The sequence below is a fragment of the Onychostruthus taczanowskii genome, unplaced genomic scaffold (assembly GCF_017590055.1).
Source record: "Onychostruthus taczanowskii isolate IOZ18803 unplaced genomic scaffold, ASM1759005v1 scaffold90, whole genome shotgun sequence".
Classification (NCBI taxonomy): Eukaryota; Metazoa; Chordata; class Aves; order Passeriformes; family Passeridae; genus Onychostruthus; species Onychostruthus taczanowskii.
The window spans coordinates 2,273,242-2,343,230 of NW_024506994.1; the positions used below are offsets into that span (position 1 = coordinate 2,273,242).

Below are 69,989 nucleotides of genomic sequence, written 5' to 3' on the forward strand. Positions count from 1 at the left end.
GGAATATAATATTCCAGGGTAGGCAAAAAGAGAGATGCTGGCTCTAAATGGATGCTTTTATTCCTGGCTTTTGTGGCTATTCCTGCCAATCTTTTGTACTCAAGTATCCTATTGACTTCTTTATTTTCTTCCTGACTTTTGTGGCTATTCCTGCCAATCTTTTGTACTCAAGTATCTGTCCCAGTCAATTATTTAATTTCCAACTATTTAGCTATAATTTCCTAATCCACATTTCATCATTCTGCCTGGTTTGGAACAGTGGGGTCTGGAAATTCAACTTAGTGAGTCTTTACTGCAACAGTCCCAGCTGATCCCAGTCAATGCATTTCATACAAATCTTGCTCCAATTAGGTTTTAACGTCATCAATAAATTCCCATTTATACCAACATAAGATTTTAAAATCCCAGTCTACAAGTTGGATCAGAATAGCGTGCATAAATGAGGAATATTTACCTACCTACATGGTTGGGATCAAGGATCTTCCCACTAACTAAGGCTGTTTCCTCATTAGTCACTCTGAATCCATTATTTGATCCCAGAATTTCCACAGTACTTTCATACAGTCCCATGAGAAATTTACAAAAATGGCTATCAGTAGGCACCAGTAATGGTTTTAAACTGAGGGCTAATAAGGCTAAGAAGAACTATCTCTTACTTCTTTTTTGTTGATGGCTCATGTAAACAGATTCATGCACTCAAAAGTCTGGGAAGCCACAGCCTGTGCCATGGCTCTGCTGAAATCTCTTGAATTTTTACCCTGATGTCAGCAGGACTCATCTTCCTCTCCTCCTCTGAGTCAAAGGCCTTCATCTAACTGGGATATAAATATTACACTGAGTTCTTAATCTCAAAATGTAGTTAATGTAGTTGAATGCTCCTAGAACATTGATCTGATATTTAGGGGAAAAAAAAGGGGGGGGGGGGAATATTTTTAATACCTCTGTTGTGCTTGGTGTACAAATCTCTAAATAATGGAAATTCAAGTGCCACTCCTGGATCTAGGAACTTTTAAACAATATAATTCCCTGTGTCACTGACTGACTCATCTCTTTCTGTAGAATTTGCATTCATTTGTTTGATCAGGTACTGAGGTTCTTGAAATAATGACTACATGAAATTCCCTGCCATTAATTTCTCTAGAAATCACAAAGAAAAGTCTGGCTTTAAGACAAACAAACAGTTTCCCCCAAAAGCCATTCATCCCTTCACTGCAGTCAATAGGGATTTTTGTACAAGCAAAATTACTTGGAGCAGCGTGTATGATATGAAAATCATGAAGTTTTTAAGTGGAAATAAATTTGAGCCATTTTTACACTCTTCACTCTGTGAATCCATTGCCCCAGCTGAGTATTAACACGAGCAATGCCACGGGATGGATTTCCACCCTAAAACCTTCTGCAGACATCATTACATCAGGTACTGACACAGGTTTGAACAGGTGACAGGAGAAATTATAGGGGCAGGGAAACCCCAGTGGTTGTGTGTGAGAGGTGAAAAATCAGCAATGTCAGACACTGGGGGACACTGCAAAATTGATATTTCCTGAAGTAGCAACATTCAAGGGAACACCTCGGCCACAGGGGAGGATGCAGAGCCCTGCAGGCATGGAAAGAGCTCTGACCCAACTTCTCCACCACCACAATAAAATGCCTGGGGAGTGACAGCAAAGCTGGGCAGGGGGAGCCATGCCCCAGGGAGAACTGTGGAGCCTCTGAGGAGTGTGTGCAGTGCTGCTCTGTGCTCTGCAGTGTGTGCTGGGCCTGCCTTCAAAGAGGATTTGTTTCCTTCAAAGCTTGGGGTTATTCCCGTGCTGATTTTAGTGCTTCTCATCACTTGAGATAATTCCTTGGTCTTTTGGCTCTTTAGGAAGAGAAAGCATGAGAGAAAGGCTTATTTTCCTGTCCTATATACTTGTGTAGAATGGTTGTGTAGTAGAAACTTGGGTATTCCCTCCCCTTTTCCATCCTCAGAGGAGTTTCCACTTAGAAATAAATCATCTTTGTGAATCTGCTCCATGAACAAATTGATTCCAAAGTTGTTTCCCAAACGTGGCCAAAACTCCCTTTGAGCATCCCTGAGGATGAGAGTGTACAACAACCCCAAATCAAGGATTAGCATAGGAGGGGACACCAGGATAGTTTGCTTTTCACTTCTGAAGATCATTTCTCTCATTAAATGCAGAAATCTATCCCTATGTCCTGCCCTCCATGCCATGACAGGCTCCTCTCAAAGGAGCACCAGGGCACTGCACAAGCTGGAACATGGGAAATTCAAACTGGATATCTCTAAACAGGTTTTTCACCATCAGCTTGGTCAAACTCCAGGAAACACACCCCAAAAAACTGAGAGAACTCCATCCTTGGGGAGATTCAAGCTCTACTAGACATGGTGCTGAGCAACCTGATCTAAGCTGCTCCTGCTTGGAGCCCTCCAGATCCTTCTGACCCAAACCACTCTGTGTGTGACCCTTGGACTAAAACTTGTTTCTGATCAGCCAGGGCAGGTTCTGGTGAGTTGCTGTCTGGCTCTGAAGGCACTGCCTGCTTGGCCAGGTAGCTCTCCAGGGCAGGGACACATCCCTGTGTGTGTATCAGCAACTCCTCTGCTCAGTCCTCCAGGTCCTCAGTACAAATAATAATGATAAAGTGAAAGGAAAGAACATAGTCTATCACTTCTCACTCATGTAACTTTTTTTTTTTTACAGCACACTTTAGTTTTTGAGGATTTCAGGGCTGACAAAAAAAGTCCAGGAGATTCTCCAACATGCACTTCCATGAGATTCCAGCCTTCAGCACTGTGCAGAGGCACACACAGGAATGTTTGCTGACCCTGAAAAAAATCAGAACCACCTGAAAACATCCCTCCAAAACATCCCAGAGTGCTGCAGGGCACCAGGGAAGTTACCAAGGTTGTGCTGTCACTGCTTTTCCAAGGAGGAAGCAGACTGTTGCCTCTGAAACACGTCTGAGGAGCAGCATTACCCCTTCAGGAGTGGAGGATGGAGAGCTCTCCTGCTGGCCAGAAGGCACAAGGCAGGCTTCTCTTATGAGATGACATGCTTCTTTATATCCCCATATGGATTAGGCTGCTATGGAATGTAAGGAAGTGTGTGGTTTCAGGGAGACATCGCCCGTGTCCTCTGCTCCCAGCGGCTGCAAGGAGTCCAAAGATTTCCTGGAACTGCGTTTCATTTGAATTTGACTTTGTCAAACAGAGCCAGGCAGTTTATGTTCACTCTACAGTGCTCTCAGCAGCCACAGAGGGCACAGAGGGATCTGAACATCTAAAAAGGTTGCAAATTCCTGAATCCATGCAGGTTTGATAAGTAGGATATATTCTGTACATCTTTCACTGGAAAAAAGCATGGAGTAAGCAGACTGTGGGTTTCACCTAATCCATGTAATATTCACATGGTACTGAAAGTGCTTTTCAAGGGCTTTCTGAGAACCACTACCTCCCAGAGAGCATCAATAATTTATAGACTCATAGAATGGTTTGGGGACCTTGAAGCTCATCTGTTTCCAACCCTTCCTCTATTCCAGTTTGCTCCAAGCCCCATTCAGCCTGGCCTGGGACACTTCCAGGGATCCAGGGGCAGCCACAGCTTCTCTGGGCAGTCTGTTCCAGGGCCTCACCACACTCACAGCCAAGAATTTCTTCCCAATATCTAATCTAGATCTACCCTATTTCATGTTGCCATCCATTCTCAGATGGTGGGAAATGCTTTGGATTAAGTGACACAGAGGAAGAATTAAAAAGCACTGGGTAGGACTGACTGGTGAGGAGCAGAACTGAGTATGATCCAGACGTCACAAAATTCTCCTCTGTACTCCCAGGCATTCATAACAAGATCTTCTTTAACGGGATTAAAATGAATGCTACAGGACAGGAATTAGTAGTGGACTGTTGAAGATGAATTCATTGCACTGCCTCAGTACAGTAACAGAACAGGCTGCAGGAGGTCTCATCCTAATTAATACGACACCATGGAGCTAAGCAGGTACACAGACTTCTCAAAACCAGTGGGATTTTTTCCCCAAATCTGTATTGTCATGACTCAGGACAGTCCTGCCATGTCACAAATGTCCCTTCCTCCTCTGAGCACTGTTTGATATTTTATTCTAATAACATTGTCTAGCAATGAGCTCAGTGTATTTTTTTTTTCTTTTTTGCAAACAGTGGACCAGTTGCCTTTGAGCCCTCTAGGACAGCCTGGAGATATCCTGGATGTCCCCAGGATATCCTGTTACATGGAGCTGAAGAGTTCAAACCATTTCTCATATATTACTTTCTTCCACTATAGGCCAAATATTCAAAACTCAAGGCAGTTTTCATTCAGTCTTAATTTATTTTAAGAAAGAATTTAGAAGAATTTTTGAAACAACTGTTCTTATCATTAAGGCCTAGGACTGAAAGGTTTTCAGACCTCCACTTCCCCTGGGAAATTTTAGGAATTCCACCCCATAGTACACCTTAACAAAACCAATCTAGTTAGAAGCTTAAAAACGATATGCATGTTTCAGTGATTAATGTTCACAACTTAATCACCTTCAAACTCCTGACTGGCCAAGGAATGGCCCTTGCCCAGTTCTAACAGCAAAGCTGAGCTCAGGAGCTGCTAGGGTCAGTCCCAGTTGACACAGGTCAAAACTGTGCCAGCAACTGTGCAAAACACAGCAGAAACCACTGAGTTCCTGTGCCTGCACCTCAGCCCTATAAAATGTACCAATATAGACCCTGAAACCAATGACATTTATGTTCCTCAGCCACCAGGATGCTTTGCAAAATTTCAGTCTGAATCAAAGCCAGGCTGCTGCATCTGACCCAGGCCCTGTGGTCTCCTAGATGTAATTCAGGAAAGCACTTGTCAAACCATTATTTCATCCTGTCCTTCTTGTACAGAACCAACTCCTAGGTTGTGATAATTTAGAAGAGTAATTTAGCAGAGAAAAATTATCCTTTTTTTTCCTTCTGAGCTGCACATAAGGCAGAATGGCAGCAGGCCAAGGGAGGGGATTCTCTCCCTCTGCCTTTCTCAGGTGAGACCCCACCTGCAGAGCTGCCTCCAGTCCAGCATCAGAAGGACATGGAGCTGCTGGAGAGAGTCCAGAGGCCACAGAGATGCTCCAAGGGCTGGAGCCCCTCTGCTCTGGGGCCAGGCTGGGAGAGCTGGGGGTGCTCACCTGGAGAAAAGAAGGATCCAGGGAGAGCTCAGAGCCCCTTCCAGGGCCTAAAGGGGCTCCAGGAGAGCTGGAGAGGGACTTGGGACAAGGCATGGAGGGACAGGACACAGGGAATGTCTTCCCATTGCCAGGGAAGGGCAGGGATAGATGGGATATTGGGAAGGAATTCTTGGCTGTGAGGGTGGTGAGGCCCTGGCACAGGGTGCCCAGAGAAGCTGTGGCTGCCCCTGGATCCCTGGAAGTGTCCAAGGCCAGGCTGGACAGGGCTTGGAGCAACCTGGGATAGTGGAAGGCATCCCTACCCATGGCAGGGTGTTGGAATTGAATGGTCCTTAATGTCCCTTCTAAGCCAAATCATTCCATGGCTCTAAATCATAAAAACTAGGCAAGACAGAAAGGCACCCAATGGAGTGAGCAGTCAGGGTGTGAACCCTGACCCATGTTCCCTCCCTGGCTTTGCTGATCAACCCATTGTCCACGTCTCAATCCCACCTCTTCCTTTCTGCACCTGGTGGTCTCTTCACCTTTATGGTGATGAAAACCTGCTGCAGTCTGTGGCACTGTGGACTTAGTTGCCAAAAAGCTGCCAGAAAGTTGTCCCCCAGTGCCCTTGGAGACAGCTTAAGAATGGCTTCCAGTGGCTTTCTTCAGCTCTGTGCTGTGCCACACCTGCACATCACACGTGGCTGTCCCAGACCACCTGTGGCTCCTTGGATGGTGCCAGGTGCTCACGTGTTGGCAAACGAAGCCAAACTTCTGGCTGGCCAGCTGAGCCTGTCCCCAGCCTTGGCTGACGGCATAAATGTGGGGTTTAACCCTGGGGTGGAATCCCATCCCTTATTGACTTTCTGCAGCTGTTCCCAGCCTGTTCTGCCAGAGCCTGGGATCAGCAGTGACTCTTCCTGCACAGCACGGGCCAGGATTGAGTTACAGGCACACACACACTGGCAGGGACACGGGAGAAGAAATAACCTAGACACGGGGCTAAGGTTTGGGAAAACTTACAGCCTGTCTGGGCGGTCAAGGCCACTGGTTTAACTCTGTTATTTCCTCTCTCCTCTACTTGTGTAACCACACCCAGAGCATGACAGAAGGTAAAAAACTCCAATTATTCCCAAATTTTGTCAAGTTTGCAACATTCTAGTGCTGATGGGGCAGAGTATGAAGTGCTTTTTGTAACTGGAATCCTGCAGGAGGTGTTTCTTTGGCAGCAAGATAGATGTTTCCATAGGGAATATTGAATTTAATTTGCTGATGCTACCTTTGCAAATGAATACCTCAATGAACAAAGAGAAAGTATGAAGCAAGCACAGGAGTCCAGAGGTTACTCAAATTAACTTTCCTCCCAACACTGAGCAGTGAGCAGACAAAAGGGAAAAGAAAAAAGAAAAGAAAGAAAAGAAAAGAAAAGAAAAGAAGAGAAAAGAAAAGAAAGAAGGAAAAACCTCCTCCTAATAAAAATGTTTTTCAGAGAAAAATGTATCAAGTCACTTGGACTTGATGATCTTAGAGGCCTTTTCCGATCTTAACGATCCAATGACTCTAAGTCCCGGAAAACCACATGCACATGGAAAGGGGCCTATGCACAGGGCAGGAAAAATGTTGCTTTTGTCCTGTTTGGAAGCTGCCCCATGCCCTGCTGCTTGAGGTCTCTGGCAGCTGTCTCCTTGCTGAGGCTCCAGGTACAGCTGGAGGGCTCAGGGTGGCTCTGAAAAGTGATGCCTGACTGACAACTGGCAGGTGACTTCCCTTAAATGGACAAAGGAGGGGTCTTTCCTCCCTCCCACTTTCCCTTTTTTTATTATTTAAATAAATAATATTTTAAAAAGTACAAAGAAGAAAATGAAACGGAGGGAGAATAGGGAAAGAGAAAGAAGCAGGAAGGAAAGCACCGTATGAAGGTGTCCCCATGCAGGGGAGCTGGAACAAGACAATCTTTAAGGTCCCTCCCAACAGAAACCATTCCATGGTTCTGTGGAGAGTGGTGAGGTCTCCTCAGGTGGTGTCACAAGTGCTGCACCACCCTCCTGTCCCTGTGAGCAGAGGCCATCCCTGTGTCCCCGGTCTCACGTGTCCCGTTCCCGTTGCAGGTGGGGAGCGGCAGAGCCGAGCGCGCGCTGCAGTCTGGAGCTATGCTCTGCTCTGGCTGGTCAAACGGAACCAAGCCCGTCTTCCTCGGAGGTTTGGTCCCCTTCAACCAGCTATAGCAGTGTGGAAAACACCAAGCCAGGAAGGTTTGCCTGCCTCTGCCTCAGCTCAGCCCCACCAGCCCTTCCTGCCGGACGGATCTGCTGCTGCTGCTCCGAACATCTCCAGAGGTGCGCCTGGGGATGGGGCACCTGGAAAGGTTTGGGATAGGTTTTTGGTTTTCATAAGCATCACTGCAAGCAGGGCTACTCCACCATTTCCTTCATCCCTGGAAGTGTTCCAGGCCAGTTTGAATGGGGCTTGGAGTAACCTGGTCTAGTGGAAGGTGTTCCTGCCCACAGCAGGAGGGTTGGAATGAAATGAGCTTTAAGGTCCCTTCCAACCCAAAACATTCCATGATTACCAGAGGCTCAAAATATCATATACAAAGCTGTTGGCTCTGAAAAAGTTCAGCAGATTTCTAAATCAGCATGGATCTGCAGAGCCACAACCATTTTTATTCTCTTTCCCTATCAAACTTGCATCCACACTCTTCCTTTTGCTTGGACTGATAGTCCAAGTAATCTGCAATTAAATTATTAAAAAAAAAATCATACAGAACATGGGCAACAATTTTCATATTCTTGAAAACCCTCTGTGTCCAAGTGTCTTTTTTACTTATGTAATGCAAGAAGAAGCTATAAATAACCATAATCTGTACAGCAAATTTTTTTGACATCAGTTATCCTGTATCCACTCAGGCACAACACACACACCAGATCACCCATCTCCATGAGAGGTATCTTCTGAATCTTCCCACCCACACCACACTGCAGCTAATGAAGAAAAACAGCCAAAAAACTTGAAAATGGCTTTTCTGACCTGTTCTCTGAGCCAGGCAATGAATTCTGATCTAACTTCAGACATTCATCTCAGCTGGTTGTTCCCCATCTTCACCTTGCCAAAAAAATTTCAAAGCTGTTAATAAATAAACAAATGTATATCAAAATAAGTTCTTTATGTGCATCATCCATGACATTATTTTTTGCTGGATGGATGGAGAGGAAAGTGCATAGGTGCAGCAGAATGAGGAATGGCATCAGTCTGTTCCAAAGCATTTTGGATCCCTGTTAAGGACAGAATTAACAAATGCATATCAAAATAAGTTTTTTATGTGCATCATCCATTACATCGTTATTTTTTGCTGGATGGATGGGGAGGAAAGTGCATAGGTGCAGCAGAATGAGGAATGGCATCAGTCTGTTCCAAAGCATTTTGGATCCCTGTTAAGGACAGAAAGTGCACATCTTCCCAAATGCAACGGAGCACACCTTCATTTTCTTCAGAAATGTCTGAATTTGGAAAACCCAGACACATAAAAGGCTCCTGAGTCTAGAAGGTTTAGTAAATTCAGGTCGAAAGACAAACTGTTCCAAGGGTGGGGAGGCCCTGGCACAGGCTGCCCAGAGAAGCTGGGGCTGCCCCTGGATCCCTGGAAGTGTCCAAGGCCAGGTTGGACAGGGCTTGGGGAATCTGGGACAGTGGGAGGTGTCTCTGCCCATGGCAGGGGGTTGGAATGAGATGGGATTTAAGGTCCCTTCCAATCCAAATCACTCCATTATTCTATGCCCTGGGTTCCCTTTCACTCCAGACACACAATTAATTCATCCTGGGCAAGGACTGTGTCATCCCTGACAGTCCATGGATCTTAACCACTGACATCCCCCATTTCACTCCTAAATCCCTGGGGGTTTCTGAGCATTTCATGTCAACTATTCTCATTTTTACCTGGGAGTGAGACAAAAGGGGATTTTTAACACCTCATATCTGGACACTGCATGTCCTCTCCACACAAGGAGTGTGCTCAGCACCACATCAATGCAAAGGATACCTGCAGAGCACAGCACTGGGCTGTGGATCCCCAGAGCCTCCCAACAGTGGGCAGAGCAAGCCCCAAAATAAAAAGAAAACCCTGGAGAATCAGGACATAAGTGGAAATAGTCCCACAACTTAAAAAGTAAAAGAGATTTCAGCCAACTGTCTTGCCAAGTACCCCAGAGAAATCTTGTCAAAAATATGAGTGGGGAAAAAGTACCTGTGTCTATTTGCTCAATAACATGAGGAAAATAAAATGTGCAAAACAAAACAGAAATTAAAATTTAGCTTCTTGATGTGGTGCCCCCTCTTGGTAAGCATCCTTTGCATTAGGGTAGCTTGGCAAAGGATATCCTCCCCATCTTCTGTTCCTCCTGCATTTCAGCAATCATTAAACCCAGATATTCCAGACATAGATTTCTTACACTGCCATAAATGAGGAACAATAGAAAACACCAACAACCATTAAAAGGAAAGGTCTTTTGCATACTCAAAGCTCATAACTGTGTTTGATGATGACCTGCAATGTACCATCTTACATCAATAACAACCAAAAATCCAATTTCTTTCCCTGTTCAATTATGCTACAAAAAGAACAAAAAATGTTTTGTTTTCTGGTAAATTTATGAACTATTTTGGCCCACCAAGAATGTTTTGGAAAGGAAGAAATAGCACAGAGTGTTGAAATTACCACGGTTCAGCTTTCTCTGCCATGGAATGAGCGCAGTAGGACAATGTCACTCCTTCCTCTGCCAAGCTCTGTAAGACAAGAGCATCCCTAGGATTTAGTCCTGGCACAGCAGGAATGAAGGGGAGTGTAGACAGCAGCACTTTCATGTGTCACACTCAGTGATTGTCTATCATCTTCTCTCATTTCCCTTCATCACAGTTAACATGATTTTTTTACACTGATTAATTGAAAAAAAAACACACTCTTTTTAAAATTTTATTAGCAAAACAATTATGAAATAACCAGGATCAAAAATTACTAAATTCAGGAAACAAATAATTATTAGAAATGACCAATGTTCCTCTGTCTTCAGAAAGTTCAAAAATTGATCCAATTTCTGCCTACTTGAGACCTAAAGTCCAAATCACTTTGGAAACAGCCTTCAGCAATTCTGCATTGAGCAAAGCCCCTGCTCACAGTAAATAAAACCAAGGGTGCAAATCAAATCCACCTTCAGAACATTCTGCAGAGTATTTATAAGTGTGAAATAAAGTGCAATTTTATTGGGCATTAATTGCCACAACTGTCAGTTTTCAGGAACAACTTCATTCATCCCAGAAGCCAGTTTTCCCCACCTGAAATAAATATATATATGCCTGTATATTTACATTGAAAATATTCAAAATGGAAGACTTCTGTAAACTCAATATAATCCACTTCATTATTCCAATCTTTCAAAAACAGATACTGACCACAGAAAATACTTTGGGCATCATTATCAAGGAGGATTTCTGATGACTACTGAGAACCCTAAGAGCAACACTGTTCTCCCCTCTCTCTTCATAGTTATTTCCTGAGAGGACCAAGACCCTCCTCTTGACCCACTACCATTTATCTGCTCTTCCACCAGCTATATCCAGGTTCTCTCAGGCTATGAGACCATCTAATCCAGTTTAAAACCTCATTTATTCTCCCCTGAAGGAGCAAAGGTCTCCTGCAAACATGCAGAAAGCCTCTGCCAATCTTCCCTTTGCTGCAAACAAAGAAAGAAAATAGGACAGACAAGCAATCACCCTGATGAACATTCTGATTAGCATCCACCCCATCACCTCATTAACTCTGCCTGATGCAACTTTATATGGTAAAGCCCTGCTTGAATCTTTTGCAAACCACCTTCAGGCTGGGATGATGAGACATTTGGGTACTTTGTCTTCCATGTTTCTCACAAAAGCTGCTTATCAGCCATCAGGCGCTGTGCACCACAGAAGCCCTGTGACATCTGGCATCTCCCTCACTGCTGCTGCACCACCTGGGCAGGCAGCAGAGGTGAGTCTCTGAAGGGATGGCATGAAGGTTTTTACAGGCTTTGGAAGCTGTATGTGAAGGCAGCAGCAAGAGGATTTCTCTGTAGTGGAAGTGTAGGCACATTTCATTTTAGCATTTCAGTCTTCACAGTAAAAAAAAAATAAAAATAAAAAAAAAATATATATATATATATATATATATGAAAATAAGAAAAAAGATAGAGGAAATTCAGCTACTATAATGGAAGAGCTTTTAGCAATTCCTTAACTGATTAAAGGGAAAACAGTTTGCTTGTAGTTGCCTGTGTCAGTCTTGTATATTTATACAATCTTCCCACTGCTCAGAACAGAGTGGCTTTCACAGGTAATGTGAAGAGCAATCAGAATATCAACCTCTCATCAGCCACAACTTTTCTATCCTCCAAAAGCTCATTGCTCTCATTGCTCTGACCCCATTTGTCTTGTTCCCACTAGTCACAGAGTCACAGAATGGTTTGAGTTGAAGACCTTTAAAGATTATCCAGTTCCACCACCTGCCATGGGACAGGAGACACCTTCCACTATCCCAGGCTGCTCCAAGCCCCATCCAGTCTGGCTTCAGACACTCCCAGGGATCCAGGGGCAGCCACAGCTTCTCTGGGCACCCTGTGCCAGGATCCTGCCACCCTCACAGGGAACAATTTCTTCCTCACATCCCATCAAAACCTGCCCTCCACCAGTTTAAAATCATTTACCCTTGTCCCATCACTATCTGCCCATGTAAAAAGTTGCTGTCTCTTTTCTAAAAGCCCCCCTAAGGCCCTCAAAGGCCACAATCATTCAGAATTGTACATTGGTTAGGAAAAAAGACCACAATTCCTTTTCTAGCTCAGCTGGGCTCAGCACAGCCAGTTCAGCCAGAAGAAAAAGAATCAGGGATGGTCCATTCTGCCTGGCACGCACCTATTCACTTTGCCCTCGTGCCCATGACATCAGCACAGAAGGGTCAGGTCTGGTTAAGAGGCATTTTTCAGGTTAAAATGGGACATGAGGCTTTTGTCACCCACCCGTGGTCCCTACCCCACCTTCACAAGGCCACATCTCTGGGGAGGAAACCTTCAGCAGTGCTTGTTCTCTGAAATCCCTCCCTGGGATAGTTCTGGAAACTTCATTGCACTGCGGTCACAATCTGCATATGATTGGAAAAGTGGTGAATTTCCATTACTTATTAAAAAAAAAAAAAAACAAAAAAGCCAAAAAACCCCAAACAAGTCAAATTGAGCCACAGTGAGGCGAAAGGGCACGAAAATTAGGATACTACTGGTGCTTTTAGAACTCTCACCAAAACTGCTCTGAGTCACTTATTCTGTAAAAATTTGGATTCTGACACATTCTTGCACACAAAATTTTGTGGCCAGGAGTGAGTTATCTGCAAGAACAAACAGAAAAATAGGAACTTCCCTTCTTAAAAAGAAATGGTTCTGGAAACATTCAAGATCAGGTTGGATGGGGCTGTGAACAAGCTGATGTTGTGGAAGATGCTGCTCATTGCAGGGTGTTGGACTAGATGGCATTTAAAGGATTTTTCCCACCCATACTGCTCTGTTATTCTATGATTTTTTGATTCCACAATGAATGATCAAGATTTTCAGATTTTTTCTGGGAGCGGGAAAATGGCTACAGTAGAAATGAGTTTATTTCTGCAGGCTGCCCTATCAGACCTGCCTGGCAACTCTGAGTTTAAGCTCTGGGATACTGGGATATACTGGTGAGAAAACAAGTTTTCTGAATTTAATTTTGTTTGAAAGTGGTGAGAGATGGAGCACAAAGTAAGGGCTGGATTTCGGGCAAATAGCACTGACCTCTCAACGCTCCACAAATGTCCCTTTCCTAAAGTCACTTTGCAGCTCATTTCCTTAAAGGTGACTTCCCACCAACTGAGAATCCATTAGATATTAGTTATGCAAAGGACATTTCAGCCACTGGCAGCAACCACAGCTGATGTGAGACTGTGATCTCCATTAGATGTGCTTGGAAAATTTAGGCATGAAGTAAGAGATGACAATTTCTACTGCAGTGCAGTGGCTGGGGAGGAAAAATACAAGTGTTTAACAGAGGAAAACCATGACTTTAGCTCTCCTGCTGTGTCTCCTGTGTAAGAATCAAGGGGTGGGAGATTGGTGCAGTGACTTCAGAGAGTCATGGAATGGTTTGGGTTGGAAGGGACCTTTAGAGACCATCCAGCTCCACCCCCCTACAAAGGGCAGGGACACCTTCCACTGTCCCAGGTTGCTCCAAGTCCTGGCCAGCCTGGCCTTGGACACTTCCAGGTATCCAGGGGCAGCCACAGCTTCTCTGGGCAACCTGTGCCAGGGCCTCCCCATCCTTACAGCCAAGAATTCCTTCCCAATATCCCATCTATCTCTGTCCTCTGGCAGTGTGAAGCCATTCCCTGTGTCCTGTCCCTCCATTCCTTGTCCCAAGTCCCTCTCCAGCTCTCCTGGAGCCTCTTTACGCCCTGGAAGGGTCTCGAGGTCTCTCCAGAGCCTTCTCTTCTCCAGGCTTGTGGTGGAAGGATCTTGATCCACTCTATCACTCCCCCTTCCCAGCTGGGCAGGAGAAAGAAAATAAGACAGGAAACAACTCCTGGGTTGAGATAAGGCAGTTTACAATAACAAAAGTAAAAGTTTGTGCACAAGCAAAGAGAAAAAAAAGATAATTTTATTCTCTCCTTCTCGTCAGTGAGTGATGTCTGGCCACTTCCCGGGAAGCAGGGCCTCAGCACATGGAGCAGTTCCTCTGGAAGGCAAATATTGTAAATATCAAATGCACCCCCTTCCTCCTTTTCTTAGCTTTTATCTGAGCTGACATCATGTGGTATGGAATAAACCTCTGGATAACTTGGGGCAGCTGTCCTGGTCGTGTCCCCTCCCAGGATCTTTCTCAAATTCTGAGTTTCTCACAGACCACCACTGAACTCAGGCTGAGTCTAACCCTAGAAATTAGCACCACAGTGCAGAGTGGGTCATTCAATACTTGTATGTATTGCATGTATGTATAATACTTGCATGCATGTGTTGCATTGTATTGCTTGCACGAAGGGAGAGTGCTGCTGTATTTATGGGGATTTATAATGGGTACTCAAAAGGAAGAAAATACATTCTCTTCAGGAAGAAAAGAATAAGTAAATGTGCTCCTACTTGTAAGTATCATAAACTTAACTGATGGCAATTTAAAAAATTTAAAAATTTAAAAATTAAAAAAAAATTAAAAAGTGTAAAGTTCTCTTTTAATTTACAGCAAGTTCAGTCAGGACTCCAGAGCTCCAGCACTTGCATGGTTGCTGTGGCTGCTCCTGGATCCCTGGAAGTGTCCAAGGTCAGGCTGGACGGGGCTGGGAGCAGCCTGGGATAGGGGAAGGTGTCCCTGCTCACAGCAAGGGATAAACACCAAAATATACTGATTTACCCATGAGCTTTCCCAACTGTTCTTGCCACCCAAAAGCATCCCAAGGTCAGATTTGTACCTGCGTCCTTCTCTGTTCCCAAAGGACTCACCCTGACAGCTCAGCTACCCAGGGCTTCAGACACTGCTGCTCTCAGTGCTGTTTGCTGGGGTGCCCTGTATTTCCTTGGTAAACAGCAGGGTTTGTGAGGCTGGCACAAACAGCTGGACTGGATGATGCTGGTGTCAAAGTTGATGTCTTCCAACTCAGAGTATTCTGTGATTCTATGAATAAGGAGCAAAACAGCCAAGGACTGCTGGGAGAAGGGTCAGAGGAGCAATCTGGGATCTTGAATTCACAGAACCACTGGGTTGGAAGAGACCTTCAGATCATCGAGTCCAACCCAGCCCCAACACCTCAACTAAACCCTGGCACCCAATGCCACATCCAGGCTTTGTTAAACACATCCAGGGATGGTGACTCCCCCACTTCCCTGGGCAGACCATTCCAGAACTTTCTCATTGTTTCAGTAAAAAGCTTTTTCCTAATATCCAACCTATATTTCGCTTGGTGCAGCTTCAGACTGTGTCCTCTGGTTCTGTCAGTGCTGCCTGGAGAAAGAGCCCAACCCCACCTGAGCACAGCCACATTTCAGGGAGCTGTAGAGAGTGGTGAAGTCACTTCTGAGTCTCCTTTTCCCCAGGCTAAACAACCTCAGCTTCTTCAGTCATTCTTCACAGGGCTTGTGTTCCAAGATGAAGATGAAAAGAAACAGCCAATGAAAGTTTGGGACTGGTAAGGGTCTCTTTAATCACTGAGATGATAGAGTTTGTCTGAATGAAAATCAGTGCCTCTATTTCAGCATTAAATCTGAATGCAGACTGGAAAAGTCCCATGGCTGTAAAAGTAAAAACTGTCTCTAGAAATGTATTTGTAGGGAGTTCACCACCGATGGGATGGGTACTGATGTAACAGGATAGTAACAGAATGATCCTTAAGGTCCCTTCCAACCCAAACCCTTGGATGACCCCTCCTTCCCCCTCCCAGAAGGAAGAAGGTGCACACAGAAGGCGAGGAGGGCTCCTACTGGATTAATGAATTAGTTTAATTAATTTATTAATTAATTTTTAATTTAATGAATCCTGTACAACTTCACTGGTGCTGAGGAGGAGATGCCACAGGGTGAGTCCCTGGGTTTGGTGACACCTGGCTCCTGAGGGTGCTGCTGGGTCTGCAGAGCCATCCTGGGATTCTGAGATCCTCTTTGAGGGGAAAAAGTGCCATCAAATGCCAGCACACCCAGATGGATGCGTGAGGAATCTCAGCCAGGTAAAGTACTTAAATAGCAGCTTACTATCAAGAAAGCTTTCACCAGAGCCAAGAGAAGGGGTAGGTTTACATTCAAAAGGCTTTTGATAACCTTTAATTTTTTTGTTGTTGTTGTTGCTGTTTCAGTAAGCCTTTTTTAGTGTCCCAGTTTCTAGCTCTCTAGCTAACAGAAAACTATGTGTCAGAATAAAACAAATCCTTTGGGGTAACTTCCAATCTCATGGGGAAAATATTTTTTTCTTTTTTTTTTCACTTCAGAGCATTAAGAATTACAAAATAATTACTTGGAACTTGGAAAAATCTTGAAATCAGAAATTTCAAGAGGCACATTTTCTCCTCAAACCTTCACATCTTGCCTATGACAACTGACAACAAACATGTTCATGCCTTGATATAAACTGTGGAATTTTTTTTTTTTTTTTTGCCATTGTAGTGTTGTGGTGCATCAGCCATGTTCAAACGCTAAACTATTCACCTTTCAGGTGTTCATGCCTTGATATAAACCGTGGATTTTTTTTTTTTTTTGCCATTGTAGTGTTGTGGTGCATCAGCCATGTTCAAACGCTAAACTATTCACCTTTCAGCTACTTAGGTAACCCAAACCACTGACGCATTTAAGGTAGAAAATTTAGGGTCAGGCTGCTTGAACCTGACCTTCCGCTGCCTTGTAGGCTTTCAAAAACGTATTTCGCTTCTAAAAGTGGCAATTTTAACTGACCCACTTTGAAAGGATATTTCAGTAAATTGCATTAGAGAAAACCCCTTCTGAGGGGACCGTTTCCTTTAACCTGCACACCTCTAACTTGAAGAGGGAAACTGAAATATACATTTAATTTCTGAAACATCAGCATCTTTTAAACAAGCAGATGTAGGTCACGGGTATCCCAGAACCCGCAAACTAAATTCTACCCTTATTTGCATCCTCCTTTGGATGGCACAAGGTGAGCAAAATTTGGACTTAGATACAAATATTAAGCAAATATAAAAAAAAATCTGTACCTTCTCCACATCATTTTTATTTTACAAAAACCACTAGAATTAGACCTGGGAAATGTTCTGATCAGCAGCTCAAGGCTGTTACACTGAGAGTCACTTCATGGGGCACATCTGAGCTACTCAAAACCCACAGTCAGAGCAAAATGATGGGAGTGTTTCCTAAAAAAAGAAATATCAGAGAATAAACTTGATGTTATAGAATCCTAGAATCATAGAATGGTTTGGGTTGGAAGGGACCTTAAATATAATCCAGTTCCACTTCCTGCCATGGGCAGGGACACCTTCCTCTATCCCAGGTGCTCCCAGCCCTGTCCAGCCTGGCCTTGGATACTTCCAGGGATCCAGGGGCAGCCACAGCTCTGGGTTACCAGTGTCTTGTGTCATTTTGCATCTCTCAGCCTTCACAAAGTTTCTCTGGAACCCCTCTCTCCTCTGCCTAACTTAGGAACTGGAAGTTTAACTATATCCATCACACTTCCCAAACTCCTTTCCTAAGGAACAAAGCACTGCCTCACAGCATGAGAGAAGGAAAATGAAAGCAAAACGCAAAGGTGGCAAGCTTGAAACAAAGTTCACTCCTTTTTTTTTTTTTTCCTATGTGGAGAGTGACTGACTTTTGGGAGCTCACTATCACCAAGCATTCTGATCAACACTGAGATATCACACCTGAGCTTTAACCGTGAATAGCCCAGTTCAGAGGAGACCTGAGCTTGAGCAGGGACATTGCTCCTCAGACATCAAGAAAAATTGCAGCCCATGGGAAGAATATGAGAGCAATTTGGGGGTGGCCAGCTGCCCAACACCTGCCCAATCTGTGGTGAAAAGACATCAGACCAACCAAGGAGTGAACAGATCCAAACCTGTGCCAGCGACATTTGGGTTTGATCCCTGCGGCATCCCAATTTAAAATCGAATACTTTGCACCCACAAATTTGCAATGTTTGTGGTTTTGTCACCATTTGAGTGACATGGCTGAAGGAATGACATCATCTACAGATCTAAGATATATCCTGTATTCCACCTGTGTTAATGGAACCTATATGCATACACTTCTTAATTTAGGTTATGGTCAGAAACCACAGCTAAGGTTGGGGGAAAAAACACCTACTCCAAATTATTTAGCACAGCCCAAAAACCCTTATAAAAGGTCCAGCAGCAGATGTGCCCAGACACCTTCAGCTCAGCGAGCCCAGGACAAGCATCAGAACCAATAAGAGAAGGAATTAAGATGTCTCCAACTTTTTGTGCTTCTCTGGTAAGAACTTGAATTCTGAGTTTATTTTCCCCCAGTTTGACAGAGATGTATTTAAATCATGATAGATGGAATAGGGATCTGCAACCACCTTTAAAATGCTTGTTTAGATCATTAATAATTAAAAAACTAAAATGTGAGAATGGGGCAGCAATGAGACTGTACATCAGTGACATGGAGCTCCCACAGCTATTCTGAGACAAGAAATACATTGAAAACTCAACCTTAGAGTGTCTTTCTTTTTATTATACCATTTCTGCTATCTTCTGTATTGTATAATTTTCTATGATTTAACATTACAACCAGAATACAACTGAGTGTATATATAACTGTCAGCACTGTGAGAATCAGTTAACGAGAACAAAAGTGGATGTGACATGTGGCACATTTCTCCATAATTACTCCAACCTGCAGTAGGGGCTTTAACCACCAGTTAGGCTGACTGTGGATGAATTTCACACCTGTCTTGTGTCCTAAATGTACCAATTCTTTCCAGCTCAAACCCCTGCTCCTAGTGCTGCTGGCTGTGCTGTCAGCCAGCAGTCCTGCCCTGGGGAAGGTGATCAAGCCTGGGCTCAAGCCAGAGAATCTCTTCAAGCAAGCATCTGCTGGATGCCTGACCCAAAAAGACTCAAAATTCCCCCAAACTGTCAGAGTCAACCTCAGCATCAGCAGCACAAACCAGGACACCAAAACCAGTCCAGATGTCAGCAGCCGCTCTCTGGCCCCGTGGGATTACAGGTATGATCCCTGTCCCTATGGCCTGGAAAAACTCTGGATGCCCTGGCCAAGACAAAAGCTTTCATGCCTATTTTCAGTGCTTTACAGTTGAGAGATTTTGGAAATATGAGGCTATCCACGTCTGTATAATCTTCTTTGAAAGAGAGCCAGTACAGAAAGCAGCACAAAAAAACCCACATGGCATAGGCAATATACAGAAGGCAAAGAAAACTATTTTTATAATTTAATAATTAACTTGTATACTGAGGCAAGCTTTATCTTCTAAAGCTTTCTTTATGTAAAACATCGTTAAAAAACACCTCAGAGGGTTAATAATGCACCAGATTCAATGGTGGTTTAACATCAACTTTTCACGTTTTGGGTAGGAACTGAAGATATTTGGGGCCTGTTAGTTGGAGTAACACATTGGAAAGCTCAAATAATTTGTGATAAGTCTTTCAAAGTCAGTGCCAGCTCAAAGAAAGTCCTTTGCAAAGGGAGTTGCATGCAGCCATACATCTAAAACTATCCAGCATTTAGTTACTTACATTTTATTTCGGAAAAACCTGCGGTCTTGGAGAATCTGCTGCCCCTCCATAGGCAATACACCCCTGGATGCACAGGCTCCCAAGCAGGGAGCCCGGAGTCACCCAGACTATCCTGCCTTTGGATTCATTCTCTTTCCTGCCAACCCCCAGGATCGACGAGGACCACAACCGCTTCCCGCGGCTGATCGCGGACGCCGAGTGCCGCCACACGCGGTGCGTGACTCCAGAGGGGCAGCTGGACCACAGCCTCAACTCCGTGCCCATCACGCAGGAGATCCTGGTCCTGCGCAGGGAGCAGAGGGGCTGCCAGCAGTCCTACAGGCTGGAGAAGAAAAAAATCACCGTGGGCTGCACGTGTGTCACCCCCTTGGTCCAGCACCAGGCCTGAAGGGAGATGGAGATGCAAGAGTGAGGAGCCGCAGAGAATTTCCTCGCATGGAAGGGGCTTCCAAAAAGCTGAATCAAGCCATAGAATTTGTCAGGGATACATCAGAATATATTGAAAATTAGGTGTCTCGGGTAAAAAATAATGTTTCCCCCCAAAATCTTGCACTCCACAAATTCAGAATCCAGACACCTTCATGTGCCAGGCTGAAAAGCAATGGGAATTCTACCCAACCTTAGTTTACACTTTGAAATGTCTATTTATGTAAATCTATTTATGCTGGTGGAAAACATGATAATAATGTATTATCCTAATATATATATTATTTTAAGTATTAAGGTAATGTTTATTTATCTTTGTGTAATAAAAAAATCAGTGAAAATCTCTTTGGTATCCTCCTTTCTTTCTAAAGAAGTGTTCCTGACAAGGCAAGAAATCACTCTATCACGACCATGAAAGAGATTTACATTATGTTAAAGCTTCAAATTCACTTGATAACATCTACCTCTGCTGCAGTAGAATATAAAGCCCATGTGGAAAAAAAAATAGGAAAACACCATTTCACCAATAGAGGAACTAAGATACCTGGAGGAAAATTATTTATAAAGTGGTATCAAAGAGACCAAAGACAAGCAAAAAAAGAAATTTCTACTGGGTAATTACCCCGTTATCCACCTAATTATCCAATTGGAAAAGGATTTTTAAAGATGGGCTCAACACAACACTTTGAATACTTATTTGGGAGGAAAGAAACTCCCTCCCCTAAAACAGCGAGTGCATTTCCACTGCTGAGCTCTAACACCACTCCAAAATCACCTATGAATCTCAGCCCAACCCATTTCAGCCCATTTTCCGTGGAGCAGAGACACCGCCTGGGTACACCAAGGGAAGCTCACGAGAGTCAGGTGGGTGACTGAAGCAATTAATCACATCTGGCCGATTGCAATCGTGATTTTTCTCTGTGTTCACGTCCTTCCAACACGTTTTCAGCACTTCAAAAGTGGAGCACCCTGACGCAGCACTTCATCCGGGTGGCGCTTGCGTGGGTGGGTGTCTGGCACAGCAGGTGGGTTTATTTAAAGCACACTTGGGTTAAAAGTGCCCCGGTGAACGTGTTCCGTGGTTCAGAGGGCAAGGCTGGCTGGTGAAGATGCGGGTGTTTTGTTTGCTGCTGTCTCAGGGAGGTGTGGCCCTGCTGAGGCACTGGCAAATGCAACAGCAAGTGCAGAACTTGTAGAGGCACAGAGCTCAGCGCTGAGTCTCTAATGAGAGGGAAGGTCCTCTCATGTAGGAATGTGCCCTCTGTTGACAGAGTGACAAAACTATCCTTTGTCCCCCTAAAGAGGAAAGAAGCCCAGAAGCTTCTCTCATTGATTAGGTGAAAAGCCACCTCATAGGACCCAAGAGACTTCACCTCAAACTTAAAGGTACCTAATTGGACAGAAACCAAAAAGTCCCGCCTGGACAATTTAGTAGAAAACGAAGAGAACAAAGAAACTAATCGCTTTTGTGAGATGTTTTACTTGCACCTGGTTCAGTTTTTTCTATTTGTTACTTTGCCTTTTGTTAAACCTTTTTGTTTCCAACACTGCAGCAGAAGCCATCCTGCTTATTTTTATGCCTCCAAAGGTAGCTGAGCTATCTTGGGTGTGTTATAAGCCTCCGAGAGCTTATTAGACCTGGCTCAAGGAGGCTAATATAACACTCTCAGGTGAAAGCATCTTCTCCAGATCCAGGTGTGATAATCCCAAATTTCACTACTGGGAATTACTCCCTCCATCTGTTCCACTGAGCCCAAATCCTCCCTAAAGTACTCCAGGTGGGTCAGCCCCTGTAACCTAAACCCACAGCACAGCCACACCATTCCCTGACCTGGCAGATAAACACTGGGCCAAGGAAACATTGATTAACTCAGGCTGACCACAGTACTTGCAATCACAGCAATGAACTCCTGTCCACACCTTCAGTTACCTTCAAACACTGATATAACTTTGCCTAAACAGAGGAATCTAGAAGTGCATGTGATCCTAACTTAGCTAGTTTCTGACCATATCTCCAGTTATTCTTCCTTAAGATCTCCTGCAGGTCCTGAAGTTTAACCCAGCTGACCATGCAAGTATTAAGCAAGAATGGACTTAAAAAAAAAAAAAAAAAAAAAAAAAAAAAAAAGCATCAAGGAACATTGGAACATTCATCCTTCAAGGTTTTCAAAGATTTATATAAATATCAATCCAGGAAGATTGAAACAGTACTGACTTCCTTGTCATTTAGATAATCTTTTAATGTCCTACCACTCCAAGATATCTTGTCATTTAGATAATCTTTTAATGTCCTACCACTCCAAGAAGGAATTTTGTCAAATTGTCTGCAATCAGCCCAAGTAACTTCCAACAGTTAAAATCACAGAAAGTCCAACCCTTTCTTCCCTGGAAGTCATGTGCCACTACTGGAGCTGACACATGTGTAGTGGGCACTGGAAAATGCTGAGAAAGTTATGCTGAGGTGGAAAAACTCAGAATCAGGTCAGAAAGAGATGACACAGCTGGAGCATGGAAAAGCCAACAGCTTTCTGTTGACAGACTTCACAGATCAGTGTCATCATCATGGAGCGGTTTGGGTTGGAAGCACCTTAAAGGTCATTTAGTTCCAACCCCCTGCCATGGGCAGGGACACCTTCCACTACCCCAGGCTGCTCCAAGCCCCATCCAACCTGGCCTTAGTGAAGACACACTCCCTTGCAAAAATCCACCATGATTTTTGTTGAACCATTTACCAATCCAGCTAAATCTAAGCCTTAGGACAGAACCATTTTTATTTATTTGGAGAACTCTGTTCTTACACCTACAGGCTGCTTGGGTGCTCTACATGCTCCTGCAGAAGCATTTAATAGGTTAATTAATAAGCTGGATTTATAGGGCCAAAGACCGTTTTCTTTCCTACTGCAAGTTCTCTCCTAACTCCTGGCACCATGAGCTAAGAGATTTTCCTTCCTGATTTCCTTACTTTCTGTGTTCAGTTAGAAAGGTGCAGAATAATCCCAAACCAATGCATCCTGGCAAGAGTGACCTCATCAGTGTCCTTATTCTTCTACACTCAATAATGATCACAATGAGAGTGGAGCTCCTCTTTCACCCATGCACAGCTCCTATCAGTTTGAGTTTCAACAGGTAAAGATTGTTCCTCCTTGTTTTCAAGAGTTTCAGTGCAAATTTCTGCTCATTTGATGCTCTTAAATGATATTGTCATTGGAGGGAGGGGAGCGGAATTACTGCAAAACCCTCTCCAGCATAAAAGTTTCCAGTCCAGCACTGCTCCCCATCTCGGTTTCATGTCAGTTTGCAAAACCTGAGCAGCAGTGTTTTGGCAACCTGTGAGTAAAACCCACCAGAAGGAGAAGTTTGAAACTGGATTTTTGCAGATAATCATGCTCATCATTGCTACTTATCAAAGCAATTTGGATGGAAAGCAGATGCTTCTAAAAGATGCTGCAGATTCAGCTGTAATGAGGGCCAAGAACACAAGTTTCAGACGTCTGAAATAAAAAGCCACCCTGAAAAATTTTATGGTCAAGTTAGAGAGGAGATAAACCATCTCTATTCATTTACCAGAACTGGGAACCTTGATCATGATACACATATACTGTGCTTACTAAGAATGCAGACAAACAGAAACATGATGGTTTGTACTGATTTTACTCACTCATGGAAAGCTGTGCCCAGAAAACAGCATTTTTTCAGTCTATGAGCCCCAAAGAGCATCAAACGTATTTTTAATCTTTTTTTGAAGCTATACAAAAAGGTAGAAAAGCTGAGCCACTTTTCTGAAGGAAGAATAAATAAGCAGTTACACCAAAAACAAGAAGGGATTTCTCTGAAGAGCTGAGGACGTGAACCTGCTGCTCTTATCTAGCCCTGGAAGTATGGGGAATAATTAGAAAATATGAAAAATGTCTTTAATCCCAGAATATCCTGAGTTGGAAGGGACTCAGGAGGACCACTGAAGTCCAGTTCCTGGAACTTCTCTTCGTGAGCAGGAAAGGCAGAAAGTGTAGTTTGTGTCTGGTGCTGAGCCTGCCTGGCATCTTCTCAGCTCCTGACAGCCAGCACCAGCCCATCCCATCCCCACCAACACCTCTGGCTCTGCTGGATTGGTACCAGACAATCACAGACATTTTAAGCAGGTTTGGGATTTCTTTTGTCATTGCCTTGCAACAGTACTGTAGAAAATGCAGAATCAGCCCACTCATTCTTCTTGAGCACGAGGTTAAAAATAATATGAAAGAAGGAAAAGGGAGAAGGAGATGGAGACAAAAGAAGGTTGTGGCATTATAGAATGGTTTGGGTTGGAAAAGACATTAAAGATTATCTCATTCCATCCTCCTGCCATGGGCAGAGACACCTTCCACTATCTCAGGTTGCTCCAAGCCCCATCCAAAGTGGCCTGGACACTTCCAGGGATGGAACAGCCACAGCTTCTCTCTGCCACTGCCTCACCACTCTCAGAGGGAAGGTCAAGGAAAGTCTCCTGTTTTGGATGTGATGGTGACATGGGATCAGGTTTCTGGTCTGGTCTCTTGGGCCATCTCCAGAACCTGCAGCTGATACAGAAACTCATCCTATCATCTGTACCTATCATGTTGGCACCGACCCACAGATCCCCACAGGACTGACCAGAAAATCACTCTTCCAGAGAATTTCTGGACTGATCAGAAAATTGCTCATTGCCTTAAAATTTTGCCTGTAATGTCGAACTCCCAATAAACCATGTCAGCTTTCCAGCCATTAAACCTCTGCCTCACCAAACAGATAATTATTGGGTTTTTTCCAGCCTTTTAACTTGCAACCTTTGCATTCTTTACATATTTAATTTTGTAACCCTTTCCAAAGCAGTGACTTTTGTGGAACAGGTTCTCGTGACCTGCAGTCCCTTTGAACACTCCCAGGAGCACCTGCTTGTGGTCAGGGGTGCAAAGAGGCCCTGAGACATTTCCTGGTCAACACATCCACAGGTCACAGCACAGGTCTGGGAGGAGGCATCTACCTGTGCTGGGTCACTGTACTGTCCTCTACCCAACATCCCACAGGAGGATCCTGCCACACCAGGATCAGCTGCCAGAACACACAGCCAAGGGGAGCCGTGAGCAAAAAACAAAGGTAGGACATTAGGAAAAGGAAATCAGAAGAGAAAATGAATAGGAAAGGCCACGAGGCTCAGATACCAACCTGTGACTGGAGGCTGCTTAGCCCAGCAGGTTGCAAGAATTCACTGGCACTGCTGCTACACCTCCAGCTGTGCTTCTCCTCCTGATAAAACAGCCCAGCCTCTGGAGGATGCTCCAAGCCCCACTGCACAGCCAGAGATGCCCAGCTGGGCACCCAGGGCCACTGCTGCAAAGGGAACAAACCAAGCAAAGCCTTTAGCAAAGGCTGTGAAGTGCACTTGCTCTCGGTGCTGATATGACTGTGCTGTTTATAAGAAGCATAAATTTGTGTGCAGTGTTTGCTGATTCATAGAAGACAGGGTGGTTTATGTTGGAAGGGAGCTTAAAGATCATCTAGTTCTGACCCTCAAATTAATAGATTGCTGGCAGCAAAAACCAGCACCCAAAAAATAACCAGGCTTGTATTTACAAGCTGCTGCACTCTAAGAATGATGCCATTAGGAGGACTATGTACAAGACATGCCTCCCTGAGTGGTGTGTGGTTTGCAGTTGAAAGCTCTGCCTGCAAAACCTCATGACCCACAGGTGAGACTTCCTTAATTAGCCATCTGTGTATTTTCCTAATTAGCTACTTCATTATCCATCCAGTTAGGACCACTCTTAGGGCAAGCTGGGGCGTGCTCAGGAGCATCAGCACAGGACGTTGCCACGAACCCAATGTCAAAGTAATGATGACTGAGAGGAGAGATGCAGGGTAGTTTTCTCCCTGAAAAACAAGCGAGGGCAGGCCCACAAGGCAGGTTTGTGGAGAGAAGTAGGTCAGGAGTAAGAAGCAGGTTGCGATTTCCTGGTCAGCGGTTACTGAGCGAGGAGAGCAGGAGACGCCGCCCTGGGCTGGCTCTGCACCACAAGAAGAGCTCAGCGGTCATAACGAAAACAGCTGCTGCCACAAACGGGGGCAGATGCTCCTGACTGAATGACAAGGGCACCCACGGATGGCTGGAGTGGCTCCCGGTGACCCACGGGGCACAGAACACACCCCACTCAACAAAGAGCACCAGAGGACGTGAGAGCCTGCAGGAGGGATGCAGGAATTCAGGCAGCTCTTCAAAACGCAGTTTATTGTATCCAAGATGTTACAACTGTCCAGGGTCGTGGTGACAGAGCCTGCACCTACAGCTGTCAGCTCCAGCGGCAGGCAAGCCTGAAGACCTTTTAATTTTGGTTACAAGGCATTATATACTTTTCTTTGCTGAGCATCTTAATACAGTAGAACCAATCTATGCCTCCACTTTTACCTATAGCCTATAATAACTACTGTAATTACTGTATCCATGTTACTATTCTCCAATCACTAAAAGTTAGCACATTACAGTTTAAGCTAGAATTTGCTTTTCAGTTTTCTTCCAGTGGAAAATTCTGAGACCTTTTTTCTACTTGCAACATTGGCAGTCTTGTTTGCCTGGTAAAAACATCTGCTGTTTGTGGTGGGTTTATCCTTTGCTCTAAGCCATAAAACCCCCTTCTAACTAACATACCCTTTGTCTTCTTAGTTATCCAGTAAGACTGGCTCAGCAATTCTTTTCTTCTATATCAAAACTTGCTTTCATTTCTATTCCTTCTTCAGATTCTACATTCAAAAAAAAAAAAAAAAATCTTTCTGCCAAGCATACATGTCTGTTAAACTTTCTTGTCAAACTTTCATCCATCCCAACAAGAAGAGACTTCATAGAATCGTAGAATCACAGAATTGTGGAATGTTTTGGGTTGGAAGAGAACTCAAAGACCATCCCATTCCATCCCCTGCCACCTTCTGCTATCCCAGGTGGCCCAAAGCCCTGCCCAACCTGGCCTTGATTCCTTTGGACCCAGCAGCTCACCTGGCCCAGCCTGGGGAGGAAACCCAGGGTCTACCTGCACCAGGTGGGTCTGATTTAAAGTGGTTTCTGTGCAGTCAAAATGAAATGCTAGAATGCTTGCGTGGGTTTGTCCTGATTCAAATGTAAAAGGAAATGCAGAATTAAAACCCCCCTGCAGCAGAAACCATAGCAGAGGTCTGAGAGCCTGGCTCAGCTCTGGATGAAAGAGGAGCAATGTTAAAAAAAAAAAAAAAAAAAAAAAAAAGCAATATTGCAGTAATTTGATAAAATAGTAGATAGTAAAAGGATCATGGAATATCCTGAGGGACACAAGGATCACCCAGTCCAGCTCCTGAGCAGTGAGCTGTTCCAGGCTGTGTTCCTTGTGTAGCTCAGGGAGGGAAAGGGCAATTCCTCATTTCCTAAGGCAGGACACCTCAGCCCAGCAGGAAACCACACCCTGCAGGTATAGCTGCTAGTTCCTTGATGTGAGGGATCCTCATCCACCACTTTAATCCCAGCACCTGTGAATTACCTGGCTGGGAAGCAGTGAGATGAAGCCATCCCTCATCTCCCTGCCTTCCTGCCCAGCCAATCATTCAGCTGTGGGAGGAGAGGGTTGTTTACAGGGATGAAAGCTTGCCTGGAGGAGGATAGGACAGACCTTTCCCAGCTCTAATGAGCCATCCCAAATTCTGGCTGCAGCCCTGGAATGTGACATCTCCTGTCTCTTTTCCCACCATCCCTAGAGACCATCCCAGAGGTCTAAAAAACCTCATTCCATTGCCACCAGTGCCTGTAGAACCTCCCTTCACTGCTTTCAGCCTCTTCTTTGTGTCTTTTAGTCTACTTAGGCTGCAAGTTCTCTTCTGTTCCCTCTACTCATCTCACTGCAGAGGAAAATACCTGATCTGTGACGAAATCTCTCAGTGCTACTGCAGCACAAACCCATTCTCTGTTTCTGTTGTCATTCTGAACTACCATGAAAAACCATTTTTTAATATAAAATATGATTTTTATTCAGCAGATAAGTTATTGAATAAATACAGATTAAATTTATCAAATATTTTTATACTCTGAGCACACACAGAGCCATAAATACAGCCATAAATAGAAGACATAAATAGAAATATAGATATCTGTTGGTTCTTTGTCATTTTAGCACTCAACAAGTGGAATCAATTACCTCCCAAAATGTTTTGCAATAAATCAATTGCAGCACTGACATAAACCCAGACTGTGGTGACAACCAGGCCCGGTGGCAGCAATGTCTGACTGACACCAGTAATACCCCAGTGATAGGGATGGCCAGAGAAGGGAAATGGGATAGGGATGAAGAAGGGATGGAGAAGGTGCAGGATGAGGAATTTTTTGTGGCAGTGCTGGTGGGTATGTATTCAGTTAGGTGAATTTACTGCCAAGGATAATTTGGAAACTATAATTAGTTTAGTTCACCAAACTGATAAAAAACAAATTTTTAAAAAGCACTGCTCTCCCCTCTCACTGCTTGAGCCCACAAACAAAACTCTTCCTCCCCTCCACCACCAGCTACCCATGATCCCCATCCTGAAACCCATAAATGAACAACAGCAAGAATCACGACTTTCAGGAGATAATTTCTAAGATTTGGAAGGGATGTGTTGAGCTCCTGGAGTGCGCGGCGGGCAGCTGTGGGATTCCACCAGAGGGATTTTTATGGGAACCCCTTCCTCTTCCCAAGGCTGCCTGGCGTGCTGGCTGTGCTAGGACTGGTGCTGGACGACGGGCGTGACGCAGGTGCAGCCCACGGTGATGATCCTCTTCTCCAGGCGGTAGGAGGGCGCGCAGCCGCGCTGCTCCCGCCGCAGCACCAGGATCTCCTGCTGGATGGGCACCGAGTTGAGGCCGTGGTCCTCCTGCCCCAGGGGGCTCACGCAGCCCGACAGGCGGCACCGGGCGTCGGCGATCATCCGCGGGAAGCGGTTGGGATCCTCGTCCAGCCTGGCAACGGGGACACAAAACTGATTTAAGCGCTTGGACGTCTTCTTGTTTATGTCTCCGTCATCCTATTCAACCTGTGCTTCCTCATTGTGAGACACAAAGATTTCCTTATCCTCAACGGTTTCACAATGATTTCCTGGAAATGGAATCAGCACTGGAGGGTAATGCTGCTGCACCATTCTTTAGGAGCTGATGAATGGGGTGGAGCTGGGTTAAATAATACAGAGCTCACAACTGGCCTATTCATTTTTGTTTGGTTTTAATTTCAGTATTTGGATGTTTCTTTATGTTAGGAAAATGTGAAATGTCAGTGTAGTCACATTATGCTTTTCCTAGATGAATAATTAATTTCATTATTATTTCAACCCCATGCAGCACTATGAGCTTGGGGCAGAGGGGTTAGGAAGCTGCTCAGAGGAGCTGGGGAAGGGTCTGGAGCACAAAAAGCAACTGAGGGAGCTGGGAAATGGCTCAGCCTGGAGAAAAGGAGGCTCAGGGGGGACCTTCTGGCTCTGCACAGCTCCCTGACAGGGGGGGACAGCCAGGGGGATCAGGCTCTGCTCCCATGGAACAAGGGACAAGAGGAAACAGCCTCAAGTTGCTCCAGGGGAGGTTTAGATTGAATATTAAGAAAAATTTCTTCCCTGAAAGGGTTGTTAAGGCCTGGCACTGCTGCCCAGGGAGGTGGTGGAATCACTATCCCTGGAGGGCTTTAAAAGCCATGTGGATGTGGCTCTTGGGGACACAGGTCACTGGTGGCCTTGGCAGTGCAGGGGAATGGCTGGACTCAAAGACTTCAGAGGGCTTTTCCAGCCTCAATGATTCTGTGATGGATGAAGACTGACAAGATGATTAGAAACCATTCCAGTGATAGCCCCTTGCACAGCAAACAGTTTCTCTTGAAGAAACCTCAGCCAACATCAGAGCCATATTCATGGGACTCTGGGCATAGCCTGAGAATGAACCACAGCCACCACAAAAAAATAATTTGTGGTGTGGCACAGCCCTCACAATTTAGAGAACAACTGAACAGTTACCTGTAATCCCAAGGAGCCAGAGACCGGTTCCTGACATCTTGGACCATCCCAAAGGCATGATCTGAGTTGCTGATCCGAATGTCAACATTCACTGTTGTGGGGAATTTGGGATCCTTTTGGTTCAGGCAGCCTTCCCTCAGCCTTGCAGAGGCACCAGCCTTTCTGTGGGGTGAGCTCCTCACAGTGAGGGCTAAAACCAGCACCAAAACCAGTGATCTGAACTGGGAGAGAGAAAGGTGTCATTAGTCCTGCCCTGTCAGGAAAGAGAGCACAAAGAACTAAGTCTTGGCTAGACTGGACAATCTTCATACTTATATTTGTGTGAAATGGGCCAAGATGAGCAAGTAACAAAACGATGTTAATAAAACTCATCATAACTGATGCTACACTGTGATTTAAATTCTGGTTCATAGTTGATTCTGCACCAGGAAGAGCATCTGTCCAACAAGCTATGAAGATCCTACTCTGCGGTCACAGAGCACCATCTTTTCACCTAAAAATTGGGTAAAGACTCAGCTGACCCCTGTGCCTAAGCTTAAGACCTTGCCCAGCCATGGCTTTCTCAGGCCAGTAAAAACTGGCCACCCACAGCCATCTGCTGGAAATAGCCCTTTTCCCAAGAGAATCTGGGATTCTTGGGCCATTTCCAATAGGCAGAGTTTTAGTAAATAATAGAATCATGGAATATCCTAAATGGAAAGGGAACCACAAAGATCATGAAGTCCAGTTCCTAAAAAGAAGACAAAATAAATGCCGGGCTTTTAAGAAAATCACAGGAGCTGACAGTGCTGCAAAAGCTACCCAGGTTGAAATTCAAATGCATAGGTATCCACCGTGAAATTTCAGCAGTTTTGATGACATGTTGTCTGCAAAAAGGACTCTGCCAATCCCACATCAGCAGTGATGATGAGCGAGAGATAAATAATTCATGGATAGTCCACCACACCTTAATCACTCAATCACCAAGCAGCTGCATCAGACACACCCAGCATCCCAACCAGCTCCCAGCAAGACTAAAAGGGTTTTCTGCACAAATCAGGAGATCTGCACCCTGCTTTCTCTCTTGCAGCAAATACATCTTATCCTTTATTTCAGATATAAGTACTTACCCCAGCAGAGCTGCTGAAAGCCATGGTAACCTCCCTGCTGGGTGTTAGGGCAACAGGACAAGAGAATTCTTCTTCTCTGAGACCCTTTCAACCCTGCTTGTGTCTCAAAGCCAGTTGTGCTCTCCATTTTATAGCAAAGCTGAGGCACTGCCACCCTTTCCATTGCAGCACTGCTGACTTACCTGGTCTGAGGTTAGGAGCTGATATTGCAATTTTTAGCCCACTTCCTCCCATCTACCTCCAAAAAAGGGAAGGGCAAATACTTTTACCAGCATCCCAAATTAGCCAATAGCATTTATTTAGGCAGATCAAGAGATAAGGAAAGAAAAAAAAACCCGACAAACTGTTTAGGCAGGTGTTTTTTGGTGTTTTTTTTTTTCACTCCTTTCCACCACCCTCTTTCTAATAATAGTTTTTTCACCACAAACTCAGGTGGATGCACTTCCACGTGCCTCAAACAAGCCACACAGCAGAGATCAGCGAGCTGCAAAGTCAGACACCCAACAGGGACTTCAAAATGAGGGCAGGACGTGGAACCTCACCATTTAACCTCCCTTCAACTGCAAAATCCACACCCACTTTGTCTTAGGGATCCCTGTATCCTGCAGGGACTGGGCAGGGGAAGAATAAGTGCCATGGGGAATTTCTTCAGGGGAAATCCCAGGAGTTGGGATGCCTTCCCTGCTGTGGTGACACATTGTGGAGAATTCTGAACACTCATAAACGCTCTTTTAGGGCCCTGGCCACCTTCACCAGGAGCTCCATCCCGGCTCAGCTTTGACCTCCCTGCTGGAGCTGTGCCCTTGGAATATTGGTCTCTTGTCCCTTCTCTGGCCCTGTAAACTGGGTGCACCTTGGAGCAGCATTTCTGCTGGATGGGCTCCTTGGACATACATGGTGGTGAATGCTGGAGCATGAGAGGCCCAGACTTATGGAATAACCTGGAGCTAGTCCACCTTGATATCCATAGCACTCCCACACACACTGCTTCTTACTGATCCACCTTTATCCTTTCCTTTGCCCACTTTGCTCCTGCTCCTGTACATCCCATAAATCTTGTACAATCCCAAAACACTCTAATAAGTCCCATGGCCCTGTAGCCAGCAAGGTGGTGTGAGGAAAGCCTCTCCTGGCTTGTCTGGTGGGACTCATTCATGTGGGATATGGTGGGACTTGGGTTGACCATCATCCTTGAACAGTTCTGAAAGAGCTGGGTCAGGAGCTTCTGCTCCTGATCCTTTGTGTTCATGGAAGATTTAATCCCTCTCAATCACACAATCCTCACTTAATAATTAATAGGAGAGGCAGGCATGAAAATGGAAGGGAAAACAAAAAGGAGCAGCCACCAACTGGGAAGTTGGTGCATGTGGTGTTTCCCTGGAGCACCAGCAGATCTCTTTGGGGGCATAAGCTATTTTTATGGCAAGGAAAAGAAAAAGAAAAAGAAAAAAAAAAAAAAAAAGAAAAGGAAAAAAAAAAAAAAACCACCACATAACAACTTAATGAAGCTCATTTGTGGAGAAAAGCCCTGAGAGAAACCTTTCCCAAAGCTATGTAGCCAAGCCAGAAGCAAAGGACTAAAGTGTAGGACTTCACACAAATTCATCTTCAGTCATACAGGGAATCAAGATTCATGACATTTTCAGTCCTACCAAAAAAAAAAAAAAAAAAATACAAATTCACAGAACTTTCCAAGAAGAAGGGACTGATAGTCTCTGCTTTGTCACCCTCTCTTGAATCACAGCAGCAGAAATCTCCACTGACTGATGTTTTACATCACTGCAGGATGCTGTCATGACTTTGTGGTCTGGTTCAACTGACAGCTCAGAGCCCAGCCACTCTCCTCCTCTACATTTGTCACATTTCAGGTTACCCAGTCCACCTGAGGCAACACCAGTGCTGTGACACACGTTCCTATTCTGACTGTCCCAAATATTCACCAGCGCATCTACTGAGATGCGACATGGAGCGTGGAGGAGCAAGAGAGGGTAGAATTACCAGAAATCCACTTTTTTTAGCCCAGAAGCTGACCTCCTTTTTTTTCCCCCCCTGAATGTTCACCATGAAAGGAAAGGGCACTGCCATGAAAATGGGTTGGATTGTGCAGGAACGGGGTTGAGTGGAAATGGTTACATGTGACGAAGCAATGACGTTATCACACCAAACACCGGATTATGAATCCTCACCGCCACTTTCCACTCACTTCTTGTGTCTTCAGCAGCTTGTAACTTCAGCAGAGATTCCCTCTTTGACCCAGAATTTCCTACAATTGAACTTGAGTTGAAGTTAACTAAAAAAAATTTAATCAAAAAGAGGCCACCGAGTCATTTTAAGGGAGGAAAAATATTTTTATTCCTAGAATCACAGAATGGCTCTTGTGGGAAGGGAAATTAAAGATCACACAGTTCCACTATCCCAGGTTGCTCCAAGCCCTATCCAGCCTGGCCTTGGACACTTCCAGGGAGCCAGGGGCAGCCACAGCTTCTCTGGGCAACCTGTGCCAGGGCCTCAGCACCCTCACAGGGAAGTTTTTCCTTATAGACAGGAATATAAAGTTGTCCCAAAAAGCTTTTCTCTCTCACACATCAGGGGCTTGGAGCAGGGATGGGGGCTTGGAGGTAAAAGAGTATTTTAATTCCACTTACAAGAACTCCTCTACTCTCGAGTTCCTATAAGGAAACAGCAGTGTTTGCACTGCAGGATATGTTACACACTTCAGTTTGGGTTTCCATGGATGATTGAACCACAGAATAGTATGGGTGGGAAAGAACCTTACAGACCATCCAGTCCCACCTCCTGCCATGGGCAGGGACACCTTCCACAGCCTGCAGCAGCTAAAGGCTGAAATCACAGCCTCCAAAATCTCCAGATGACAGGGTCACATATAAATTTCAGCTGCAGCACAGGACATGGCTTGTACTTCCGCAGATTGTTCCTGCCTCTCCAGCCACCTCTGGCAGTTTTTCCCTTGCCAACAAAGAAGGGTCACATAAAAATTTCAGCTGCAGCACAGGACACGGCTTGTACTTCCAGCAGATTGCTCCTGCCTCTCCAGCCACCTCTGGCAGTTTTTCCCTTGCCAACAAAGACCCCTCTCCCAACTGCAAAGGATGTACCGAGGTGGCCACCAGCACACGGGGGATGGTAGTCACCCACAGCCTACAGGACAGGGAATTAACCAGATTTCTCTACCCTGGAGCTCCTCCTGGTGTCCTCTCACGAGAAATTCAGTATTAGCTGTTCCCCAGCTGTAAGGGCAGGGAAAACACAAAATCATGGAATTATGGAATGGGCAGGGACACCTTCAACTATCCCAGCTTGCTCCAAGGCCCATCCAACCTGGCCTTGGACACTTCCAGGGATTCAGGGGCCTCCCCACCCTCACAAGAAAAAATTTCTCCCCAGTATCCCATCTATCCCTGCCCTCTGGAAGTGAGAAGCCATTCCCCTTGTCCTGTCCCTCCATCCCTTGTCCCAAGTCCCTCTCCAGCTCTCTTGGAGTCCCTTTAGGCACTGGAAGGGGCTCTTCAGTCTCTCCAGATCTTTCTCCAGGCTGAACCATCCCAGCTCTCCCATCCCATCTCCAGAGCAGAGAATCTGTGTTTAACTTCTATCAGTTTTTGCAGTTTTGAGCCAGACCCTGCCTGAAGGTCCAAGGTTGCTCTGTACCAGCACAGTACACCCACCCAGAGATCTTTAGGTTGCAAACATGCAAAATCCCCTCCAACCATGCTGTCACGGCTGCGTTGCATGGGAGGAGCTCAAAAATCTGGCTTTTAGAGCTCACCATGCAGCTGAAGTCCTTGCACAGCAGCACAAATCTCACCTGTGTAAGTGCAGTTGTATCCTCACAAGTGGGAATCCTACATCCCCCTGAACAGCCAGTCATGGGGTGAACAGTATAGCTCACCATGCAGCTGAAGTCCTTCCATAGCAGCACAAATCTCACTGTGTAAGTGCAATTGTATCCTCACAAGTGGGAATCCTACATCCCCCTGAACAGCCAGTCATGGGGTGAACAGTATGGACATTTTTATAACCCAAATAAAGATTTATGGCACCCAGAAACAAGGGAGCTGTGCAAGTGTCTGGAGACAGGCAGTGACAACAGCAAACCTATCCAGGGGTTTCTCTGAAGCTCAAACTCACAAAGACAAAAGAAAAAGAAATTAAAGAAAAACCCAAACCTTCAGCAGCTTTGGACCACAAGCAGTCAGAACTGGTCTGATTGTGTGTTCAGCTTTTCTTGAAAGTTTGCCATCCCCAGGACACAATCCCAGACTGAAGGCAGGAGCAGGAGGAGATGGAACCCATCTGTGCCAGGGACACATTCCCTGGGCAGCTCTGAGACCTTCCAGGTTCCTTCCCTGGGGGGTAAAAACCCCCATCATGGGTGTGAAATCTGGAAATTCCAGCTGACTCTTGGGCAGTGGAACAGATCAGACTACACCGGGCCCTCCATTGCCAGGAATCATCCTCCACAAGATGGGTGGGAAGGGCAGAACCAACAGGACAGGCTTTAGGTACCTCTTCCTGTGAGACAAGCAGATCTAAGCTATAAAATAGGGGAAAAATAGAAAAAAAAAAACGAAGGGGGGAAATAAAAGCTTCATTAACAGTGGAGCTCTCATATTGCTTCTCATCACCACTACTGAATACTGTATTCCTAAATCCAGATTTTTTTTTATTTAAAAGCTGGAAGTCTTAACACCAAAGCTAAAAACAATACATTAAAAACACTGACAATTTGCTCCTGAGTTTTTCCTTTTGTCTCCTTGCAGAAACCTCTTTCCAAATCTCCACTCTGAAGACAGCAAAACTTCCAGAGCTCCTGGCTCTTTTCTTTAGTGCCAGAAATGCACAGCAAGGAAGCGCACAGACTTCAGCTCCCCAAAATCCAGCTCAGCCACCTGAAGTACTCAAACACGAAGAATCTCCAGGCTGAGAGTCCACAAAAAACTTGGGCTCCTCCACCCAGAGGCTCAGATTAAGAAGATAATGTCATCAGACACCATGATCTGGTTGTCATCCTGCATGTGGGCCAGGGCCACCTTCACCTCGGCCGCCGAGAAGGGCTCGGGGTTGTCGTGGTTGATGGATTCCATCACTTTCTTCAGGCCCACGGACTGGGCGTGGGAGGCTTTGAACACCTCCAGGAGAGCAGCCTTGAATGCTTTCAACCTGGTCAGAGGAGAAGGAATCACCCTTGGAGAATACACAAAAATCCTACCGCTTGTTCCCAACCTGGATGCCTCAGCCCTTCCCCATTCCAGCAGCAGCGCTCAGTAGGAAAGGCAAAAGCTGGAGCTGGGAGCATCATCTCCAGGATGGGACAACAGCCTGGAGCCACTGGGGGAGGTGGGCACACAGGGACAGCCCCCACTCACCTTGGCTCAGCCAACTCCAACTTCTTCCCTTCACCAGCTCCCGAGGCTTCGGGCGTTTTCGGAGGGTGTGCCTGAACTGGAGCAGAAGGAAGCGTTACCTTCACCCTGAGCCCGGTGACCAACTACCCAGAGGGCAAAAGTGTTGGGCTCAGGAGGGGGGGTGATGCCAAACTGCCTCCCAATACTGTTATTTATGCTGTGGTTTGGAGGTGGATGGAAAAAAGTTAATCAGCAATAGAATCACAGAATGGTTTGGGTAGGAAGGGACCTTAAAGATCATCCAGTTCCAACCCCTGTTATGGGACAATTTCCACTATCCAAGGCTGCTCCAAGGCCCATCCCACCTGGCCTTGGACACTTCCCAGATTCAAGGGCAGCCACAGCTTCTTCAGGAACCTGTGCCAGGGCTCACCACCCTCACAGCCAAGATTTTCTTCCTAATATCCCATCTAACCCTGTCCCACATGGATCTGTGGCCCTGAATGGTACTGTACCACGCGAGGGACCACAGGTAACAACAGCATTGCTGCTCCCCAGGCTGTGCAGACCCAGCAGCACCCTCAAGGAGCAAGGTGTCACCAAACACAGGGACTCACCCTGTGGCATCTCCTCCTCAGCATCACTGAAGTCGTACGGGTCGTAGGAGCCTTCCTCGCCTTCTGTGCGCGCCTTCTTCCTTCTGGGAGGGGAAGGAGGCATCATCCAAGGGTTTGGGTTGGAAAGGACATTAAGGATCATCCTGTTCCACCCTCTGCTATGGGCAGGGACACTTTCTTCTATCCCGTGTTACTCCAAGTCCTGTCTAGCCTGGCCTTGGATACTTCCAGGGATCCAGGGGCAGCCACAGCTTCTCTGGGCACCCTGTGCCAGTGCTATCCAGCCAGTTCTTTATCCATTAAATGTCCCTCTACTACAAATGGGGTGGGACAAACCACCTGGCTGAGCAAAAACATGGCAACCTCAGAAGAGGCTAGTGTCCTTTGCACCATGTTCCTCCCATTCCCGTGCTGTGGCTCCTACCTCTTTGTCCTGCGCTCCTCCTTGTCCTGCAACTCCTGATCTTCCTCTTTCTCCGTCTCCGAGTCATCATCCACTGGCTTCCTGCGCTTTTTCTCCTTCTCCAGCACCTATGTGGCAAAGGCAGGATGGACTCAGACCTCATTTTCACTCAAGCTGCTTTTAGGCACCACCCAAAATCCTGAAGTGGTGGCCTGATCCCAGACTGGGTCCAGGGAAGTTCACATCAGCAGCCCAGGGTGCTCAGCTTGCACCACGTCCAGCCTTTTCAATGACAATTTCAGGATCCCCTGGGAACAGAGGGACACTTTCCTCCCACCTTTTTGAAGTAGGCGAACTGCACCAGCTCCAGAGCTGCCTCAGCATCCTGCATATCCACAGTCTTGTTCATCCTGGCCTTGGCGTGGGCTGTGGAGAGGCGGATCAGGGTCTCCAGGGTCCGGGCTGTGATGGGAGAGGTCTGGGGGGACAGAGAGAGGTGTCTGTGTGAGCCTCACAAGGCCAAGGTGGAAAACATCCATAAGAAGAGAGGCCTGTGCCTCAGTTTCCCTCCTCCTGGCCCAAGAATGAGCTGCTCCCAGGGCTCACCCTGGCCACGTCCGAGTTCATCTGGCTCTGGCTGCGCAGGCGGGAATATTCCTCAGCGATGTAGCTCGCCGCCTCCTCGGTCAGCACGGGCTTGATCATCTTTGCTACGTGGATGTACTTCCTCATGAACTCCATGCTGACAACCTTCTCCCTGCGGGAATGCACGTACATCCACATTACCCACAGTGGGGATGGGCTTCCCATCCATTTATACCCCTCCAGGGGCATCCAGGTGTGTAGGGAATTTAGCTCCAGATGTTCCCCACCTGCCTGGCACAAGAGACCAAGCAAGGCTCCCTTAGCATCCTACCCATGGATCAGCTGGAGCATCGCTGGCACTGTCTGGATACTCAGGCCAAACCCGTGAACCCACAGTGCTGGACACCCTCAGGGAGCTCCAGGGGATGAAGGACTCACTTGCGGCGGTTGGGCCCGTGCAGGAGGTCATCATGTTTCTCATAGACCTGCAACTCCTGCTCCTCCTCCTGCAGGAAGTCAGGGTCATCCGTAGCCAGCATCTCCACAGCACTGCCCAGAGGCATGGCTGGAAAGGGGAATGTACAGAGAATAGGATTTTACCCTCTGAAACAACATCTAATAGTCCCCAAGAGTTGTCACCAAGGGGTGGCTTGGCTGAGGAGGGCTGGGACTCACCATCACCATCCTGCTCGTTGGGGTTGCGGTAGCGGTGCATCCGCAGGACGTGGTCTGAGATCTCCTTGTCCTGCTCGGCGTCCATCTGGTCCAGCACGATGAAGAGCAGGTCAAAACGGGAGAGAAGGGAGTCCTGCATGCCAATGTTCTCCATGGGCGTCTTGTACTGGTCATACTGGGGGAGAAGGACAGCATGAGGGGTTACAGGAGAGCCTCACTGGCCAGTCCTGGCTGCCAGGGAGGTTGGGAGGACCTCCTTGGGCCAGGCCTAAAAGGATGGATGGATGGATGGATGGATGGATGGATGGATGGATGGATGGATGGATGGATGGATGGATACCACACCAAACCCAGCCTGCTGCAGCAGTACAGCCACTTTCCCCCTCCTGCAAGGCTTTTATTTCCAAGGAAAACAAGTATTTTTTGTGATCCCTGATCAGACACCAAGACTGAGGCTCATCACCAGCATAAGGGTCCAATGGGCTGCCCAAACACCCAAAACATGGTGAGAAACCCCAGGAGCTCCTCTCTTCTCCAGCAAAGCCATGATCATGACAGACACCAAACCAACAAGGTCTTTGCTGTGCCATGCACCCAAGTCACTGCTTTGGGGGATCTTTTGGAATTCACCAGCTGCCTCCTCCCTTCTCCAGGGAAGGGTAACTCCAGCACTCACCCGGCCGTAGACGGGGTTGGCAGCAGCCAGGACGCTGCAGCGGGAGTTGAGGCGGGCCTGGATGCCAGCCTTGGCGATGGTGACGCGTCCCTGCTCCATCACCTCGTGGATGGCTGTGCGGTCGATGTCGGACATCTTGTCGAACTCGTCGATGCACACCACGCCCCTGTCGGCCAACACCATGGCTCCTGCTTCCAGACGCCGCTCCCCTGGGATGGGACGGGGTAAAAGAGGGTCAGCCACCCCCCACTGGCCCTACACATCTCCTGCCCTGCCATACCCATCAGCCCTGGGATGAGGGTGAACCTCAAGGTGCAGCAGAATCCTTCTGGGTTGCTCTCTGACCCAGTTCTGCAGCAGACAGAATGCTTAGGGTGAGGATCATGGTTAGGAATGTCTTCCCATGAGGAAGGCTGCTGCTAGCCCTTTGATGTGGTACAAAGTGGAAGAAGAGTAAAGAAAACCACCACCTAAGAGAGGTGGAGAAAATATCCCAAAACACGGGATCCCATGATCCAAATAATCATACACATAAAGCTTCTGGTGGAGCAGGTCCTACAAGTGTCACTGCAGAACCAAGATCATAAAATCATTAAGGTTGGAAAAGACCTCCCAGATCATCGAGATGAGCAGCCTTGGATGTCACAGAGTCCCTGCCAGCAGTTAACAGCCATCACCCCAGTGCTCCTCACCTGTCTCCTGGTCTGTGGTCACGGCAGCGGTGAGGCCGACGCCAGAGGAGCCCCTGCCAGTGGTGGGGATGGCCCGGGGTGCTGTGCTCAGCACGTACCTCAGCAGCTGGGATTTGGCCACAGAAGGGTCTCCTGGGATGGAGAATGACATGTTTAGGAATAACTCAACCCCTGGATATAACTGCACCATCACCCTGTGTCTGGTTTGGGGGTGTTCAGAGTGGGGACAGGTGGAGGGGAAAGGGGACAGAAGGGTTTTGTTCAGACTTCATAAAATAAGGTAAGCAGATGATCTTCCCACTATCATCAATAAACCCCTGGGAGGAAATAGAGAAGATGGAGATAAAAGACTTGAGGTGATGGGGATGGGACAAGAGGCAATGGGGACAATTCAGAATAAAGGAAACTCCAATGAGACATCAGAAATAAAAAAAAAGTCTCCTTGACTATGGGCAAACACTGGGATAATGGCTCACAGAGGTCATGGAATCCCCTAGAACCATGGAATGGTTTGGGTTGGAAAGGACATTAAAGGTCAAGTTGTTCCAACCCCCTGTCATGGGCATAGACATCTTCCACTATCCCAGGTTGCTCCAAGCCCTGTCCAGCCTGGCCTTGGACACTTCCAGGGATCCTGGGGCAGCCACAGCTTCTCTGGGCACCCTGTGCCAGGGCCTCACCACACTCTCAGAGAAAAATTCCTTCCCAATATCCCATCTAACCCTGCCCTCTGGCAGTGGAAAGCCATTGCCCTTTATCCTGTCTTTCCAGGTCCTTGTTCCAAGTCCCTCTCCAGCTCTCCTGGAGCCCCTTTAGACACTGGAAGGGGTTCCAAGGTGTCCCTGGAGATTTCTCCAGGCTGCAGAGCAGGGGAGGTCCACTCCTTGCACTGCTGTCCAAGGTTTCCTCTGCACTCCTTCTAACAGGTCCACACCTTTCTTGTGCTGATGACTCCACATCTGGACACATCTCCATCCCTGGACATGTTCAAAACCAACTGGACAAATCCCAAAACAACCTGGCCTACCAGTGACACCAGCTCAGCTCTGCACACATCCCTGGACCAGGAACCTCCAGATGTCCTTTCTAACCTCAGCTACTCCACAAAACTAAATCCAGAACCTTCTCTCACCCCCAACCGACGGTGCCTCTGCCCTGCCCTCCCAGACCTATCAGCAAGATGTTGATGTCTCCTCGGATGCGGCTCCCATTGTCCAGGATCTTCTCCACCCCTCCCAGCAGCATGCAGAGGATGGCCTTCTTGATGTACTCATGCCCATGGATGCTGGGAGCCAGGGATCTGGCCAGCTGGTCAAAGATATCCTAGGGAGAAGACACAGAGCACAGCTCATCACATGGGCTGGAGCAAGCAAGAACAAGCAATACTTCAGCATAGCATTTCAGCCCAATTTTCAGCTTATTCCTATCACAGAGCCACATGGATGAAAATTATTTGGAAAGGAGAAGACTGTTGCCCAGAGTTTTCTTTCACAGTGGGATTTATATGAAGTCCAGGACCATTTTGTCACTGTCACCCAAACAAGCACTGGAAGCAGTGAGAGCAAGGCTTGATACTCTCTGTGTTACAAAGGAAAGCTTTGAGCATGAGAGGCTGGGGCAGAACCCCATTGCCTCAGTCTGGCATGAGAAAAGAGGTGTCTCTCCTGCAGGACAAATTCCCTGGAAACCTGCTGGGAGGGTCAAGACACAGCAGAGCTGCCAGCAGGAAGGATGTTCAGCAAGCAGTACAGAAGCAGCAAGAAAAACAACAGGGTCTGATCACAGTCTAAGCAGAAAATTGAAAGAAAATTAGTAAGATAACCCAACAACCTGCTAAGAGGCTTGAAGAGCTACTTGCAACCCAACAAGAACCTGCTTGGCCACATGCCAAGCTGAAACTTCATGCCTGGACACAAGACTTAGATACCTTGGAGCGGCTCTTGCTAAATCTCTTGATCTTGGCCACATCTGAAGCAGAGTAGAGAGGCCGGAGGTCTTTGCTCATCTGCTTCACGTGGCAGGCAATGAGAATGGTCCTGGAGAAGGGACACAGCTGTGGTCAGCTCTGCAAACCCCACAGAGACAAAGCAGAAGCTTCCACAGGGCCACCACTTGCTCTAGGAAGCCCTGGAAGGGGGTGGGAAGCTTTGACAGCTGTAGCATTCTTGATCTGACTGTGCTGGACCATCAGTGGAGTATCTTTTAAACTTAGCAGGCTCCCCAAAGAATGGTCACAGCCCCTAGGCTGCCAGAGCTCCAGGAGAGTTTGGACAATGCTCTCAGGGCTGCACAAGGTGGCACTGATGTGATGTCCTGTGAAGGGCCAGGAATTGGACTCAGTGGTCTTTGTAGGTCCTTTCCAACACGGCATATCTTGTAAATAGTACCAAGGTGCAAACTACTTCCAAGTGATTTAAGCCACTTTTGACCCAACTCTCTGATGACCACCTGCCAGATCTCACCTGCCAGAGACCCAGCCAAACAGGGATAGAGGACTGAAGCCCCATGAAGACCCACCTGAAAGTGCCTGAAGTGTAGCCCCCTTTCTTCCCCGGCAGGCAGCGGTACGTCCCCACCACCTGGATGCGGTCCCCAGGCTTCACCTTGTCCACCAGGTCATCGTCCAGAACCACGTCCACCGAGCGTGGCAGCTGCCCTGCTGGGGCTTTCTCAGGCATCTCCTGGATGGTGATGGTCTGGTGGTCCTTGTAGACAGAGAGGCCAAACTCTGTCTCCAGCGGGTTGTTCTCTTCATCCTAAAGCAGGAACCCAAATTAAAAGATGAGCACCATTTTTCAGGAGAGCAGGGAGGACACTGCCTCACCCACCCTGCACAGGGCTGATGGAAAGGGTTGTTTAGCAGGACTAGAGGCTGGGGCTCACCAGCTCCATACTGAAGCTGGCACATTCTCCCTAGAGGAACCTGCTGCTGCTTCACCTCACCTTTGTAGGGTAGATGGAGCTGGATGGGAAAGCATCCAGGGAGGTCATGTCGGTGTATCGGCGCTCAATTGTTTTCTTGGTAGCTGGGCAATAATGGACACTCCGGACGACTTTGGGACGCACCAGAGAGCCTGGGGTTGGAAAAGAGAGGAGTTAGGGGCTGGGATGTTCCACCCCTCTGTCAGCAGACAGCCCCCAAAAGGGTCTCCAACATTAAAATTACTTGGGTCACAACTCACTGTCAAACATGGGCAGGGCTAGCTGATTTAAAGACCATCCCAACACTCAAGACTTTCAGCTGAGCTCCTTGGCCCAGGTTGCCAACATACAGAATCACAGGATGGTTTGGATTGGAAGGAACATTAAAGATCATCCATTTTCACCCCCTGCCATGGCCAGGGACACCTTCCACTCTCCCAGGTAGCTTCAAGCCCCATCCAACTTGGCCTTGGATGCTTCCAGGGATTCAGGGGCAGCCCCAGCTTCTCTGGGCACCCTGTGCCAGGCCTCCCCACCCTCATAGCCAAGAATTCCTCCCCAATATCCCATCTAATCCTACCCTCTGTCAGTGTAAAACCATTGCCCCTTGTCCTGTCCCTCCAGACCCTTGTCCCAAGTCCCTCTCCACACCACAGCTCCTGGAGGGCTCCAGCTCCTCCACAGCAAACCCCTGGCCTCTCCACACCCGCAGCCCCTGGGTGTCCCCCAGCCTCACACTTTGTCACGATGCCCTCCACGCAGACAATGCAGCTGAGGAAACAGGCTGTCAGGGTCCGTGGGGACACGTGCTTGGAGCCAAAGCTGCCCTCCAGCCCGACGTAGAAGTCCTCGTACTGCTTGGCGTAGGTGGCATCGACGGAGGCGACGAAATCCTTCAGGGCACGCTGGAAGGCGATCAGCTCCTCGAAGGCATTGCTCAGGAGCCTGCAGCACAGAGAGGTCACAGAGCAGGTGAGTCAACCCCTTCCTCATCAACTCTTTTCCCACACTCCTGCATGCTCCACAAGTTTACGAGGAGCAGGAGGTGAAAAAACCTAAAGTCCACCACAGCTCTGTGTGAGGTGCACTGGCACCAACAGCCAGGAGAAGAACAATTCCAAGCATATCTAGAAAGCCTCACATGACCCTGGCCAGACTGGCAAGGCTAGTCCAAAATATCCCTGAGCATCCTCAAAAAGGCTGAGAGAAGTGGGGTTGGTCAGCCTGGAGAAGACCTTAGACCCCCTTTCAGTGCCTAAAGGGACTCCAAGACAGCTGGACTGGGACTTGGAACAAGGGCATGGAAGGAGAGGACAAGGAGGAATAGCTTCATGCTTCCAGAGGGAAGGGTTAGATGGGATGTTAGCAAGGAATCGTTCCTTGTGAGGGTGGGGAGGCTTTGGCTTTCACCAGAGGACATTGTTTGGTGCTTTCTTGTGACAAATGACCTGTAGAACCAGGGCTGGACCTTTGAAACCCCTCTCAAGCACAGTGCCCCAGGTGTCGCACACCCACCTGCTGGCTCTCTTCTCGTTCTTGCGCCGCAGATCGTTGATGTTGACGATAAGCCGATACTGGTTCTCACTGATCATGTCCCGGACCTTGCTCTGGTAAATCCCTTGGTCTTCCTGCAAGTGGGAGAGAAAGACACCCAAAAACCAACTCACTTTGCATGTCTGAAAAAACCCCAGGGGCCCATTTCTGCAGAGCTGGATGGCCTTTATCCCACCGCCTAAGCAGGAAGGGGCAACACATGGATCAGGTGCTCCCTAAGCCCTGGTAGGAATGGGGGGACACAAGGACCAAGGGCTCCCAACCCCATGGGGTACATGGCGGGGAGGATCAGGTGGTTCCCAGCTCCCCGGAGCATGGATTAGAGGGGACGGACGGGCACAGGGACCAAGTGTTCCCGAACATCGGGAATAGCCATGGGGCGGGGGCACACAGGGATGAGATACTCCCCAGTCCCCGAGGATACGGGGGGAGGGGACATGGGGACACAGATCAGGTGTTCCCCAACCCCGGGGGGCATGCAGGGGACGCAGCACCCGCGCCTCCCAGCTCGTCTCACCTCATCGTCCAGGAAATCGAGGTAATCGCGCTGCGCCTCCCGCAGCTCCGCGTCTTCCAGCCCGCCCGCCGGCGCCGCCATTCTGCCGGCCGCCCTGGGACGGATCCCTCCGCCGCTGCTGCCGCTTCTGCTGCTGCCGGGGAAGGCGGAGAGAGCCGAGGGGAGCCGGCTGGCCCCGCGATCAGATCACAGCTCACGATTAGACCCCGCGATCCGCTCAGACCCCGCGATCCGCCCCCGCCGCGCTCCCGTTTCGCGCCAAACGCGGCTCCTTTCCCGCCACCACGCGGGAAACCCGCCCTCGGCCCGCCCCTTGACGCTGTTGATTGGTCAGCAACTCCCAGAGCTAGCCAATAGAGCGGCGAAATAATGATGGACATGACGCTCATCCTATCAAAGTGCGGGGGCGGTGCAGGGGCGGGGCCATTGCGGGGCCATTGCGGGGGTCGGATGTGATCCGGGCTCCGCCTCTTGGAAGTCACCAGGGGCTGAAAATGCCGCTTTAGAGAAAAAAAGTATTTTAAAAATCAAACTCGAAAACGACAAAAACACCCAGACAGAATCCCAAACCAAGAAGAACCAACAAAATCTAATTAAAATCTAACTAAAAACTAATTAAAAACTAATTTAGTGTTCTGCTTTTTATGCTGTATTTTGGGGAGCCCCGTTTCCGGATGTTTTCACCCCGTACAAGCTGTGTGGGCGTTGGTTTTTCCTTTAACGTGGGCTCGGTGTGATTCCAGCAGTTTGGGGGTGACCGCACAAAATCGACAGGTCCTGTGCTATTTGGGATGGAAAAGGCAGTTTTGGATGTGTCTTAGAATCCCAGAAGGGTTTGGGTTGGAAGGGACCTTAAAGCTCAACTCATTCCACCTCCCTGCCATGGGCAGGGTCACCTTCCACTATCCCAGTTTGCTCCAAGCCCCATCCAGCCTGGCCTTGGACACTTCCAGGGGTGGGGCAGCCACAGCTTCTCTGGGCAGCCTCTGCCAGGGCTTCCCCACCCTCACAGGAAAGGACTTTTTCCCCAATATTCCACCTAACCCCACCTTCTGGCAAGTTAAAAACCAGCCCCCCTTGTCCTATCACAATCTGCTTGTGTAAAAACTCCCTTTACCTCTTTTTTCCAAGCCTCTTTTAAGCCTCCTAAGAGGAGGAGGGAATTCCTGTTGTTGGCAGGAATCAAAAGGTGCCGCTGCTCACAGGGAAACCTGTTGCTCCCCCTTAAAAAAAAAAAAATCACAGTATCCCTTAAAAATCTTTAAAAATCTAAACTCTGTTTAAAAATAGAAAAAGAATAAAAACCATGACAAAACTGTTTTGATCAGCAGAGCATACTGTGCATACAAAGTTGGCCGTGTCCCCTGGATATTGTGGCTCACAGCAGTTTTTCCAGGGTAATCCTGGGAATAAATATTCACCCCGAGGTTTGCTGGGCTGTGCAGACTCTGAGGCACAGAATTCCCACTGCCTGATCTCTCCAGAGGGAGCAGCTGCAATTGGTGTTTCGGAAGAGGAGCAGGAAACAGCCTTTGCCCCGTTTCCCATTTTCTGTTTGTGTGCCTGGATCAGATCCCTCACTGGAAATGCCTGGCTGCTCTGTGGTTTGGGGTATGTGCAGCCCAGCTCCTGGATATTTGTCCTGCTCCTGAGAGATTTTTTTCACATTGCTCTGTGTCAAAGTGAAAGTTCAGAGTTTCCTTTTTAGGCCTTTTAGCCCTCTTCTGGAATAATTTGGTGCAGTATTCAGTTTGGCAGGTTGGCATAAACAAAGGATGTTATGCTTTATTGCTGTTTTCTTACTTTTTCTCTTTTCTTTTTTTCCTTCTCCTTTTTGTTTTCATTTCTCTTTCTTTTCCATTTTTCTTTTTTTTTCCCCCTTTTAATCTTCCAGGTTGCCCTGCTAGCTCCAGAGATGTTCCCTGCAGCTGGAATAGCTTCCCTGCTTCTGCACACTCAGCAGGACCCATTTCCCTCCAGCTGCTCCTCAAATCCACCCCTTCCTTCTGATTTGTTGGACATTTCTTGTTTTCATGAGTGGAGAAAGCACAAAGAAAGCACAGAGAAAACCTTTGGTGTGCCCCTGGCACTTCTATTTCTATTTCTATTTCTATTTCTATTTCTATTTCTATTTCTATTTCTATTTCTATTATTTCTATTTCTATTTAATTTCTATTTCTAATATGTTTCTATTTCTAATATATTTATATTTATAATATTTAATGTTTAATGTTTACTATTTATAATATTTATATTTGTATTTGGTTTTGTTGTCGTTTTTTTTTTTTAAATGGGCACATCATCCACTGAGGATCTAAACTGGCTGAAGGAATCTGTCTAAGTCCCTAAAGGAAATACGATTTATCCCACATAAATTGCCAGAGCCTGCTGCAAATTTCACCTCTGAGATGTTTTTTCTCCCTCTGCAGCAGGCAGAATATTAAATCCAGCAATGGACACTCTGTGTGCTCCGCTGCAGATAAAATATGGGTGGAAAAAATGAAATATGGGTGCAAAGCACCCCGTGAGTACAACACAGAGCAGGTACCAGGGTGGGATTCAGGCACATCTATGCGGATTGCACAAGACCTCACCCACATTTGGGTGGTCAAAATGAATCCCAGACACGGAGAGGGTTTGGATGGCTGCGGTTTTCCTCCTGCCAGGAGCTGGCAGGGCCCCACCGCTCCTGGCCGAAAGGTAACAGGAGTGAGGGATAAAAATAGCGCTGTTGTTATTCATGACAGCGCCCTATAGCAACTGCTGCCTGAATAATTCATCGGAGCAGGGCAGGCCGAGCAGGACAGGGGGATGGAGAGAGGTGGAGAAGGCTGGGAAGAAGCAAGAAGTCTTCCCTGGCTTTTGGGATCGCCAGGATTGTGCCCAAGGTCTCCCTGTGTTCACCTCCCTGCCGCGTTCTGGAGGTTATGGGGTGAAAAGGCAGCACAAGCTCACAGGGACATTTAGCACTTCCTATCCACTAGAAAAAAACAGGAATTAAGCACTTAGCACAGAGAGGGCCGGGTCTGGAGGGCTTGCAGAGAAACAGAAGGATCAAGGGTGGATGCAGGAACATCCATGGGTGAATTGCACACGGAGCACTTTAACTGCACTCAGCGTGGATTTTCTCATCCCTTCCTCACACCTCTGTGTGTCAGCACCCACCTGTACTTGGGGTTTCTGAGGTTTAAGGGTACCCTGTGATCCTTCTAAGATTCTGGGACGTGGTGGAGTTTTGTTGTTGTTGCTGTCAGTTTTTTTGGGGTTTTTGTTTTGTTTTTTCTCTTAGTTCAACTAAATGTGAATTTTCAAGCCACAGTGCAATTATCAAGTTGCCATCTATTCGCTTTCCTGGTTGCTGAGTAGCTTTGCCTCACCCATGAAGGGCAGGGGAGAGGCTTGTGGCTCATTCACAGCTCCAAAAATGGGGGGACACTATCCCAAATTCGATGGAGTGTCACCTGATCATCAAGCAAGACAGTGGAGTGGAGGTTTCAAATCTATTTGTAATAAAACAGAAGGATATTAACATGGAATGCAATGTTTGGAATGGAAAAAAGTCACTTTTTAGAACTGAAATTATGTGGAGAAGTGAGACCACCTATGAGATGTTTTTATCAGGGTAAATTCTACATTTTCCAGGGGATTAAAGGGATTTATATTTACTGGGCTCTCCTGAAGCTGCAGTTGCAGGAGCTGAACCCTAACCAGGGGGTGAATTCACTCTCACAAGCAGAGTGTTGTCCTGACTCTCATCACAAATAATTTAACGCTGAAGAAGTCCTTCTTAATCCTCTCTCCTGACCTTTTCCCTAACATAGGCTGGAGAATTTCACCCCGTTGCATCTTCACCAGCTCAGGCATTTCTGACATCATTTTTTTGAAGTATTTGCTATTCCCACGCACTCTAGTAAATATTTAAATGGTTCTAGCTCTTGGGTTTTTTCCTAATTGTGGAGAAGAAAAACATGGAAAACTACTATCAGGTTGTATAAATGGAATTTCTTTACTGAAAGGCACAGACAGCTGCTGGTATCTCAGCAGGAGAGCACAGGAAAGTGGGTAAGGAGTTAAAGCTCTGACCTTCAGTGTGTTTGGATGGGCTCTAACCACCTTCTTTCTTCCCAGAGTAGGAACCCAGAGCATATGGATTTGTTTTTCCTCCCAGATGCCTCTAGCATGGCCCTAGCACAGTGATGGGAACGTAAAATCTTCTTGTGGTCCTGCTCCTGAGATGCACAGCTACTCCAGATCCTGTGGGGATTCATCCTGTTTTCCTGCTGTGCAGGAGGAAAATACAGCAATTAATAGAAAACCAAAACAAACCCACACAGGCCGTGCCTGCGGGCATAAGGAAAACTGAATTCCAAATGAAACCAGAGGAATGGCTGAATCAACAACAAAGCTTTGGAACTGGACAACCCAACCACGTTTACAGGGAAATCTGAAGGGTCCAGACACAGAGCTGAGGTTTGGTGTTGCTATTTTGGTCTCCTCATCTGCTCTCATGACTTCTGGCTGTTACTAAAGACAGTGACAGCTGGTTCCCCTTTTTTTTTTTTTTTTTTTTTTTTTTTTTTTTTCCTATTCTCTAATTTTCTCCACCCTCAAGGCTGGGAATCATCCATTTGTATGCAAAACATCTCTGCCTCTTCCTCAGGATCTCTGGGAGTTGCTTTCAGCCCTGGAGCAGGATCCATTGGTCACTTCAGCAAGTGATGTCCAGCTTTAGAATCACAGAATCACAGAACTGTGTGGGCTGGAAGGGACCTAAAAGAACATCCAGTTCCCTCTGCCATGAGCAGGGACACCTTCCACTATCCCAGGTTGCTCCAAGTCCCATCCACTGGCCCTGGACACTTCCAGAGTACATCACCCTTATTATAAAGAATTTATTACAGGTATCTAACTTAACCCTCCTCTTTTTCATCCATTCCCCCTTGTCCTGTCCCTCCAGGCCCTTGTCCCAAGTAATTTTTCAGCTCTCCTGGAGCCCCTTTAGGCTCTGGAAGGGGCTCTGAGGTCTTCTTGGTTCCTTCTCTTCTCCAGATGAACATCCCCAGCTCTCCCAGCCTAGCTCCAGAGCAGAGGGGCTCCAGCCCTTGGAGCATCTCCATGGCCTCCTCTGGTCTCTCTCCAGCAGCTCCATGTCCTTCTGCTGTTGGCCCCAGGGCTGGAGCAGCTCTGCAGGCGGGGTCTGACCTGAGAGGGGCAGAATCCCCCCTCCCCTGCTGCCCCAGAACTTGGGGGGTTTCAGGGATGGGTCATGCCCAGCTCTCACCCACCAGCACCCCCAAATTCTTCTCCCCAGGGCTGCTCTGGATCCATTCCCCGCCCTGATGGGAAGCTGGGAGGTTGCAGCACGCCGTGTAAGGCACATTAGCAACCCCCACCAGACTGTCACAATGGGCTGTCACTGCTGCGGGCAAACCACGAGGAGGCAGGAAAGTCCCGACCCCAAATTGCTACACAATCCTTGTGCAGCACGTGGGGAACAGCTGATGGTGCCAAAATTAACTGTATCAAGTGCTTCTTTCTGACTGCAGAGGCTGAACTTGGTAACCCAGGGCTTTTAATTTTTTTTTCTTGAATTATTAATTAAAGAAAGCCTTAGTGTTCTAATGTCTTAGTGTTCTAATTCTGCACCTGCAGAATTTTTATTTAAAACAAATGTATGGTGAGCATACATTCTTGCCCAGTGGGAAGGAGTTCCATATAGGCACAGACAGGGCAAAAAAAAAGAAAATTCTCCTTTACCCCACTACAATAACAACAAGTCATTATTCTTTATTACAGGCAAATACAGGGGAAAGGTAACTCCTACTTTCTGGATTACATTTAGTGCTTGGAATACCTCAGCTGTCTTTGGTGCAAAGCTGCTAGGTTGCTCCTCAGCAGCACAGTGTGGACATGGTGTGTGTGGATACTTCTTGATGGAGGGAGACCCTGATCCACAGAAGAAGATCCTTTTTTTGAGTAATAACTCTGAGCACCTAAAAATAACAAACATGGTGTGTGTGGATACTTCTGGATGGAGGGAGACCCTGATCCACAAAAGATCCTTTTTTTGAGTAATAACTCTGAGCACCTAAAAATAACAGAACAAGCTTTTGCAGGTCCCTTCCAACCCAAACCATTCTATGATTCACATTTGGGTGGGGAATTCAGGCATTCAGGACAGGTTTGAGGGCACAAAGTGTGTTTGAATACTATCAGATGACTGTAGAGGGTAGGGAGAGCTCAGCTTGGTACAACCCAGTCTTAACTGTAGGACTAATCTCCTGGGCAAACACAACCACACCTGGGTTTTGACTTGGAGGGAGCTGGGTGATTCATTTCAGGGTTTAAAATGTCAGTGGTAGGAAGTAACAGGGTAAGTTTGAGATGAACTACACAGCATGGCTTGGTACCACTCACCTGAGAGCCAGTGATCAAAGAGATCTCACTGTGCAGCACCCACCAGGCTTGGGGTGCAGAACAGGTTGTCAGCACCTCCCAGAAGAGCAGTTATCCCACACAGAGCTGCCCTCTGCCCTTCCCATGGCTGCCCTAGGACATTCCTTGAAGTTAAATGAGGTAAAAAACCTTTCACTGGGGTAAAATAGATGCAGGTGGCCTGGCAGCATTGCAGTGTCCATGTTGCAGCAGGGATGTCAACTCCCACCATCCCCATCTGCCTGGGTTGTGTTTTGTGTCCCACCTCCTATGCCCTCTACTGCCCATTGCCCCTGTGTCCTGTCCCTCCATCCCTTGTCCTAAGTCCCTCTCCAGCTCTCCTGGAGCCCCTTTAGGCTCTGGAAGGGGCTCTGAGCTCTCCCTGGAGCCTTCTCTTCTCCAGGTGAGCACCCCCAGCTCTCCCAGCCTGGCTCCAGAGCAGAGGGGCTCCAGCCCTTGGAGCATCTCTGTGGCCTCCTCTGGACTCTGTCCAACAGCTCCATGTCCTTCTGCTGTTGGGGGTCCCAGACCTGGAGGCAGCTCTGCAGGGGGGGGTCTCACCAGAAAGAAGCAGAGGGGCAGAATCCCCTCCCAGTTTCAGGAATGGAGGAGGAGGATGGTGCAGTATTATGGGTCTTTCAGGAGATGTCTTTGAGGGACAGAAAACAAGTGAAAGACGTCACTGGGGGGGTTGGTAGCTGCCAGTTGTATCTCTTTCACATCCCTGAGTGCAGTGACAGGGTAAAACTGAGGTTCCTTCCCACCTTCTTCACCCTGGATATTTTCCCTCCTCACAATGGGGGCACTGGCTCTCCCACATGCTGTGAGATTTGTCCTGGCATGTGCTGAACCTTCACCCAGGCTGCAGAGATCTTATCACAGCCACAAAGTCGCATTCCTGGGCTGCCTCTCTGTGGGTCCTCTGCCTGCAGAACAAGCAGTCCTTCTGTTTTCCTCATAAACTCATCAAAAAACAGCGGTTCTGACAGGCTGGAGCAGCAGAATCTGCATGAACCAGCTGAGGCAGAGCCTGGAGCAGGCAAACTCTGTAACTCATAAATTAACCTGCTCCTGGGGTCACGGTGACCCTACAGCTGAACCCACCACTGTGGTTTTGGCACAGCTCCATCCAGGATCCATCAGCCTCCCCCACACATTTCCCAGGCACAGCTCAGGAGCCCAGAGGCTGCCCCTGAAAGGCCATTTGGGTGCAAATGCCTGTTTTTTGGAACCCAAAGATTTTGGTGCTGGCAGCTGACTCGAGGCCATACTGCCTTTAGCCTGGAAATCTTGTAGATAATCATTTGCTCCTCCACACTTGCAGGTTCACAGCACTGAAATCAGGGGGTTCCCCCCACTCCATGGAAGTCATCTGGTCCAGCCCCTTTGTTCATTTAGGGCACATAGGGCAGGTTGCCCAGGTCCATGTCCAGATGGATTTTAAGTATCTCAAAGGATGGAGGTACCTTTTGCTGGACAACCTGTGGCAGTTCTTGGCCTCACAGTAAAAAAGTGTTTCCTGGTGTTTAGAGGAATCTCCTGTGCTTCAGTGGGTGCCCATAGCCCCTGTCCTCTGATTTTTACTTTAAAAATAAAGTAAAAATCACTTTGAGAGCGATCTCTGGGGCTGAACCAGCTGACCTCCAAAGGTCCCTTCCCATCCCCAACCACCTTGCAGTGACTTGTAAATCCTGTGAGGAGCAGCTGAGGGAGCTGGGGGGCTCAGTCTGGGGAAAAGGAGGCTCGGGGGGACCTTCAGGCTCTGCACAACTCCTGACAGGAGGGGAGAACCAGGGGAGGGTCGGGCTCTGCTCCCAGGGAACAGGGATAGGACAAGGGACAGAACCTCAAGCTGTGGCCAGAGGAGGTTCAGGTTGGACACGAGGCAGAACTTCTTCACGGAAAGGGTGGTCAGGCATTGTCAGGGGCTGCCCAGGAGGTGCTGGAGTCCCCATCCCTGGAGGTGTCCAAGGAACAACAGGACGTGGCACTCAGTGCCCTGCACTGGGGACCGGTCAGAGGTCGGACTCGATGACCTCGGAGATCTCATCCAACCTGAACGATTCTGTGAGTCTGTGACTTTACACCCCTCTCACGGATGTGTCACCGGCCTCTCCTCCGCACCTAGCCCTAGGGTGACGGGATCAGGGTGGCGCCGTGGGTACGAGCTTTGTACGGCCCGGGCCGGGCTGGGCCGGGCTGGGCTCGGCCCGCGGGGACACCCCGGGGCGGGGCGCGCATGCGCGGGGCGGCCGCGGGGGCTCCCGGAGGCGGCGGCGCCGGGACTCGGCGGCGGCAGCGGGACAGGGTAGAGCGGACACGGAGGGGACACCGAGGGGACACCGAGAGCGGGCACTGAGAGCGGTGAGTGCGGGACGGGAGAGCCGACACTGTGTGCAGGGGGTGAGTGCGGCCACTGAGTGCGGGAGGTGAGTGTGGACATGGAGTGCGGGAGACGGAGAGCAAGCACTGAGTGCGGGCACTGAGAGCTGACACTGCGGGCAATCCCCTCTCTGCGGTCCCCTCCTCTCCCCCCGGGACACCCGAGGGTCCCCAGCGAGTTCCCGGTGCGCTGCTGCATCCCCGCCGCGCCGGGAGCATCGTTCCCTGCGGGGGAAGCGGGATGCCGGGATGGGAGCGGGGGGTGCCCGGTGTGCGGTGCCTGGTGCTTGCAGACACCCCTGGGATGCGGGAGGATGCGGGATCTTTCCCTCTGTGCCGCGCACAATTGTGGTTCATCCAGCCGGGGTCGGTGCAGTGGTCAGGTGGGTGCTGGGGAAGAGTTTAAGGAGGGGAGGGTGCATGAAGACACGGATTTTGGCTTAAATTCACCCGTTACCGGTATCTCAAGGGCTTCCTGAAGGAGAGAGGTGGGCAGTGGTTTTCCTCCGTGTTTGTTTGAAATGGCTGTGGGCGGATTTTCCTTTAATGACTTAGACACCCGGGGAGCTCTGGAGGCCACGGGAAGGAGATGCATAGTTCAGCCGTGAGCTGGGAGAAGAACCAGCTCCCGGTGTTTGCCTTGGAGCTGCCGCCTGCTCCTTGCGCAGACACGAGCTGAGGCGCCTCTCCAAAGGGTCACCGAAGGTTTGTTCCCTGCTGATCTTCTCCAGGACACTTCGGGGTCATGTCCTATATCTCATCTAGATTTTTTTTTCCTGGATAAAAACATCACAATCATCTCTTTTTTTTTTTTTTTTTTTTAACCCCCCAGGGACAGGGAGGGAAATATTGTGGACAGTCTTAAAGCATTCTGTTTTTTTTTAACACAAATATATAGATATATATAAGTTCAGGTAAACATTTAACAGTTGTTTGTTTGTCGCCAAACAAATTTCTCCCTGGTATGAGCAGGGTTGGGTATGGGGCATCCCAGTAGCTGCGCCAAGGTGACACACAGGGGCACACAGGTTTTTACTGGGATCGAGAGGTGCACTTGTTCTGGGATTGTGGCTTCAGAGATGGGAAATTATTTAAATATCACTAGCTGGAGGATTTTTGGGTTGGATGAGGCTTGGAGCAACCTAATCTTGTGGAAGGTGCCCTGCCCATGTCAGAGGGGTTGGAATGAGATGAGATTTAATGTCCTTTCCAACCCAAAACATTTTGGGATTCTAGGATGGCTTGCTGCAGATTAGGACGAGGAGTGTAATGCTTCTCTGGCAACAGTCGTTGAAAAAGAGCAAAGTTACAGAAAGGTCATGAAAAAGGATGAATCCAGTGGGTCTGAAGTCTGGTTTTGCCCTCTGCCAGGGGAGGGAGAGGACAGGCAGCCATGAATTCTGAATTCTAGCAGCAGACTGTGCCTGCCTTGGGGTGCTGTGGTGATATGTGCCTCAAACAGTTCCTAGAAACCTACTCAGGGCTCGTCAGGCCAAACCACACAATTGCACATTCCCTCCCACGCCGTTGGGGAAGGTGTGGGTTAACAGCCCTGCACCCTGCAGGATTTTCTGTTTCCTGGACATTAATTGCATTTATTTGTTTATGCTGAAGCTGCAGCCGCAGCCTGTGGCTGAGCTGAGGGCTGTGTCCCTGTGGATGTAGGGAGGGATGGCAGGGAGGGGTGGCCATGCCAGGGAGGCTGGGGACAAGCGAGGTGCCACCTCCAGGTCACGTGCATGAGCTTGCAGCTACTTGCACATCTTGAGTCAGGCACCAGCTTAATTTTTTATCTGCCAGTTTACAGGGTAACCCTTGCTCATGGGGTCAGACCAGTGGCCCTTTAATTGTATAAACAATTAATCATTAGTAAATTTCAGAAAAATAAATATCCAGGGAAGCTGCTGGACACTACAGCTGTACGGATGCCATACCTTATAAGCTTCATCCTTCAAAGCATCATGGAATGGTTTGGGTTGGAAGGGACATTAAAGGTAGTTCAGTTCCAACTCCCTGCCATGGACAGGGACACCTTCTACTAGACCAGGTTGCTCCAAGGCCCATCCAGCCTGGCCTCGGACACTTCCAGGTAGTAAGGGGAAGCTTGCTCCCATCTCCTTCCCACCCTCCAAGCCCCACCAAATCCTTGGGATTGGGTAGGGTTCTAAGCAAGTGAATGCAGCACAGCCTGCATGCCTTTTGTGGAGGGAATCTGCCATCTGGCTCTTTCTTGGAGCTTTGCAGCCTCTGGGAAGGGCATCACTTCTGTCACTGCAAACCTAGAACCTGGCTGGGAGAGGCCATGGGGTTAAATGGGATGAGGTCCAGGACAGGGACAAAGACTTTTAGTGCAGGGGAGAGGAGAGCTCACAGTTCCACGGGGTTGGCACAGGGCTGCAGTCTCTCCCTGGCAGTGCCTCCTCTCTGCCCGCAGCAGCCGCAGGACTCTGCATGATTTATATACATTTTTTTTGAGTGACCAAAGCTCTAAAATGCGCAGCCTTAAAAAAAATGTTTTTGTGCGAGAGGCTTTTGTGGATGACAGCAAAACTGAGCAGCCTCAGCCCAAAGGTTTTTTGGGGATGATTTGAACCCACAAACAGCACATGGCCAGTTTGGTTTGGTTGCTCTGCCTGCAGGCAGATGATTCCAGGGTTGTCCCATCAGCAGATGGATCTGAGCAGGGAGGGATTGGCTGGCTTGTCGAGGTTTCCCTGTGTTAGCAGGAGTTCCCAGTTCTACATCTGCACTGAAGGAAGATTAGTGCTAAAGGAAGTTCAGGAGGTGAAAGTGGGATGCTGCTGTGACAAATCCAGGCTCCTTTTTCAGTCAGTGCAGGGGGAAAACCCCCAGGCACTTTGCTGACACAGTTCCAGTTTCTGGAAAGGGTTAGTTCCAGCCCATCAGTGATCCCTGCATGGCTGAATACAGCAGGTAGGGACTGGTGAGGGTGGCAGGACCAAAACCATGCCTAGGGATGTGCTGACACTTCAGCAACCTGATGGTTATAGTTTGGGACTATGTCCCAGTCTGGTTTGATTCCTGGTGTACTCATCCAGGGATTTCACAGCCACCTGAAATCCAGCCCCAAAGCATTGGGTGCTGTGTTGGTTTTGTGTGGGAAAAGAAAGTGGTGAGGGGATCAGGAAAGCACAAACAGCAAAGGATTAGTGAGATCAGGAAGAAAAGCTGCAGAATATTACCTCGCCCTTGAGCAAATTTTGATACAGAGGGAGTGGATTTGCCAGAGGAGGGAACTCTCAATCAGGATCTGTAAGCAGAATTAATGAATTCTGCAGGTGGTTTTCTTTTTTTTTTTTTCAGGAATTATTGGCTGTGTTATCAGCAGCATCACCAAGCTCTAACCCGGGTTAGGCATGAGGAAACTGCAGTTGTGCTATCACAGCAAACCAGAACTGTGCCGTTCCCTAACATGGTTTGGGAGATAGCACAGTCCAGGAGTTGTTCCTGGCTGACAATTTGTGTGTGCCCCCCCCATTTGAGGGGTGCAGCAGCACAGGAATGGCCAAACCAGCCCAGCTGATCTCTGAGAACCTGATGTTGTGAAAATCAAGCCCCCCCCCTTGGCACATGATGCTTGGATTCTCACAACAATGCCACCAGCCTCATCCAACATTTGGTTTCTTAACTTTGGAGTTCCATTCCCCTGCTTTGCTCCCCCAAACGCCACAGGGCTCCAGGGGGGTGCCCCCCCCCATGTTGGAATGCATTTGCCAGCAGCTTTGTTTTTGCTCTGTGCCCTCCAAGCCCAGTGTTCCCTGTGCTGGCTCCACTGCTCTCATCCCCTGGCCCCATCCCAAAGCCCAGGCAATGCTGAGCCCATGTCAAGAGGCACTTGCTGCCCAGCACGGCTGAGCTGGCTGCTGGCCCAGCTTGCTGCCAGGCCAGGAATTGCAGGGGAGCTGACACTGCCGTGGCTTCCGTGGGGGATCCTGCCACCTCCCACTGGCTTTCATGGCTCGTCTCCCGGCATCACGGGACGTTCGTTTCCTGAGGGATACAAGCTTGGACAAACCCTGCTTGGGCTGCATGCTGTGTGTGTGTGTGTCTGTGTGTGTGTGTGTGTGTAGAGAAGGGGAGCATTTGAGCCATCTTCTTTTATTTGAAATTTACCACGAGGTTATTTTGACCTTTTTTTCTGAAGAGATCAGGTTGTTTTAAGTCGTGCCCTTCAGTAAATCCCGTGGCACCATCTTTTACCTTCCAGAGCATCCTCGCCTGTACAAGTCCCTGTTGGAGGAGAAACGAATTGGGCTGATGTAGATCTAACAGGACCTTGATGGAAATAAAATCTTCTGTGCAATGCACTCTTAAGTAGTCCCAGCACTGCCCAGTGCATTAGGAGCATGATATCTCGTTTCCATCAGGCAGATAAGGACTGATATCCCCATTTCCTAGATGGGGAAGTGTAAGTCCAGTTTGCAGAAGCTCCAAGAACCTGGCCCCTCTCTGGTTGTGGGGATTTCCACTTGTTTGATGCTGGAGTGTAGATAAATCCTTCACACCCTGCTGCCTGCCCTGGTCCCTGGCACAAACCATCAAATCATGGAATCACAGAGTGGTTTAGGTTGGGAGGGACATTAAGTCTTACCCAGAGCAACCCCGCTGTCATGGGCAAGGACACCTTCCACTATCTCAGCTTGCTCCAAGACCTGTCCAGCCTGGCCTTGGACACTTCCAGAGGTCCAGCCAGAACTTCTCTGAGGAACCTGTGCTGGTTGTAAATCCCATGTAAATCCCAGTAACTCCCCACAGAAGGGATCTGAGCTCTGGGTGTTCCTGCTGCAGTTTGTAGCAATGCTGGCACCTAAATCTGTGGCAGAAGGCAGCAGGTAATACCAAGACTGCACTGGAACTGCTTCTTGAGCCAGTACATAGTCTGTTATTTTCTCAGCTCTGGAGAGGCTTTTCCAAAACACGGGGCAAGAATAGGATGGAGGAGCTGGCACTGTGCTCCCAGGATGGTCTTTCAAAGTTTTCTCCAGCTCTTCAGAATGTTTTAATTACAGGAGGAGATGTTTGTGCTCAGGGAGAACCAGCCTTCAGACAACAGAGTTTGGGATGGGGCTTATCCAGTGCATCTGAGCTGGGTGCAGCCCTGGTGCAGCCTCTCCCAGAGCTGAACTGCTCCCTGCCATCCTGGTGCACTGGGAGCTGTGACACCAAAGTTAACCCTATGTAGGAATGGGTCACAATAAAACCCCAAAAGCTTCAAAATGACCTGGAGTTCCCCCTGGGACTTTTGCTCAACTGCCAGAAGAGAGGAATTCAGGCATTAATCACCTGCAGCTCTCCAAACCAGTCTGTTGGCCACTGCTGTTATTTTCATGCTGTCCACAGCCACTACTTCTTTTTTTTTTTTTTCCTGTTTTAAATGCCATGCATTTATTAAAGACTTCCCCAATGCTGAGTACCCCCGGTCCTCCCTGCTTTATTTACCAGGAATTACTGCCTTTTTGGAAGCCTGTGTAAACCTCTGATGCCTGAATACCAGCCTGCAAGCAAATCTATCACATTGGTCCAGCCTCAATCCCAGACAGTGAACTTGGGGGCCAGACTGGTGGGAAAATCAACCGTACTCTGTAGGAAATTTTCTCATTCAAACCCTTCCATCAGACTGTGACCAAAAAGCAAAAGAGCTGGGAAAAAGCTCGGGTTTCCAATTACCCTCTTCAAAAGGGAGAGAAAAATTGGAACTGGATCGTTCTCCTCCTGTGCCGGGAGTTTTCATTGTGGATGTCATGATCCAGCCTGGCCATCATCCACGCCCTCCTTCTCGCCTTGCAGCTCCCTCCCTGAACAAATGATACTTGGTTGCTGTTAATTGGGAGCAGCCAAAATAACTGAATCCCCCGGAGATGGGAGTGAGGACGGAATCTCAACGAGACACCCTGCCGATGAATGTGGCTTTCAGCTGCTCCTACGCCCCCGTGAAGGGAAAAGAATAGGGGCTCTGTGAAAGTGAAACAGCCAGTGCTGACCTTGGGTTTCTGGGTTGGTGTTTTTTGTTGTTGGTTTTTTTTTTCTCTCTTTCTCTCTCTTTTCTAACGTTAATTGCTCGTCACTTTGTCCCATCACATGATCGCTGGAAGCTGCCAACTTGTTCTCACTCATATCACAAGGTTTGAAATGAGCAGGGTACCAGGTTCCTGATTTAGTGTTTTTCAGCCCAGTATCAGATGTGTTTCTTGTGATTTCGGACTATTATTTTGAAAATCTCTGTACCTCACAGCCTGTTTAAAACTGGCATTTTCCAGCTCTGAAAGCCTGCCTGGAATAATCTGTACTGTCAGGGAGATGTGCAGTGCCCAGGCTCTCTGAGGTGATGCTTGCTGCAGGCACTGAGCTCTGGGGATGAGAGACCTTGGCAAAATCCTGGCATGAGTACGAGCGGTGCAAGCCGGAGCCAGGCTGTGCCTGGGACAGAAGCTGCCTGTCTCTCTCACACCCTTGTCAACATGCAAAGCAGGCAGGCCACGGACTGCATTCCCATGCATTCCTATTCCCAGACTCAACTGCCACCCTCCCATGTGTTGCCTTTACTCTTTTATGTGCAGTTTTTAGCAGGTTTCTCCACAATCAGCACCTGCTCTGCTCTCTGCAGGTCTGTGCCCTCTTGGAGATTTTCAGTTCCTGTTCTGCTGGGGTTCACTCTGTCAGTACTCTGTGCTTTCCAAGATGTAATGAACTTCAGCATTGTCCTTTCTTCTTTTTCTGCCTCACCATCGTGATCATTGAATCATAGAATCCCAGAATGGTCTGGGTTGGAAAGATCATTTTGTTCCGATTCCTCTGCCATGGGCAGGAAAAAATTCTTCCCTGTGAGGGTGGTGAGGCCCTCCTCTGCCATGGGCAGAAAAAAATTCTTCCCTGTGAGGGTGGTGAGGCCATGGCACAGGTTGCCCAGAGAAGCTGTGGTTGCTCCATCCCTGGAAGTGTCCAAGGTTAGATGGGGCTTGGAGCAGCCTGGGATAGTGAAAGGTGTCCCTGCCCATGGCACGGGGTTGGAATGAGGTGATCTTCAAGATCCCTTCCATCCCGAAGCACTCCACAATTCCATGATTTATGAATGAGCTCCACTAGCACAAGAAGCCAGAATAAACTGTTGCTGTGCTTTGGAACAGGGCAAAGAGTGTTGCTTCCTGTTCACACCTTGCCCTCATAGGACTGCCCCAAAGCCAAAATTTGCCTTGCCTCCCTAGATTTTGGCATGTAATTCCACAGGGATACACAGCCTGCTGGATGAACTGCATGTCCCATCATGGATTAGGACCCTGCAGACCCTTAGGAGAGAAACAAAGTCTTTGTGAATGTGCACAACATTAACTGCCCAGCAAGTGTGCTCTTTTCAGCATTACACATCTGTGAAACTAAAACAGGGACCATTTTGCCTTCTGTGGCTAAGGCAGCTCCATCAAACACAGCAGACAAAGTCCCCTGCAGCAGAGAAAAAAAAACCTCCAGCCTTGAGAGATGCTAAGAGAGAAAGCCTAGGCAGTGTAGGGCAGAAGGAATTTTCTGGAAAATGAAACTTAATTATGACAGCTCCCCTCTGCCAGAATACAGAAGCAACATGAAAATATTTTGTTTCTTATCAGATGCTTTGGGTTTCTACAGGAAGTGAGACTTGTTGTCTGGTTGAGAATCTGTTCTGACTTTGCTCTTTGTGCTGTCTCACCTTACGACTGCCAGGTCCCACCTCCTTGCTTTCAGAAACTCTCTCATGGTGTTTAACACTGTTCTGTTCTCTCTGTCACAGCCTAGCAGGGGTCTCCCATCATGCTATCACAGACTGGTTTGGGTTGGAAGGGATCTTAAAGCTCCTCTAGTTCCAGCTTCCTGCCATGGGCAGGGACACCTTCACTAGACCAGGTACCCACACAAACTACTGGTGTCTCACCTCTGGACACAGCTAGTAGGAGAAAAATTGGCTGTTTTCCATACCCAGGCAAAATACTTATTTATGTTCCTTTTTTTTTTTTTTTTTTTTTTTTTTTTTTCCTTCCTCCATCCACTGCATCTCCAGTTGTGTGCATATAAGCTTAGGAGACTGATTCTGCTCCTGCAAACCTATGTGTGTTGGTTTCACAGGAGTAACCACAGCCCTGCAAAGTCTAGTGGGGCCCCATCAGCACCAATTTCAGTTTAACATGGGCAGTTTTGATGAATTCTCCTATATTTTGTATGATACAAACACCAGCGGAGAAGAGTGGTATCTAGGTTATTGGGAAACAGTGGGTATTGGGAATTAATTTAATGCCAAGAGTTGTTCTCTACACATTAGGATCCTGCTGTGCCCTGAATCTGAATCTTGCCAGCCAGAGCTTAGCAAGTCTGGAGGTTACCAAGGAACAGGGCAGGCAGAGGAGTGTCCAGCACTGGGTTTGGCTGCTCTGAGCATCCAGGGACTTCTCTGGCAGTCCCTCAGCATTGGCTCTATGGATGCTCCCGAAGCTCTGATGCTGTACCCAAACTGCAGCCAGCTTGGATGTGAAGCCTCTCATTTCTTCAGTCCCTCTCAGTCCTGATGCTTCTTACTTGTGGAGGAATGAGGGCTGCAGCTTTGGGATTGTGGATTTCTCCACTTCTCCCTCTGCCATACTCACTACAGTAATCCATGGGCAAGCTGTGTGACAGGGAAGGTTGAGTTTCTTTGCAACCTCCATGATTTGGTTGGGACCCTCTTAACTCATGTGCGGACAGACTGTTTATCCCTTAGATGTGTAATTTACATCCCAGTTTTGTCCCTGAGCATTTTGTTCTGGGGTAAGGGGTGAAAAATCACCTTCATAAATCATCAAATGCTTTCTTGCCAAGTAACTGCTTCCTGCAGCCCCTTGTTGGCAGCTTGTGGTTCCTGAACACGCTCCAAGCTGAGTGCCTGAGGAAGTGGGGAGGAAGGGCAGGATTGTGACATTGCTGTGCCAATCTGATGCAGGCAGACCTGCAGGGACAGGGCTCTGCCATCCCCCTCTGAATTTAGGTCAGGGAACAGATATCCCTGGGAATCTGGTACTCCCTCAGATCCTTCTTTAACTCCCCAGGAGACCTGGTACCCCTAAACTTGCCAATGTTCATGGAATCATGGAATGGTTTGGGTTAGAAGGGACCTGAAAGACCATCTTGACCCAACACCCTCTGCTATGGGCAGGGACCCCTTCCACTATCCCAGGTTGCTCCAAGCCCCATCCAACTTGGCCTTGGACACTTCCAGGGATTCAGGGGCAGCCCCAGCTTCTCTGGGCACCGTGTGCCAGGGCCTTCCCACCCTCATAGCCAAGAATTCCTCCCCAATATCCCATCTATCCCGGCCCTCTGGAAGTGGGAAGGCATTGCCCTTTGTCCTGTCCTTCCAGGCCCTTGTCCCAAGTCCTTCTCCAGCTCTCCTGGAGCCCCTTTAGGCACTGGAAGGTGCTCTAAGGGCCAGCATCTGCATGGTGCCATGGTTAATCCCACTGGGAATGGCAGCATGCTCTTCTCCCCACTGCACCACCATTAACATTTCCTCTTTCTCCCATCCCCACAGGGCAGGAAGACGACATTCCCTGGTGCAGGGCTGAAGGATGACAGCCATCCTGGAGCGGCTCAGCACGCTGTCCCTCAGCGGGCAGCACCTCAGCCGGCTGCCCCGGCTGCTGGAGGACGGCCTCCCCAAGATGCCCTGCACGGTGAAGGAGTGCGAGGTGCCGCAGCTCTTCCGCGAGCCCTACATCCACAGCGGGTACCGCCCCACCGGCCAGGACTGGCGCTACTACTTCCTCAGCCTCTTCCAGAAGCACAACGAGGTGGTCAACGTGTGGACTCATCTCCTGGCAGCGCTGGCTGTGCTTCTGAGGTTCAAGACGTTTGTGGAGGCCGAGCAGTTGCCTGTGGACGCGTGGTCCTTGCCATTGCTCATCTTTGTCCTCTCCTCTGTCACCTACCTGACCTGCAGCCTCTTGGCCCACCTGCTGCAGTCCAAGTCGGAGCTGTACCACTACACCTTCTACTTTGTGGACTATGTTGGAGTCAGCATCTACCAGTATGGCAGTGCCCTGGCTCATTTCTACTACAGCTCTGACCAAGCCTGGTACGACAAGTTCTGGCTCTTCTTCCTGCCAGCAGCAGCTTTCTGCGGCTGGTTGTCCTGTGCCGGCTGCTGCTACGCCAAATACCGGTACCGACGGCCTTACCCCATCATGAGGAAGATGTGCCAGGTGATCCCAGCAGGGCTGGCTTTCATCCTGGATATCAGTCCCGTTGCTCACCGGGTGGTTGTGTGTCACCTGGGGGGCTGTGAGGAGGATGCTGCTTGGTACCACACGTACCAGATACTGTTTTTCCTTATCAGTGCTTATTTCTTTTCCTGCCCTGTCCCTGAGAAATACTTTCCCGGCTCCTGCGATATTGTTGGCCATGCCCACCAGATCTTCCACACCTTCCTGGCCATCTGCACCCTGTCACAGCTGGAGGCCATTCTTTTGGATTACAAGAACAGGCAGGAGATTTTCCTGAAGAGACACGGGCCTTTCACCGTTTATCTCTCCTGCATCTCTTTTTTTGGCTTGGTGGCCTGTAGTGCCATCACAGCTTACATCCTGCGATGCAGGATCAAGGCCTGCCTGGCTAAAAAGGACTCCTGAGAGTCACGGACGTGACAGGCATGACATCACCAGAGAAAATCAAGAAAAAGGGCATAACATACTAGAGACATGACTGTCTTACTTGCCTAACACGCCGTGACTAACCAGGACCCTGGATTCAGATGGAGGGCTGGACACTTCATGCTGGATGCATTTTCACAGCAGGGATTGCCTTTTGCCATCCAGGGGGGAACATGGAGTGTTTTAAGCCAGAACAAGTCACTGAACCAAGGATGCTGAAATAGGCAGAGGTTCCTTGTTCATGCTGGTGGAGCTGTGGGTGAGACCTTGCTGAAGGTCAGGGAGGGCAGCCTGGAGGCTGTGGGACTGTAGAAGGGCGTGCCAGGGCTCACAACACCATGAGGACCACAGCTGGAAGTGATGACCTCTCTGGGTTTGGCCATATCTGTGTGAGAACTGTTCCTATCAAAGGCAGTAGGAAGGTTTCGGGAAGTCTGTGTTTCTAGGGTTCAGGTGTGAGGGCACATGTGGCACCATGGCTGCTAGAATCCTTTTCCTGTTACAGCCAGGTTCTCTCTGCGCTCCCCTTGTCAAGGGTGTCAATGCCAGGTTGCTTAGGTGGCTTTGGGAAAACATCTTTGGAGGTCCTGGCTTGACCTGGAGTCCTCTGGATGAACTGGGTCTGTGTCATCTGTCTAGGGAGTCTGACCAACCTCTAGCAATGCCCATGAAATGTGAAATAATTTGGATGGGATCTGTTTGATACAGGAAAGGCTCTGCTCCTCCAACAGCACTACTGTGGTCACGGCCAAAAGGGTGCGAAGGTGAAGGAGTCTTTATTCCCCCCTTAATGGTGCTTTGTGTCCTTGGTGAGCATTGTGGGAAAGCTGACCTTGGAGCTGCAGGCTTGCTGTTCTATGACTAGTGGGGCTGTGACTCTGGCATGTTTTTATCAGTATTAGATGGAGGTGGAACAGCAAAAGGCAGGAGCAGGGTGACAACATTAGGGTCCTGCACAACCTCAGGATGGGTTTGTCCTTGGGACATTGTGATTCCTGTGTGGAGTGGCAAATACAGTGGTCAGGATCACTTAATGTCCATGGGTCACTCCTATCCAAGGTAACAACGGCTGGATTACTGTGTCCCCCACTAGAAAAATCTATTCTGTGCTTGCCTTGGGGGAATATTGAACATGGAGCCGCCAAGAAGGATTAAATCCTTGCAAAAACCAAGGAATCCATGGGACCTATCCCAGCCATGGATTTGCCTCATTGAGCCCAAGGGCAGGCAAATGAATTGTGATTGCTGGTTCTGAGCAGGCAGAGTGTAGGGTTGGGGTATGGTTGGTGAGGACAAGCACTGATTTCTGCACTTATCTGTTTTTCAGCTCTTGAGGTGTGTGTGTTCATGTTCCATGTGTGTGCAGGGGATTTGTTATCCAGAAAGGCTTTGCCTTGGGATTTTACATGTGCAGAGCCTCCTAGCTGGGTTAAGATTAACTTGAAGGAAACAGTGCTGTCTGTCTGGAGGAGCAAGGTGGGCTGGACAACAGATTTATTAATCGGTGGTGGAAAACAGACCTGTAGATTGGTACTTCACTGGTCCTGTGTTTAGTAGGTAAGTTTGGGACTCATGGCCCTATAGAAAATTAAATACAAAGGGAAAGGGAAGTAAGTTTGGAGTATAGGAGAAGAAGTCATAGGAAAGCCTTCAGGAGGTCATCAACTCCACTCTTTCTCATCAGTCCTGGCCTCAACTTAGAAATTGATTACTTGATTTCGTAGGGTGTTTTTGATGGTACAGATGGTACAGCCATGCTGACCTAGCAGAAAATCTGCCTCAGGGGAGATGCCAAGCAGGGGTGGTCCCACTTGCACCTCGTTAAACCTCTTCCCAGGCACAGAAGTTCATCTCACCACGGAGTGAGCCAGTGCCAGGAGAGGGACCTTTGGGAAACCAATCCTACTGAAAAAATGTCAGTAATTTTCGGCTGGTTTTAAATCTGAGCCAACTCACTTGGACAATGCAGCTGCTGGCAGGGAAGGGCTGGAGTGGAGGCCAGCAGCAGTTCCTCCTTGCATGGCAGCTGGCTGCTCAGCTCACTCAACTGCACTGATGGACTGCTCCCTCCATGGCCTCTGGCTTTGTTTGTGGGTCTCCTCCCTCAATCTGAGAAAAGACTTCCAGTGCAAGCAGCTTTTTCTCACAGCCTAATTTGCCTTGGTTTTGTCATGGGTAAGGCAGAACAAGGGTGTGGAACTGGCTGGATGGTATCAGTGGGTTCCTGTGCAGAAACTGAGGTAAATCGGGCTGGTCCAGAGCTCATTTCTGAGTTAAAATGAAGAAGGATTGGGTATGGCTGGTAATAGCAAACCTGCTCTGCTGCTACCTGGAGTTATACTGGTACCAAAGGCAGGGATCACCCAGGTGTCCCCTTCTCTGATGGTTTGAAAACAGATGACATGCCCTGCCCTTGTTGAAGCAGGGTGAGTACGGTAATTCCATCTCTTTCAGGAACAGGGAGAGGAGCCCACATGGCTCTTCCAAGGTACTTTTGATCATATCTTCTTCTCCCTGGCTGAGCAGAAGTGGACAGTGGAGCAGTGGTGTAACAGTGGAGGTGTTTTTGCACACTCCCACGTTTCCCCTCAGGTGAAGCTGTGCCCATCTCCACATGGCCCTGCACTCCCACCTGGAGCTGACCTCTGGTTACGATGATGGGTGGAGTGAGCTGGGATCTACAACACAGTTCTGTGCTGCTGTGAGGATGCACCCTTGTGTCACAAGGGGCTCACCAACACTGGAGCTTCCTTCTTCCCTGTCTCCATCCTCCTCTTCCTCCAACCAGCTTCTTTATTTCCTTCATCCTTGTGCCTTATGCACCTGGCTGCCTTCCTCGGCAGACTCCACATGCTGCAGTCTCAGCTGGGAAGTGGCTGTGGAAGCTTTGCCAGTGATCCAGAGCACACCAGGGCTGGATCTGGAAAAAGCCAAAGTGCTGCTGTGATAAATGCTCAGCTTGTCTGAGCCCCCCAGGACCTTCTCCTTGGGCTCACTGCTTGGAGCAGGTCTCCTCCATTCTGGTGTTCCTAAGGAGGTTCTAAGGAGAAGAACATACCAGTGGCCAGGCTTGGTAAAGAGCTGACCACCAAAGGGTGAGCACACCTGAGATTCCTCATGGATCCCTGAGGTCACAGTCCTCTCCCTCAGGAATCTCTAGTCCTGAGGTAGTGTTCCTTCAGATCTTGCAAGCCAGGACAGCTTCTGAGAATTAGATCCCTCAGGGATCCCTGAGGTCACAGTCCTTCAGATCTTGCAAGCCAGGACAGCTTCTGAGAATTCATCCCAATGTGCCTTGTGCTATTTCTTTTGGGGATTAATCCTGAAGGAACCTGAGGATCAAGAGCAGCCTCTTTGCTGTCTGCTCCATGGTCCATGGTTGCTCTTAACAGTTAATTCCTACTGATAGGATTTGCTTCTTGTACAGAGCAGGAGGGGAGGATGGAGACAGGTGCCTTCAATTTGTATTTATGCCTAATTTGTGTAACAAGGCAAGGACAGGTTCCTCATGTGCCTTGCAATTTACATATTTTACTGACAAGATTATTTTTAAGCACTGTTCACTACTAAACAGAAGTACAAAAGAGTTTGTATTTTTTTCCTTTGGGAAACAGGGAAGGATATGTGTTCCTTATTAACCATCCCCTTCCCAGCTCCCACCTGCTGACTTTGTATTGTTGAAAACATTGACAATATTTTAAGCTTTGTACTGTACTGATCTTTATTTAAAAACTTTAGTGGAAAAAAAAATCTGTGAAAGCAAAACAACTGGTGTGGTGTGAAATTCCCAAATGCACAACTGCACAACTACAGAAGGTTATGAGTCATTAGAAAGAAATAGGGATAATAATTATAGAGAGGATATATTAGATAATAATTGTAATAATGAACAATAAGGTGTGGTTTTATCTGTGCATCTCGAAGCACTTCCAAGGTTTCACGATACCTTTTGGATTTCATTCCCTTTCCACAAGGGAATGCAGAACAACTGCCCTGATACTGATTAGAGAAATTTTACTTCATCATCCACAATCACAGAAGGGTTGAGTTTGGAAAAGATATCTGAGGGCCACATGGTCTAACCCTCAGCTCAAGCAGGGCCACTGAGAGCTGGTTGCCCAGGTCCATGTTCAGATGGATTTTTAATACCTTCAAGGATGGCAACTCCATCACCTCTCTGGGTAGCCTGTGCCAGTGCTCAGCCACCCTCACAGTAAAAAAGGGTTTCCTGATGTTCAGAGGAACCTCCTGCGTTCCAGTGCGTGCCTGTGCCCTCTGGTCCTGGCCCCCAAGCACAGAGCCTTGCCCTGTCCACTTTGCACCCTCCCTTCAGGGATTTACACACACCCATAAAATCCTTTAAATATTGTCTGAGCTGATCCTCTTCCACCAAGGTACATGTTCCTTGCTCCAGCCCTTCCCCTGCTGTCAGGGACCAGGGGTTCCTGAAGGCTGATTTCGCTGGTAAAGACTGAGGTAAAGAAGGCTTTTCCATGTTGTCTGTAGCCACCTCCCATATCTTACTGAGCAATGGGCCCACAACATTTTCCCTACTCTCCGTTTTGTCACCCTATAGAAACCCTTCTGGTTGTCTTTTGACATTCCTGAACAATTCCAGTTGGACTTTGCCTTTCCTCATCCCCACACACTCAGATGATCTCTGTATTCCTTTCTATCCGTGTCCTTGCTTTCACCTTCTCTCTGCTGCTTCTGTGTTTGAATTTTTCCAGGAGCTCCTTGTTTATCCATGCAGGCCTGCTGGCATTTTTTCCCAGCTCCTGCTCATTAGAATAGACTGTTCTTGAGCTTGGAGAGGACTCCTCCCAGGCCTGCTTATCCCAGGGGATTCTGCCAAGAGGATAGAGGCCTTTGAAGAGGCCAAAGCCTGAAGGCTCATGGTTGATGTTTGCCCTCCTCCCTTCCTTCAGGATCCTGAACTCCACCAGCCAGCTCTGCTTTTGACCCCACATTTCCAGCGAACCATGGCTGGTGAGTTTGATGTCCAAAAAGCGCCTCTCCTTGTCGGCTCCTCCATCACTTGGAGGAGGGAGTTACCAGCACTGCATTCCAGAAACCTCCTGGGCTGTGAATCACAGAATCATAGAAGGGTTTGGGTTAGAAGAGACCTTAAAGATCATCTCATTCCAACGCCCTGCCCTGGCCAGGGACACCTTCCACTAGACCACGCTTCTCAGGGCTCCATCCAACTTGACCTTGAATGTTTCCATGGATAGGGCATCCAGAGCTTCTCTGGACAACCAGTGTCAAGGCCTCACCAACCCCACACTACGGATAGAGCATCCAGAGCTTCTCTGGACAACCAGTGTCAAGGCCTCACCAACCCCACACTAAATAATTTCTTCCTAATACCCAATCTAAATCTGGCTTCACTTTGAAGCAATTCCCCTTTGTCCTGTCACTACATGTTTTTGTAAACAGTCCCTCTCCATCTTTCCTGTAGGCTCCCTTCAGGTACTGGAAGACTGCAGTTAGGTTACCCCGAAGCCTTCTCTTCTCCATGATGAACAATCCCAATTCTCC

General features: G+C 48.0%; 4 protein-coding genes across 4 annotated transcripts; 2 read left to right on the top strand and 2 right to left on the bottom strand.

Annotated features, from left to right (window-relative positions):
- Positions 1–18,137: 18,137 nt before the first annotated feature.
- On the top strand, positions 18,138–19,817 carry IL17A (interleukin 17A). The gene is made up of 3 exons (XM_041426190.1): positions 18,138–18,164; positions 18,658–18,902; positions 19,580–19,817. Exons 1-3 carry the CDS (start codon positions 18,138–18,140, stop codon positions 19,815–19,817), a joined length of 510 nt encoding a protein of 169 aa, XP_041282124.1.
- An 8,759-nt stretch (positions 19,818–28,576) lies between these two features.
- On the bottom strand, positions 28,577–30,984 carry LOC121347471 (interleukin-17F-like). The gene is made up of 3 exons (XM_041426141.1): positions 30,961–30,984; positions 29,852–30,072; positions 28,577–28,814 (listed from the first exon to the last, which is right to left on the bottom strand). The coding sequence occupies exons 1-3, from the start codon at positions 30,982–30,984 to the stop codon at positions 28,577–28,579; spliced, it is 483 nt and encodes a 160-aa protein (XP_041282075.1).
- Positions 30,985–35,942: 4,958 nt separating this feature from the next.
- On the bottom strand, positions 35,943–45,179 carry MCM3 (minichromosome maintenance complex component 3). Its single transcript, XM_041426156.1, has 17 exons — positions 44,968–45,179; positions 44,412–44,524; positions 43,633–43,841; positions 42,918–43,048; positions 42,492–42,730; positions 41,902–42,010; positions 41,144–41,297; positions 39,975–40,106; positions 39,283–39,491; positions 38,607–38,781; positions 38,370–38,496; positions 37,953–38,103; positions 37,684–37,824; positions 37,368–37,474; positions 36,944–37,026; positions 36,348–36,423; positions 35,943–36,141 (listed from the first exon to the last, which is right to left on the bottom strand). Exons 1-17 carry the CDS (start codon positions 45,046–45,048, stop codon positions 35,943–35,945), a joined length of 2,436 nt encoding a protein of 811 aa, XP_041282090.1. The 5' UTR covers positions 45,049–45,179.
- An 8,479-nt stretch (positions 45,180–53,658) lies between these two features.
- Positions 53,659–67,552, top strand: PAQR8 (progestin and adipoQ receptor family member 8). Its single transcript, XM_041426203.1, has 2 exons — positions 53,659–53,766; positions 63,332–67,552. Exon 2 carries the CDS (start codon positions 63,369–63,371, stop codon positions 64,425–64,427), a length of 1,059 nt encoding a protein of 352 aa, XP_041282137.1. The 5' UTR covers positions 53,659–53,766; positions 63,332–63,368; the 3' UTR covers positions 64,428–67,552.
- Positions 67,553–69,989: the final 2,437 nt, after the last annotated feature.

Bases quoted from the DNA above. Each gene is read 5' to 3' on its own strand.
- IL17A (XM_041426190.1), top strand. From the start codon at position 18,138: ATGTCTCCAACTTTTTGTGCTTCTCTG. The intron at 18,165-18,657 runs GTAAGAACTTGA...AATTCTTTCCAG, and splicing joins CAACTTTTTGTGCTTCTCTG to CTCAAACCCCTGCTCCTAGT. The intron at 18,903-19,579 runs GTATGATCCCTG...GCCAACCCCCAG, and splicing joins CTGGCCCCGTGGGATTACAG to GATCGACGAGGACCACAACC.
- LOC121347471 (XM_041426141.1), bottom strand. From the start codon at position 30,984: ATGGCTTTCAGCAGCTCTGCTGGG. The intron at 30,073-30,960 runs GTAAGTACTTAT...TCTCTCTCCCAG, and splicing joins CTTTCAGCAGCTCTGCTGGG to TTCAGATCACTGGTTTTGGT. The intron at 28,815-29,851 runs GTAACTGTTCAG...CCCCGTTGCCAG, and splicing joins CTGGCTCCTTGGGATTACAG to GCTGGACGAGGATCCCAACC.
- MCM3 (XM_041426156.1), bottom strand. From the start codon at position 45,048: ATGGCGGCGCCGGCGGGCGGGCTGGAAGACGCGGAGCTGCGGGAGGCG. The intron at 39,492-39,974 runs GTGAGGAGCACT...GTCCCATCCCAG, and splicing joins GACCACAGACCAGGAGACAG to GGGAGCGGCGTCTGGAAGCA. The intron at 38,104-38,369 runs GTGAGTCCTTCA...GCATTCCCGCAG, and splicing joins CACGGGCCCAACCGCCGCAA to GGAGAAGGTTGTCAGCATGG.
- PAQR8 (XM_041426203.1), top strand. From the start codon at position 63,369: ATGACAGCCATCCTGGAGCGGCTCAGCACGCTGTCCCTCAGCGGGCAG.